This window comes from Phragmites australis, chromosome 21, assembly GCF_958298935.1.
Source record: "Phragmites australis chromosome 21, lpPhrAust1.1, whole genome shotgun sequence".
NCBI classification, from domain to species: domain Eukaryota; kingdom Viridiplantae; phylum Streptophyta; class Magnoliopsida; order Poales; family Poaceae; genus Phragmites; species Phragmites australis.
Genome location: NC_084941.1, coordinates 10,132,178 through 10,204,266, shown reverse-complemented (window position 1 = coordinate 10,204,266; position 72,089 = coordinate 10,132,178). Strand labels below are relative to the sequence as shown.

At 46.3% G+C, this 72,089-nt stretch overlaps 1 protein-coding gene and 1 long non-coding RNA gene across 3 annotated transcripts; both read right to left on the bottom strand.

Moving 5' to 3' along the window:
- Positions 1 to 44,021: 44,021 nt before the first annotated feature.
- LOC133904128 (uncharacterized) lies at positions 44,022 to 45,400 on the bottom strand. Of its 2 annotated transcripts, none has more exons than XM_062345620.1 (2): positions 44,898 to 45,400; positions 44,022 to 44,798 (listed from the first exon to the last, which is right to left on the bottom strand). In XM_062345620.1, exons 1-2 carry the CDS (start codon positions 45,225 to 45,227, stop codon positions 44,241 to 44,243), a joined length of 888 nt encoding a protein of 295 aa, XP_062201604.1. In that variant the 5' UTR covers positions 45,228 to 45,400; the 3' UTR covers positions 44,022 to 44,240. The 2 variants fall into 2 exon arrangements, with proteins under 2 accessions (XP_062201604.1, XP_062201605.1); XM_062345621.1 differs by having other exon boundaries at positions 44,022 to 44,817; positions 44,898 to 45,225.
- A 1,009-nt stretch (positions 45,401 to 46,409) lies between these two features.
- LOC133904003 (uncharacterized) lies at positions 46,410 to 46,915 on the bottom strand. Its single transcript, XR_009907386.1, has 2 exons — positions 46,725 to 46,915; positions 46,410 to 46,628 (listed from the first exon to the last, which is right to left on the bottom strand). It is a non-coding gene; the product is annotated as an uncharacterized LOC133904003 (long non-coding RNA).
- Positions 46,916 to 72,089: the final 25,174 nt, after the last annotated feature.

Sequence of the window (72,089 nt, the reverse complement as noted above, 5' to 3'; positions counted from 1 at the left end):
CCAGGAGGATCATTATTCATAATCACAACCTCAATGATTAGCCAGAATATTATCCCGGTAGTCCCAACACGTGTTTTGTGCCCAAGATCGGAACACATGCCTTCCAACATTTAGCCAGAATATTATCCCGGTAGTCCCAACACGTGTTTTGTGCCCAAGATCGGAACACATGCCTTCCAACATTTAGCATCACAACATAGCTTAAGAAAGAGCAAGTAATTAATATTTATATTACAAGTCTTAAGCATGCAACCATTTCCAATAGTTTACATCAAAAGTAACAACACTACGCAACAGAAACATAAACCTATACAACAAAAGAGAGTGGAGCCACATGCCCTTAGGCTCCACCCCAAAAGCATGACCTTTGAGAGTAGGATGCACTACTCTTACCCATCACAAAAATCGGCAGGCACGAAGTAGCCAAACACTGGCTCTTCCTCACCAGCAGCACCTGAAAATGCAAGCATGAGTACGAAGGTACTCACAAGACTTAAACCATATAGAGCACATATACATAGCTCGACTCCAAGGATTATGCATTGAGCCATTAGCAAGGAAAAGCCACATGGTTAAGTTAAACATAAGCAGCAAGCAACCTAGACACATATATGTGAGTAACTAACTTAACCAACAAAACATAACTCTACCCTGCCATAACCAACTGAACACAAATAACTGGAGCCATTATGAACATATATGTAACAAAGACCAACTCAATCATCTCCCACATATCCAACCATCAACCACAAGTGAAAACTCTATGACCGATGCAGATAGACAGAAGCATGCTCATGACCGAGAGCGCGGTATTTCGAAATATTTTTACACCCTGCAGGGGGATATTCCTTTACCCACATGACTTGAGGACCATACGTCTTGCATGACCACACAGATCCATACAAGGGGGTACTTATTCAACCTTTCCCAATAAGCCCCGATCATTTGAAACATGCATCGCTCGGTGTGGCAGTACTAGAACTACTCCCGGAGCAAACTAGTACCACTACAAGCCCGACCGCTCACACCGTCGATGTTCAGGCCCCAAATGACCACATCTACAAAGGTATTCGGCTCGCCTTACCATTAGATCAGCATGTGATGAGTACGGTAAGTGCTAAAACCGACTACACCGATGATCGGTGCTTAAATGACGCAAGCGGTCTACGGTGTCTGGTTTCTAGTTCTGACCTACCCAGGGGAACTCCACATCCGGGCAGGATAAACACCTCCTAGCACCGCCCACGTCTCATCTCGTACTCACCACTCATACAACCATCATCAACCCATATCCAATATTGTGATCATTACGAAAGTAAATAACGCCTATGCTCGCAAACGATGAAACAATTCACCGCTCGACTTCTACCGGATGACCTATGTATTGCTAAGTATTTCGATTTAACTTGTAATCTAGACACCAACAACATACTCAAGGCGACAAGGAAAGGATGAACAACAATTCAAGGTAGAAGTAATGCATTCAACATATGATCTACCCACTTGTATCCGATCTCGACTCGACACATGCAAACATACATAAGCATAGTTTATCAATTTTAGATTTCATTCAATTGAACAAAGGTGCAATATACTCAGTTGCTTGCCTTGCTGCTCAGGTGGCTGCCTAAAATTACCCACGCAACACTCGCAGAAATCCGAAAGACTGGAGTCATCTTTGACCATGATCGTCTCCTGCTTTGACTCCTTGTTCACTAAAGAAGAGCGCATGCAATGATGAGTATGAGTGAATGCAACAAGGTATGCCACAATGCTCAACAATACGCTAGAAGTACAAGACATGTGAATCAATGCCATACTAAAAAGATCTAAATGAAATATGGAAAATAACAACCACCCGGAGTATCCAGATTGGTCCGGAGTATCCAGGTCCGGACCCTCCAGGTGAACCTCCAGAAGAGGCACTCAGTTATCGCCTTTTTATTTGACTGGCCCAGAGTATCCGGGTTCCGGAGCCTTCGGGCCATCCTCCGGTGAAGGTGCTTGGTTAGCCACTATTCTAACTTAACACGGAACCTCTGGGCTGGTCCAGACTATCCGGGCTGTACCGGACACTCCGGGTCAGGCTCCAGGAGAGGCTCTCGGTTAATCGTTAACGCAATTACCCGGAGTCTCCGGGTTTACCCGGATTATCCGAGTGAGGCAAACTTAGATTTCTCCACAAATTTTCCCTCAGTCAATTCGACTCACTTTACAAATCTGTGCTACACAAACGTGTATATGCCCTATCCTAATGATTCTAAATCCATCTTGCACCCTAAACCCTAACAAATTTTGAACACAATTCAACGGACGATTTCTGCTGAACCTGGAGTATCCGGGTCAGCCCAGAAAAGTTGTTCTTGAGTGGATTTTTGGTCGATTCGAGTTGCGATCTTTTCCAAGTTTAAAGGGAACATGTTAGGGATAGTCCAAGGGTTCTAGAACTCACTCATCAATTAGCAACACGACTCTATAGCTCAAATTTGTCCAAAACTCCATTTTTGCTCCAAAAAGCTCAAGAACTTCAAGAATTTCAAGAACTACTCGATTCTTCCACGAAAACAAAAATGAATTGGATGGATGAGTAGCTCATGAGCTAGAGAATGCAATGGTACCACATGCATACCTTGACCTTGCTCCTAGAGAGAGAAATCCAAGGGAGAGTGAGAGAGCTTGAGAGAGGAGTGAGAGGGGTAGCAGCTGCAAGCTGCTGTGTGCTGCACGGGTGGGGGCATTGGGAGTGAGCGAGGAGAGAGAGAGGGTAGGTGGGGCTGCCCATTTGAGTGGTTGGGATGGTGGGGCCACTTATGGGGCCCACATATTAGAGAAAGGAGGTATTTCCAATACGATTTCTGTTCTTTTCTTTCCCAATTGTCTTTCTCTTATACAAATAATTTTAAGCAAATTGCTTTATAGTTACACAGCAAAATCACATAAAATTAAACATAATACTTAAGAAACATATTTATGTTTAATTATGCAATTACAGATTTCGGGACATGACATTGAGCTTCCTTTCTGTTGGCAAACAATCGCTTCGGATGGGGAATTATAGCAAAATACCACATCACATTTTTAGGAGAGCCTTTACTTTTCTTGCCTCCATCCCTGTCACCACCATCATTTCTATCCTTATATTGATGGGTTCTACACACGGGGTATTGATTCAGCTTTGCATACTCTTCACGAAACAAGATACAATCCTACTTATAGGCTTGTATGTTTTCTATTTCTAATACTAAAGGGCAATTATCTTCTTCGCGTCATAGACTCCCTAGGACACCAATTTCCCCTACGATAGTATGTCCCTTAGCAGATCCAACAATACTTTAAAACACTTATCAGTCCAACCATGGGTTGCCTTCGGCTGTAGAAGTTTTAGGTCCCCAAATAGCCATGTGTACTTCTCCTTATAGCTGGGATAAAGGGGCACCTTCGAATCTCGCACAAATACCTGGAATTTAGCAAACTCACAATTATTATACTCGTCGTGCTGCTCGACATCCTACACCATCTGATCCACATTCTCCACAAAATCCTCAAGATCATTATCATTGAAACCTAATATATCATCATCCCTTATCCACACTATTGGCATGGAGGCCCCAATCCATCTCTCATTCGTTAAGACTTTCCTCGCCATGTTTGTTCTAACATATATAATTCTCTTTAAATTCACGCATGACCAAGTGTGCATGGACATTGTCTGATTTTGGGAACTTCTTATCATTCCTGCAATCATGACATGGACAATACATTGCCGTTTTACCCAACACAATAGTCATGAAATACTTCACCCCACTCTGGTACTACGGAGAAGTCCGGGTCTCAAGGTACATCCAATTTCTATCCACCATCTACAATATAAAAATATTCATTCTTCATTAACAATAACCTTAATTGAGTGATTAAGCACGCGATTAAAAGTTTCATATAATTACACTAGATCTGTGGCATCTCACGGTAGATCGAGCAAACATAGTATATAATCTAACATAAATGCAACTCTCTTGTCCTAAGATTTTGGATAAAGATGCAAAATAGTTGATTACAACTCAAAGCACAAAAATCTACTAAATAGGGGTTAGAGCAGGAGGAAAAGGGGAGATGCAAACCTTCAAAGACATAGCAACAATTCAAACTTAAAATCAACAAGATATTAGAGAGTATCTAGCGAAACCGAAGAAAATCACTAGAAGTTGGCGCCAAAGTCACGCATTGTAACTGTTGGGCGTGCAGTAGCTGGCCAACTCATATAATAGAGTTGAGTCATCAGTGATGGGTTATAATAGTATCCATCACTTATGACTTGTTATAAGTGATGGGTCATATAACTGACTCAGGGAGACCTATCACTAATGACAAGTCATAGTAACAGGTTGTAACATAACCCGTCACTGATAGTTGGCCTAGGGAGACCATCATTAATGTTAGAAGTGACGGATAATTTTATGACCCGTCACTTATGACTTGTCATTAGTGACGGGTCATGGTCTGATCTCAACCTGAGGCTACATAAGTGACAGGTCGTATAAGGATCCGTCACTAAATCGTGTCATCTTTGTCTGTTCTTCACATAGTGAATGTTAACTATAACAGATTTAAAATAAAAAAATCCCACCGTAGACTAGTGCACTTGCCTCAAAACTGACCCGAAGAAAATAGGTTGCAAAAGAAAGGGACCCTGGCAACTTTTGGTGCAAGCGCAACACCATTAGGACCACCTGATTCCCTCCCCATCAAGTGTTTCTTTCATTCATTTTCTAATCTTGAAGGAATTTGAGATCTAGCCTTGATTGCAATTGACAAATTAGCTCCGTGTGTCAAATGATTGAGCATTTACACTTAACATGCACTATGTTTATGTTAAGCAACAACCTAGCAAAAATCAGTATTATTAGTTGCACATGGTATTTTAGTTTCCAAATTACTCCTCTGAACTATGACTGCTATCCAGATAACCCCCTAAACTATTAAACCATTTGTTTTACTCCCTCGAACTTCGAATACCGGATAACATAACTCCTTGAGTGATTTGCAACAACGGTTTCACTGACGTAACGGTAGTTTCACTGATGTGGTAGCCAATGATGTCATTTTCACCGACATGGCAGTACACACGTGGCAAGCAGGCTCACATGTCATATTGAACGGATGGGCATGGGAATGCGGCGAGTTGCAGCGCCATGATGCTTCAACCACCGGAGAGGAAGGGGAAGGCTTGGGCACCTCGAGTTGATTGGGCTCGGGTATAGCATCTACAGGGTAGGGCGACACAGGTAGGAGGGTTGGATGTGAGTGAGGCGCCGCACAGAGGGCTGGCGAAGGCAAGCTATGACTGGAGGAGATGCGACAAGTTGCCGACACATCACGGCACGTGAGGGCTCCAATGGACGTGGTAGCCACATGGCAAAAATAGGTGATATGACAGCCATATCATCAAAACTGCTATTCAAACTACTTTAGCGGGTTACGTGATCCTGTATTCGAAGTTCGAGGGAGTAAAACAAACAATTTAATAGTTTAGGGGGTTATCTGGACACCAGACATAGTTTAGAGGAGTAATTTGGACTTTTTCCTTTAGTTTATATGCCCTGCAATACTTCTTAATAGCTTGGCTGATGTTGTAACATTGATTTGATTCTAGGTAGGGATGAGCGTGGATGATCCATGCTAATACAACTTAATTACCTAATTTATTATTTTGATCTAGTCAAAATGATTAGTTAGTTAATTAAATTATGCTAGCGTGGATTCTCGGATATCCATTAGTGCTCCACGCCTATCCCTAATTTCTGGGGAGAAAGATACGATCAAATACTGAAAATCAGTATGGAACACAAAAAGACCAGAACAATCTAAGAAACTAGTGGCTTATCAAATGGTTTTGGGGCATGGTAACAGTAGTGTGTTTTCATTCTAGTCATATTTCATACCGCTGGATCGAAATCAATGTGTCTCAGAGGAACACAAGGATTTAATTAAACCTTAGTTCAACTCTACGCTAGATTTTGAGCAAGCTGTTAACTGAAGGTCTTACATTCAACCATATTTTTCAGCTAAAATTTTTGGCTCAACTTTAGTTTTCAATTTATTTTGAAGAACTCTCAAAGGTGAGAAATTATACTAATCGAGCATTATCAAGCAACTCCCTTCATAAACTGATTGAGGCAAGCATACGAGCAGAAGCAAATGTCTACAAACGTGTAGAAATAAGAGTGAATTGCACAAATTACCAGATTTTGGTGTCATATTCTCACATTACACCAGGTTTTAGACATTCTTGCACAGAACATACCTCTCACCAAGCTTGAGTGGCCTTGGGCAGCCACATGCGTAGATCTGGCCTGGTGTGGCGGGAGGATGGCAGGCTAAACCGGCGCCAAGCCTTGCAGCCGTTTTTCTGTTTATGCATAAGAATCCCAGGGTTTGTGCATCAAAATTTTGAGATACCACAATAGATGAACCGGCACATTTAAATGAGAGCTACATTCTGTTACTATACTTGAGGACAACTATAGTTCCAGATGATTAAGGGTCGACAAAAGTTGAGACCGAGTATGCAATCTGACTATCGCTCGGATGCATCAGGCCACCGCCTCTGCATGTGTTCGGGACTGGGGTTCGGGAGGAAGACGCCGCTCCTGGGTTCGTGATTCTCTCCAAAATACCAAAGAATTTCTCATCACCTGAGAGCCTTACCAGTCGCTGCTAATTTCCACTTTATTCCCCTCGCATTTGCAGGAGAAATCGATTCCTTTTTCCTCTTTTGCCATCGATTCCCCCGTTACTGGAAACCATAGACTCCTGGACTGTCAATTCCATAACAGGATCACCACTGTTGCTCCTCCCTTTTCCCTTGTTCTCCTGTTCTTCTTGCCTTTATCCCTCAGTGGGAAATGTGTCCCGAATCAAATCACAGTGACAAATCCTGAAAGATCAAAAAGTTGGAGAAAAGAAAGTGACCTTGGCAACAACTTTTGGTGCAAGTGCAGCATCATCACCAGGACCACCCTGAGATTCCCCTAGCAAAATGTTCCCTTTCAGCTCACCTAATCTACTAAGCCCTGATTGCAAATATGAAATTACTACCCCTGTGTGATGAATGAAACAATGATTGAACATTTAGACTTAGGATGCACTATGTTTATACTAATCATGGCTACAACTGCAAGCTTGAGAGGATCAGTGCTATTACGTGCACATGGTTCATACACCTAATAAGCTTGGCTTGCACTTCAACAGTCATGTAGAAACTCAGGAGAGAGGGGATAGACAGTGTCAAGGGGGCAAATATCTGTAATCAAAATGGAATATTTTCCAAAAAAGAAAAAGAAAGCAAGATACAAAAAAATCGCATCTGGCTACCAGTCAGTGAAAATTGAGTAATGGAGATCTGCTAAAAAAACCAACGTGTGATTTATACTATTTGAACTATCAAGTGGTTTGGGGGCATGCTGTACAGTTGTAGTGTGTGCCTAAGAATGCGCTGTCATGTCTGTGTTATATAGTTTGGACTTAACCAAACATAATTTCATGTGTCCCCTACCATACATTAGGTCACTGGGCAAGTGGGTTGATCCAAGGTCTTAATTAAAGCAACACAGACAAGACTATTCCTCCTAGGGTACCAATAATCAAATAATCATCTATGCCCATAGCAAGATTTGTAGGCACAGCAAAACCTGTCTTGTTTATGTTGATCGTAGAGTAGAATAGTAGGTGATACTCATCGACTCAACCAACTAAACCCAGTGGTTTATTTCTTAGTCGACTGGAGATCGATCAAGTGCAGTTTGTTTATTTGGATCATGTGAAATTCTTCGGGATTGTCCATGTGAATCAGTAGGTCCAAGAGTGTTTGATGGATTATCCTCACCTGACCCATGCTCTTTGGATGAGGAAGGATCCGGAGCTCTCAAGATCTGCCTTCATCCTCAAGTGTATGCTGCCGCGCGCAGCACCTGACGAAGTGTATAGGAGAGAGGAAAGAGCAGAGCTGGAGCCATGCAGGACAAAGAGAGCAAGCACAACCAAAAAAGGTATTTCCGTGACAGCTATATCTGTGTCAGTTCAATGAACCGAGCCGTCACGGATTGCCTGAGCCCTAAGAACCGATACAGATAGTACCGATTATCACCTTCAGTTCATTAGCGCCGGTAAAACACCGCCGTTGATGCCGGTTCCTCAACCTTTTTGTGCTGCTTAAGCTAAGGCACAAATATCTCGCGTGCTTTAGTGCATGGGCAAGTACTTAGAGCATCTTAAAAAAACACTTATTCTTTTTTCTATAGATAAATTTAGAGATTTTTAACTAAATAAAACCATCCAACAACTCCCAGATCATGATCCCTATTTTTACTATTCCCCTAAACAAACTCCCATCCTAGCAATATTTATCGAGTGAGGTCCATTCCCAATCTCCCCCCCCCCCCCCGTCGGGTTCCCACGCAGGAATCTCTTTCCCGCTCTCCTTCCCATGCGAACCCGACACTCAAGCGACGTGGTCCGTCGGTTGGCACCACCCCACCCTCCCGCCGCGCGCCGTCGACACCCCCGACCATGACGACCCCCGCCCGGCCCGCGACTTCATTGGAGGCGGCGGCCTCCGCAGGTGGTGCCCCCTCCTCCTCCTACTGCTCCAAGGACGCATCGGAAGAAGGTAAAATCAAAAGCTCGATGCTATTGCTGGATCCAAGAAATAACTGCAGTTGTTTTCTATCAAGAAAAGGCACATATTCTCTTTAATATTGTAGCTGACATGCTTGTTATTCTGATAGCAAGAGCAAAAGAGGATAGGTAGATTGATGGAGTAGTTCTACACCTTGTGGATGATGGTTTATCAATTCTTCAATATGCAGATGATACTATAATCTTCATGGATCATGATCTTGAAAAGGCTAAAAATATGAAGCTCATACTTTGTGTTTTGAACAACTCTCCGATCTGAAGATAAACTTTCATAAAAGTGAACTTTTCTGCTATGGTGATGCTAAAGACTATGAGGCCCAATACGCACAATTATTCGGTTGTGATATTGGACATGTACCTTTTCGATACCTGGGTATTCCAATGACGCATAAGAAATTAAGGAATACGGATTGGAGAGAGGTCGAAGAAAGGTTCGAAAAGAGATTAAGCAGTTGGAAGGGGAAATTAATGTCTGTTGGGGGTAGACTTGTGCTCATCAACTCAGTCTTAAGTTGCCTCTTTCTTTTTATGATGTCATTCTTTGAGATCCCTCGAGATGTCCTTAAAAAGTTGGATTATCTTATATCCAAATTCTTTTGGCAGGCGGATAATAACAAGAAAAAATATAGACTTGCTAGATGGAACATTCTTTGCCAGGCAAAAGACCAGGGAGGTCTTGGCATTGTTGACCTCTCGATTAAGAATGTTTGCCTCCTTAGTAAGTGGCTTTATCGATTACTTAATGAGGATGGGGTTTAGCAAAGAATGCTTAGAAACAAGTATCTTAGTGGTAAAATCTTAACCCAGGTAGAAAGGAAACCAGGTGATTCTCATTTCTGGTCAGGGCTTATGAAGGTAAAAAATGCTTTCCTCAAATGGGGTTCCTTCTAGGTTAAAAATGGATGCTAGACTAGGTTCTGAAATGACAAATGGCTAGATGATAGTCCTCTCTGTGTGCAATATCCGACACTTTATAATGTGGTTCGAAGAAGTCAAGCTACTGTGGCCGACGTTATGCAATCATCATCTTTGAACCTTTTCTTTCGCAAACCCATTGTAGGGGATAAATTAGTTGCTTGGCAACATATCGTGTCAAAAATTGCTCCCGTTCGATTATGTCATGAACAAGATACTTTCAAGTGGAACTTGGCTGCACATGGAATATTCTCAGTTCAGTCTATGTACATGCAAATGAAATCTCAACCGACAATTAGTAGTGCCAAACGTCTGTGGAAACTCAAGATTTTGCTAAAGATTAAGGTTTTCTTGTGGTACTTAGGTAAAGATGTCCTGTTGACCAAGGATAATCTAGTTAAAAGGAACTGGGATGGTAACCAAAAGTGCGGCTTCTGCAATCAAAATGAAACCATTTATCACCTTTTCTTTCAATGTCCCTTTGCTAGATCCTGTTGGCAAATAATCTCTATTGCCTTAGGCATTAAAAAACCTAGCAGTACGGGTCACATTTTAAATGGTTGGTTAAGTGAGATGGGAGAAAAAACTAGGAATAAGATGCTAGTTGGGGTGGCAGCCATCTTTTGGTCAATATGGCTATGCCAAAATGATATAATTTTTAATCATAAACCTGATATAACTTTTATGCAGGCAATTTTCAGGGGAACCTACTGGCTGCGATTCTGGAGGTTGCTACAGAGGGAGGGTCAAAGGGAAGACTTCTTGAGGGCATCCCAAGCTTTAGAGGTGGTGGCGATGGATATGTTTGCCAAGCATGGGTGGCGGCTTAATTACAGATTATGCAGTTACTTATGATAATGAGACTTTGTAATAATGAACAATAGTTTACTTGTGTTGTAGGTGGTCTTTTTTTCTTTGGGTCCTTAATCGTTCAGGTCGCGACTTTGTAATAAACTTTTTAGGGCTGTATGCATCGGAGGATGCAAAAGGCCGGAATTATTTCCTTTATCTAAAAAAAATGCCATTGCATGGTTCCTTAATAGCATAGAAGAGTCATGGAGACCAATGCTGCTACTCTATCCCATGTATGAGTAAACTAGAAGGGATGCAACTCTTGAACCAGATGTGAGGATATTTTTGTTATAAGGAGGATATTTCGAATCAGGTTGACATTCTATGAGTATGATTACATAATTGGGTAAAATTTTGCAATCTGCCAAATGACAGTAACTAATCTTGTATGGTGTGGTTTTTCTGGAAGTAGTTTTGAGGTCCAGAATGTCAGTATCATAGTTACGAAGTAATTTTGTGTTATCCCCCCTTGAAATTGATATTCAAATTTTGGCGGAAGAAGTTTTCTTTCATGTGATAAGCGTGCAAAATCATTTTGATTATACATGAGGTGTGAAATATGTCACTCGTGCTGATACTTTTGGTTAGCACATGATTAAAATTGTGTTTGGGGAAGGTTAAAAACGAGTAATAATAACTGGTATAACTGGGCAGTATTTTCAAACATAAAGTGAAGTCAATTTCAATGCTAATTTCTTTGGACTGGGATTTAACCATGGTGTTGTGAACCCTATTCTTGAATTCTTGTTCTACCATTTAGTTTGTGTTCTATTATTTTCTAGAGAAAATATTTGCCCAGTCTCTTTTTAATTTTGCATAGCCCTGATGGTTGCATAGCAGCTTCTGCCTCTACACATGAAGACCCTGGTTCATGATATCGTTTTCTATCATGTGAAAATATATGCCCAGTTGCATAGTAGTTTAGCATACTGTTCTAAAATAATTGATATTTTTATGAATTAATAAGGATTATGAATGGAAATTGATATTATACTATCTTGATGAATGAGGGGAGCAATGAACTGGCTTGGGATGGACTGAGTAGCTCACCTGAGGAGCAAGTAACACTAGTTGTGGAAGTTACTCTCACCATAAGACCAAACAAAAAAAGATCAAAGAATTTCAGTAAGAAGGAAGACAAAATATTGGTGTCGGCATGGCACTATATCATTATGGATGCAGTCCAAGGCACCGACCAAACTTGTTGTACATATTAGAAGAGAATTTATGATTATTTTCACTCCAACAAGAACGTCACCTCAGAGTCACCTCAGATCGCACCCGAAGTTCTCTCATGCACCGTTGGTCTGCTATTAAGAAAATGTCAATAAGTTTGCCAGATGTCTAATCTGGATTAAGGGTAGAAAGCAAAGTGTCTTACAAGACAAGATTATTGACAATTGTCCATCTTGAGTGTGCTGTTGTTGGCTTCTTGCAGAGCTAATATCCAGTGGTTTCTTTTGTGTCGACCAGTTTTCCTATGAATGGTGCTAGTCTGTACGGTCTGTGATATGTGGTTGTTATTGTCAAATTCCTCTTAGTGCACAAGGGACCCCACGATTGCACAAGGGAACCAAAAATCAGATATAGATTGATCAATAAAGAAAACACATCTCGGAAAACACACGTCACATGTCATAGGCTCGTGCCACAATTGATAAAATTAGTGAGTAAAACCTTACAATTTATAAAGCTCTGGAAGAGTTAGATCTCATGCAATCCCTCTTTGAACATAAAGCCATATAAAACTTGTACTATAATAATATAATTATCGCTAATACTCGTCTCTCTGACATTGCCACATGTGCTCCACTAAGTCAGCTTGAAGCTGTGAGTGAATTTCCTTATCTCTAATTTTCTTTTTTGTGTTTCAATGAACTTATGAAGTTTAGGTGTACGTTCATGGGAAATTGCTACAATTTCTCCCATCCCATCAGAATTGAAGTCATTTTCTTCATCTCGCTCATCTTCAATGATCATGCTATACATGATTACACAAGCCTCTCATAATTTTTCTGAGTGTGTCTTGATCCCAAAATTGCGCTGGATCTCGAACAATAGTAAAACGAGCTTGTAGAACCCCAAATACTTGTTCCACATCCTTCCTAACTACTTCTCGTGCTTTGGCAAAATAGTTTTTCTTATTGCTTTATGACATCTGTATGGTCCTCACAAATGTGGCACATGTAGGATATATGCCATCTGCAAGGTTATATCTCATTATATAATTGTGACCATTGATAGTATAATTCACTTTTGGAGCGTGACCTTAAGCTAACTCGCAAAGGGTGGGAAGTGTTGAAGATCATTAATATCATTGTGAGACCTAGGTAAACCAAAGAAAACATGCCAAATCCAGAGATCTTGTGAAGCGACATCTTCTAGAATGATTGTAGGCTTGTGAATATGGACGATGTACATTGTCGGAGGATTAACTCCTGTCGCAGGGATCCCGAGAGACCCCTTTTTAGAGATTCGGCCGGGGGGATGATCCTGAATAAGTTCGTCGGAGAAATAAATGGGAATGAATGCAACGATCGGTGGTGGGGGTGTTGACCTAGTGCAAGAAGGAGTAAATGCACCGGAGTTTAGACAGGTTCGGGCCGCACGGGGGCGTAATACCCTACTCCTGTATGGATGCTATAACTGTCCTGAGGAAGTCCCTCAAGGATGTTGCTAGTTACAAGAATATTGATCTATCTAAGAGCTTGGGGCTCCTTGTTCTTCGGCTGGAACTGGGCTCAACCTCCCTCAAGGTGTTCCCTTGTGCTGTGCTCTTCGTGTCTGCTCTTGGTCTCTGTTGGGCTATTCTTTTTCTCTTGTTCTGTCTCTATTTTTCGCTCTCGTTCCCCCGGTTCTCTTTTGCTGTGCCGCCGGCTGTTTTAAGTACTCGCCGGCCGTGACATGCCCCGAACGGAAGGAGGGGGGCTCGGATTCCGAGACGCCATAAATGGAAAGGGTGTCATCATTTCTTCTGGGCGAAGTGACCGGGGGTGGAAAATGCGTTGCACGCCCGGTCACCCGTCACCATAAATGCCCTGGCAACGGGCGCCGTGAAGAGGGCCCACCAGGCAGCCGCAGAGCAACCCGGCGTGCCCACCCTGTCTTGTTCCCCTGCCACAGCAGCGCGGCAGACGGAACGCTTTGATCCTTACGACGTTATCCCGAGATGAGCCAGATGGCACGGGACGGGACTCGTGCAATTAATGACCCCACGCCTCTCTGCCAGAACATGGCAGGAACTGACGCTGAGTGCGGCGGGAGCAGTTGGAGATGTCAGGCCACGCACGCTCATTAAATGCGGCCTCGGGCCTTTGACCGGTTGACACCTCGACGGTGGGTCCCTCGGGGGCCTTCCTAGGTCGTCGAGGTACCGAGTGCTCGGGGGTACTGTTTACATCCCCGAGCACTCTCTCCCGAGAATGCCTTTCCTTGTCCTCGGGGAGCCGAGTGCTCGGGGGTACTGTTCACCTCCCCGAGCACTTTCTCCCGAGCACTCTTGCACGGACCTTCGAGGAACCGAGTGCTCGGGGGCTGCCACGTGCAGCCCCGAGCACTCTCTCCCGAGCACTCTTGCACGGACCTTCGGGGAACCGAGTGCTCGGGGGCTGCCACGTGCAGCCCCGAGCACTCTCTCCCGAGTACTCTTGCACGGACTTTCGGGGAACCGAGTGCTCGGGGGCTGCCACGTGCAGCCCCGAGCACTCTCTCCCGAGCACTCTTGCATGGACCTTCGGGGAACCGAGTGCTCGGGGGCTGCCACGTGCAGCCCCGAGCACTCTCTTCTGGAACTTAGCTCTTCTGAACGTCGGGGGACTAGGGTGCTTGGGGGTGACCATACACCTCCCCAAGCACTTTCTTCCCGGTACTTAGATTCCGTTGATCATCGAGGAACTGGGGGACTCGGGGGCCACCGACCGTGGCCCCGAGCACCTTCTCCCGGGACTTGGCCTTTTCTCATCCTATAGGAGAGACCTCGTGGGATGGCGCCATGTGGCGGGTGGTTGGCCTGGCCTCGGGATTCAGGGACCCCCGGTTCCTGATACACCGACAGTAGCCCCCGGGCCCATTTGCAGGGAATGTTCCAGACACTGTGGATGGGCCCTTCGTCGCGAACGAGGCTAAAGCCGGCGTGAACGCCACGTGGCGAGTCTTCAGAAGGTGGTCCTTTTGGTCCGGGCCTTTGGTACGGCCCAACGGGGAGATGAATGGACACGCGCCCACACAACTCCCGAAGGGCATGTCAACGGGACGGGTGGTGCATGATGACAGAGCAGGCGGCACGCACGGCAGTCGCGCCAATCGAGGAAAATACGCCTGGCAGCCGCTGGCACCGCACGACCTGTGGGAGACTCGCCTGGTGGTTGCGTCGATCGAGGAAACCGTCCCGCCGAGTGCACTGCGGCAGGAGACATTTGAATTCCCTGAGTTATAAAAGGGAGGAGGGGAGCGAACCGCCCTCCTCTTTACGCCATCTCGTGATCCAGTCCTTGCTTCCTTCACGCTCTTGAGCCCTTAGAATCTAGGCGATCAGAGCACATCTCCTTCTCCACCGTCCAGACCATCTCCCCCCCTGACGAAATGCCGAGAGCTGGAGGAAGCCGCCGCGACAGGACTCCGGACGGCGTGCTGCCGGAGTCTCGCCTGACAAACGAAGAGGCGGCGGGGAAGGTTAGGAAGTTGTTGGTCCCTGAGGGCCAGCAGGGGGCCCTGGTGGTGAGGCTGGCAAGCTTCTCGCCAGCGACCAACCGCTCGGGATGCATCGTGCTCTTCACCTCCTTCGTGGCGGCCGGGCTGGTGCCGCCGTTCTCCACGTTCTTCCTTCAAGTCCTCGACACCTACGGAATTCAGCTGGTGCACCTGAGCCCTAATTCGGTCGTCATCCTGGCGGTCTTCGCCCTCTTCTGCGAAATGTTCGTGGGAGTAGCGCCGTCGGTGACACTTTTCCGCTGGGAAGAAGAGGGGCTACTCCACCGCGGACGTCGCGGGCTGCTGCAATTTCTGGCTACGGGACGGCATGGGGGAGCGGTACATCCCCCAGGTGCTGCGAAGCAAATGGGAGGAGTGGCGGCGCGATTGGTTCTACGTCGACGTCGACCCCCACGACCGTCCCACCCTACCGGAGGTGGCGGCGGAACCCCAGAAGGCGACCTGGGAGGTACCGCCGCCGTCGGATGCGCGGCTGGAGCCGGTCTTCGAGCGCATTGGGTTCCTGCGTGACATCGGGCTTACCTCGGTGATGGTGGTGGCGTACTTCCTGCGCCGCCGCTTGGCGCCCCTACGGGAGTGGGCCCGGCCCTGCTGGCTTTACACCGGGCCTGAGGATATCACCCGGACCCAGATCGGCGCGGACTGGGACATGGGCACGCCAGAGTTGAGGGGCATGCTCCGGGTGGTGACCGGGGTGGATGAGATGAGCCGGGCGGAGCTCCCGTGGAGAGAAATGGCGCTCTGCGCCAATCCTGAGCGGGTGGCGATCCAGGCGAAGCTGCCGGAGTTCGACGCCCAGGGGTTGGATGAGGCGGCTGGCGAGGGGGCCACGAGCGGTCCGGCGTGGGCTGGTGGCCCGGGCGCCGCGAGCGGCGAGCCGCAAGCCAGCAGTGGGGCCGCTGCGGGCAGCGGCCGCTGCATCGGAGGAGGAGGCACCGCCGGCAACGGAGCGGCAGTGGCGCTGGAGGACCGGGGGATGCGTCCCCGGCTCTTCACTCCTGTGCCGGAGTCCCCGCCGTTGCCATCGGCGGGGGCGGCATTCCCGGTTCTGGAGCCGCGCCTTGTTCGGCTTAGGCCCGATCCGGCGCCCGGAGACCACGCGGCGGCCCCGCAGAACCCCCGACAAAAAAGGAGGAGGGAGGATTCCGGGCCAGCGCCATCGAGCCCGAAGTTCAGGATTCCGGCAACGTGATGGTAGTACCGAAGACCCACAACCGCGTAAGTCTTGTCCTTCATTCTTTCTTGGGCGCGCTTCGGCCGAACTAAGTTCTGGATTTCGATTTTGATCTTTGTCCTTCTCCTGCAGGCCGCCTACGGGTGCCGCTGAGGGCCAGGGGTGGCCGGAGGCGGCAAGGCCGGCGCCAGCCCCCGAGCCGAGCGCACCGGCGGAGCCAAGGCTGGCTAGCGCGGTGGCGGAGCCGAGGGCAGCGGATACGGCGGCAGAGACGGAGCCAGCGGACGCGGCGGTGGTGCTGGGGCCGACGGACGCGGCGGCCGTGTTAGGGCCGGCGGACGCGGCGGCAGTGCTGGGGCCGGCGGATGTGGTGACCAAGAGGGGGCCGACAGACGCGACGGCCGAGACAGAGACGTGGCCGCCGCCCGAGCGTCCGGCGCCGTCCGAGCCCGCCCCAAGTGTGCCGAGCGCAGGCCTGGCGACCGCGTGGCAATTTTTGGGGACCCCGAGCCCCCCGGGGGAGGCTCACAGGGGACCCAGCGCCCAGCCGCCGCCCAGCCAACCCGTCGAACCCTTCCCGGTCATGCTGAGGAGCGCCCGGGAGGTGATCGGGCGGCTGGAGGTGGCCGTAGCGGAAGAGATGGCGCGGCGAGAGGCAGAGCCCGCCGCCCTGGCCGCGGAAAGAGCGCAGCTCGCCACGGCGTGCGCCGCTAATGAGGATGAGTGGTGCGCCACGGAGGAGGGCCGGAAGGCCTTGGAGGAGGCCCGTGCAGAGGTCGCACGGGAGTGGAAGGTTTTGGAGGACACCCGCGTGGAGGTTGCGCAGGAGCGGGAAGACGCCGCCCGCCTGGCCGAGGCGTCGAGGCAGCAGGCTGCCGAGGCCCTTGCAAGGGAGAGGCAGGCGCAGGAGTGGGAGGAGGCGGCGGGAAATTGCGAGAGGGCAGCGGAGGCCCTCCAGGCCGATCTAGCTCGCCAGAAAAGCGAAGTCGACCAGACCCATGCCGAGCTCCAGCACTATGCGGCGGAACTCCAGGACGTCGATGGGGAGCTCCAACACCGAGAGGAGGACATCGCGATCCGGGAGACCGACGCTGAGATAACGGCGGAGGAGTTGGGCGCCCGGGAGGATCTGCTGGCCCGCCGGGAGTTGGAGACTGCCGAGGCGGCGGCGGCCACTGTTGCTAGGGAGGAGCGGATCGCCAAGTCCGAGGCAGAGCTGGCCACCCGCGAGCAGGCCTTGTCCGTCCTGGCGGGGCAGGTAAAGCTGGCCGCCAGCCATGCACCTGGCGCCGGCTCTTCTGGCACGGTCGGGGGCCAGGGGCTTGAGGAACAGCTACGGGTCGCGAAGGAGGAGCTCAAGGCCGCCTCGGCCACGTGGGCCAGCCTGCAGCTGATGCTGGATGACATCCTCCGGCGGATGCAGTGGTCCGTGGCGGCGGCGGAACTCGGGCAACTTATCGTGGAGATGAAGGTGGGAGGCCCTGGCCGGTACGCCCTAGGTTTCCAGCAGGTCTGCAAGCGCCTTGAGGCGCTGCCCTGGGCTGTCCAGGAACTCGCGGCCTGGGAGGGGCGTGGCTTGGCCCAGGCAGTGGCCGAACACGTCCTGGCTTGCTACCGGAGCTGAGACCCGAACTTCCCGCTAGAGCCGGCTCAGGAAGGGGTGGTTGAAGCCGAGGAGGAGGCCGCCTGGGAGGCAGTTCGGAGCACCGCCGCCGCGGTGGCGGCCGGTTTCAAGCGGGAGGTGCCACCGCCCCCAGTCCCGAGGAGCGGCCACGAAGGCTCCGAATCCGACTCCGACTAGGCTTTTGCAGTAGCTTTTCCTTCTTCTTTTTTGATGTAAATATGGGAGTGATCCCTCAGAACAGCTGTCCTTCTTTGTGAATATAATGGAAGCCTTTCTTTGGGGTCGCAACTCCAGTATCTTTGAGTACTTAGTGTAGTTTCCGCTGTTTTCACTTGATGCCCTGAGGAGTACTGAGTCGGACCGACCCCGACCTTTCCTTCCCCGAGAACGAAGTCACCCCGGCCGTCCTTCTCAGTGCGTTCAGCCCCTGAGCCCTCGCGAGTCCGCAATGACTAAGTCAAAAGACAAAGGCACGAACTTCCCTGCTCGGGAGATAGATCGATCCAGCACGGAGCACGCCATGACCGGTGAACTCTTTTCCATCTTGCGACCACTCAGTCAGCAGACTAGAGACACGCGCGGGCAGAAATGCGATCAAGAGTCCCCATGGTTCGGTGGTGCCCGGGCTTAGGACGGACCGGACTGAGCACCGACAGCCCGCCCCTGAGGCCTAGGCTACGGACTACTCGAGCAGCTCGAGCGATAGGATTACCCAGGGCGCCCAGGGACTCGGTAGTGCTCGGGGACCTAAAAGCGGACCGAACACCAGGACCACCATGAGAGACTTCGATCGGACATTACCGCACGTACGATACACCTTTCTACGGGCCGTTCTGTCGTTCTAGGAAAAAGTGGACACGCGGTAGGGTTTTGTGCGCGCGAGGAGACCATCTCACCGGGCAGATTAGAATACGAGGGCCCCCGAGGATGACTCGGGAACAAAATATTATTGAATGCAAATTCGTCTGAATTTAACCACTCACCGGACAGCTGTCAGCCTTTCGGCCAACCGATCCAGGAACGGCATGCGCTCCGCGCTCGAGGTGCCCGGGAACTTGGTTCGCACAGCCGGGGCGCCCGAGCGTCGGGGGGCGCGTGAGGTGCCCGGGGTCGAGCGATCTCGACCACTCATGCTTGAGTGGTAGGACCACCCGAGGACCCTTGGGGCCGAGCAGCGACCTAGGCACTGGGGCCCTTGCAGTCGACTCAGTTTCACTTTGATTGTCGATCTGTGACTTGAGAGAAAATAGAGAAATTCTTTGTTTGGTGCGCTCTTTTAGTGCGGTACTCGTTATAGACTGCTCTCGTTTTCGACCCGAGACCTCTCGAATACCTAGACCAGCGGACAAGAGCAGACAGAGGCATAACCCAGAGGTCCTATGGTTCGGTGGCGCCTGGGTATGACAGACCAGACCGAGCACCGACAGCCCGCCCCTGGGGCCTAGGCTCCGGACTACTCGAGCAGCTCGAGCGATAGGATTACCTAGGGCGCCCAGGGACTCGGTAGTGCCCGGGAGCCTGCCACGACACCGAACACCACAGCCTACCACCTCGGACGTAAGCCAGCAGCAATTGCCCGCGCGCATACCGATCGGGATTCTTTTATCAGCGGGGAAAAAGAGAGAGCGAACTTTTCTCGCACAATCGAGCATCTCACCAGACAGATTGAACATATGGAATCCAGAAAAACAAAACTGATATATGATTGCACATTAACATTCATACTGTATTGATAATTTTTTACAAGGTTGGGTGACTTACCCAGTTAGTGGTAGCCCCCGGTCAACTTGGGTGGGGGGAGCCCCCGGCCTGGTTGACCTGACCCGCGAGCATGGCCATCTACGGGTAGAACTTGCGCAGGTGCTTGATGTTCCATGGGTTGGGGAGCGGTTGCCCATCTTCTGCAGCCAGCCGGAAGGAGCCTTCTCGCGGGACTCCGATCACGGTGAAGGGGCCTTCCCACATAGGGGACAGCTTATTCCTTCCTTCGTGTGACTGGACGTGTCGGAGAACTAGATCCCCCACTTTGAGAGACCGGGCCCGAACGTGGCGCTGGTGGTAGCACCGCAGACTTTGCTGGTAGCGGGCTGCCCGGACGGCGGCACGCCGCAGGCGCTGCTCCAAGTAGTCGACGTCGTCGCGCCTCTGCTGCTCCTGTTCGCCTTCAGAGTAGGCATGCACTCGAGGGGAGCCTAGAGTGAGCTCGGAGGGGAGGACCGCCTCAGCGCCGTACACGAGGAAGAAAGGAGTCTCCCCGGTGGCGTGGCTTGGCGTGGTCCGGTTGGCCCATAGCACGGCAGGCAACTCGTCAACCCATCCCTTTCCGTGCTTTGCGAGCACGTCATAGGTCCGGGTTTTGAGCCCCTTCAGTATCTCCACGTTGGCGCGCTCAACCTGCCCGTTGCTTCGAGGATGAGCGACGGAGGCGAAGCAAAGCTTGATACCGAGGTCTTCGCACTAGTCCTCGAACAGGGTACTTGTGAACTGGGTGCCGTTGTCGGTGATGATCCGGTTTGGGACACCAAAGCGGCTGGTGATGCCGTGGATGAACTGGAGCACCGTGTTCTTGGTCACCTTGATGACTGGGACTGCCTCTGGCCACTTGGTGAACTTGTCAATGGTGACATAGAGGTACTCATAGCCCCCGATTGCTCGGGGGAAAGGACCCAGAATGTCCAGCCCCCAGACTGCGAAAGGCCATGACAAGGGGATGGTGTGAAGAGCCTGAGCTGGCTGGTGAATCTGCTTTGCATGGAACTGGCACGCTCTGCAGCGCCGAACCAGCTCGGAAGCATCCTGGAGGGCTGTTGGCCAGTAGAAACTTTGCCGGAAGGCCTTCCCGACCAGCGTGCGGAACGATGCATGGCCACCGCACTCGCCCTCGTGGATCTCAGCGAGAAGCTCACCGCCTTCTTCCCGGGTGATGCATTTCAGGAGGATGCCTCCTGCACTACGCCGGTAGAGATCCCCATCTACTATGGCATAGCGCTTGGACTGCTGAGCAACTCTTTCGGCAGACGCCTCATCTCCGGGAAGGAACTTTTCCTTCAAGTACCCTCGGATGTCGTCCATCCACGAGGCATCTTGAGAACATTCAGCAAGTGCAGTGCACTCGCCGGACGGCGGCACCCTGACGGGGCTTCCCACTGAGGGCACCACCGGGGTCCCTTGAATTGAGTTCGAGGTTTCCCCTTCGCCCTGTTCGGTAGGCAGGACGGAAGGCCGTGTGAGTCTTTCTTCAAAGACTCCGGCAGGGACGCGCGCACGGGAGGAGGACAGGTGGGAGAGGTTGTCGGCCAGAGCGTTGTCGCGGCGAGGGATGTACCGCAGCTCCAAGCCATCGAAGCGCTTCTCCAGCTTCCTGACTGCCACCACGTATGCCGCCATTTGAGGATCCGTGCACTGGTACTCTTTGGACACCTGGTTGACCACCAGCTGGGAGTCTCCCTTGACTAGGAGGCAACGAATCCCGAGGCCCACCGCGGCTCGGAGGCCAGCGATGAGACCTTCATATTCCGCCATGTTGTTGGATGCGTCGAACTGCAGCTGCACGACGTACCGGAGTTCTTCACCCGTTAGGGAGGTGAGAACCACTCCGGCCCCCACGCCTTTCAGCGAGAGGGAACCGTCGAAATGCATGACCCTGTACCCGGGCGCTTCGTGCCCGGGATATGCAGAAATCTCTTCTGGGACGACCTCGGGGACGGGTGTCCACTCTGCCACGAAGTCAGAGAGTGCCTGGCTTTTGATCGCCTGGCGACTGACGAAGTGCGGGTCGAACTCCGCCAGCTCCACCGCCCCACTTGACAACACGCCCAGTACCTTCTCGGTTCTGGAGGATAGGTCCCAGTGGGTACGTGGTAACCACCGAGACCTTGTGCGCCTGGAAATAGTGGCGCAGCTTCTGGGAAGCGACGAGTACGGCGTAGAGCAGCTTCTGAGCCTGGGGGTACCTTGTTTTGGCCTCCCGGAGGACTTCACTAACGAAATACACCGGTCGTTGTACCCGGCGGGCTCGGACCACGGCCTCACCCGAGGGGCTACTGTAGCCCCCAGGCTCGGTGACGTGGTCGGGGCTGGCTGGGTGCTCGGGCTCTACTCCCTGATCGGGAGGAGCCGTGTGCTCGGGCTCGACCCCCTGCTCAGGGAGAGCCAAGTGCTCGGGCTCGACCCCCTGGTCAGAGGGAGCCGTGAGGACGGGGGAGTGCCCGAGGGCGGCCGGGAGCTGGGACCCAGCACCTGGCCCCGCGCACTCGTCGCGCTCCACCACCAGCATCATGCTTACGACCTGAGGGGTGGCCAAGACGTAGAGTAGTAGTGGCTCGCCTTCGGACGGAGCCACCAGCACGGGTGGTGAGGTGACGTATTTCTTCAGATCGCGGAAGGCCTATTTGGCCTCCGGCGTCCAGTCAAAACGACCGGTCTTCTTTAGAAGCTTGAAGAGGGGGAGCCCCCGCTCTCCAAGTTTGGAGATGAAGCGCCCGAGGGCCGCCATGCGGCCGGCGAGATGCTGAACCTCCTTGAGTCGAGCCAGGGGTCGCATCTGCTCGATGGCTCGGATCTTCTCTGGATTGACCTTGATTCCTCGGCTAGAAACCAAGAAACGGAGGAGCTTACCCGCCGGCACCCCGAAGACACACTTCTCGGGGTTGAGCTTGAGGCGGGTGGTGCGAAGACTGTTGAAAGTCTCGGCAAGGTCTTCGAGCAGGGTGGCGTGATCTCGGGACTTGACCACGAGATCGTCGATGTAGGCCTCGACGTTGTGACCAACCTGCGAATCAAGCGTGATGCGAATAGCGCGCTGGAAAGAAGACCCAGCATTGCGCAAACCAAAAGGCATCGACAAATAGCAATAAGTCCCCAACGGGGTGGTAAAAGCAGTTTTTTCTTCATCCTCTACGGCCATGCAAATCTGGTGATAACTAGAGTTTGCATCTAAAAAACACAAAAGATCACATCCCGCGGTTGCATCTACAATTTGATCTATGCGGGGCAAAGGAAAAGGATCTTTAGGGCAAGCCTTGTTTAGATCGGTGTAGTCCACACACATGCAGAGCTTGCCGTTGGCCTTTGGGACGATAACTGGATTCACCAGCCACTCGGGGTGGAGGACTTCTCGGATGAATCCGGCGTCAAGGAGCTTGCTGACTTGCTCCCGGATGAACTCCTGGCGCTCAGGCGCCTACCGCCGGACCTTCTACTTCACCGGGCGTGCGTCCGGCCGCACAACCAAGTGGTGCTCAATCACCTCCCTAGGGATCTCGGGCATGTCGGACGGCTGCCATGCAAACACGTCGGCGTTAGCCCAGAGGAAGGTGACGAGTGCGCTTTCCTATTTGCCGTCCAAGTCACCGCCGATTCGGATGACCTGGGAGGCGTCTTCGCCCACCACGACCTTCTTCGTAGGAACGGAGGTGTCGGTGGCGAGTCGGGGTTTGGATGAAGAGGGTCCCGGGCCCACTTGGCAGCCTTCGACCTCGGCCTGAGCTGAGACCAAGGCCAGGTATGACTGCTCGGCGCAGGAGACGGCACCGCCGGAGTCGGCGGTCACGGAGATGGGTCCTGCTGGACTCGGCATCTTAACTGTGAGATATGCATAGTGCGCTGCCATCATGAACTTAGCAAGCGCCGGACGCCCGAGGATGGCGTTGTAGGGGAGGGGGAGCTCCACGACGTCGAAGAGGACGTTCTCCGTGCAGAAGTTAACCCGACTCCCGAAGGTCACGGGTAGCTCGACCTGCCCAAGGGACAGGGAGTGCCCGGGTGTTACTCCGCAGAACGGAAGCGACGGCTTTAGGCGCCTGGAGGGCACCTGTAGCTTCTCGAAGGCCTCCTTGGAGAGGAGTTTGAGGCCTGCGCCCCCGTCGATCAGTACCCTGCCGACCTTTACATTGCAGATGGTGGGGGACACTACCAAGGGTAGTTGCCCCATGCCTGCAGTACTGGCGGGATGGTCGACTATACTGAACGTGATCGGGGCGTCCGACCATCTCAGGGGCCTGGTGGCCTCTTCGCTCGGGGTTGCCGAGCATACTTCGCGCCGCATGGTCTTGATGCCGTGGCACGAGGAAGGCGTGTAGGCACCTCCGTCGATGAAGGCGACGGTATGCTCGGGTTCCTGAAAGCAGAGCTCTGTGTTGCCGGGGGCGGCCTCAGCGTCGCCTCCCCCGCGGGACTCGTCGCGCTCCCTTTGGCGCTGCTCGAGGAGGCCCTTGACCGTACGACACTCCGTGAGGTCATGCCATCTAGTCTGGTGGATTGGGCACTATTTGCCTGGCTCGGGCCCTGCAGGAGCGGGGGCCCTTGCTGGAGCGGGAGCCTGGGCGGGGGCCGGAGCCCTTGCGGGAGCCGGAGCTCTCGCGGGCGCAGGCCTTCTGTCAGCAGCCGCCCGACGTTCTTGCCAGCGGTCGGGCTCTTGGGCCGGCCTATGGGCGGGGCCCAGGGCCAGCTTGACAGGGGCGGCCTCTTTTTCTTTTCTCGCCTATCGGAGCGGGAAGAACTGGGTTGATCGGCGGCGGGGCGCTCGGGGCGCGGAGCGTGCCAAGCCCGAGCCTCCGCTGCCTTGGCGCACTTGTCGGCCAGCGCGAAAAGTTCCGCAGTGGTCTCGACCTCGTGCGTACCTAGCTTCTCGAGCATCCGCTCGTCGCGGACGCCCTGCCGGAAAGCAACGATGACAGCGTGGGGGGTTATCCGTGGGATGGTGTTGCGGACCTGGCTGAAGCGCTGGATAAAGCGCCGCAGCGTCTCCCCCTCCTCCTGCTTGACGGCATGGAGGTCGCACTCCAAGCCGGGGCGTGTGAATGTGCCCTGAAAATTAGCCACGAACTGGTGGCAAAGATCATCCCAGGAGCTAATAGACCCTGGGGGGAAGTTCATGAGCCAAGAACGGCCGCCTGGACGGCTGTAGTGTATATCTAGAGGAACTCAACGGGGTCGATGGACCCGTCGTACTTTTCCAGCAGCTTAGGGCGGAACTTGGAGGGCCATTTGACCCGGCGAAGCTCGCTAGTGAAGGCGCGGCAGCCAGTGCCGTACCCTGTGGCGCGGGTGGCGCTCCTTGGCGGCGAACGCCGGCGAGCCGAGGAATCCTGGCATTCATGGGCCGGCAAAGAGGAAGCCTGGTCCTCAGCTTCGACCTCCTGCCGGGTCTCCCGCTGGCGCTCGAGAGTGACACGCGCATCTTCGTGGCCCCTCCGCTCGTTGAGACGCAAGCGGAGGTCCTGGGCTTCGGACACAGCCAGGGGGGCGGCGCTCCGCCTGGAGGCCCCTCGGCATGTGCGAACGTTACCCCACGAGGGGTCGGTTCTGGTGGCGCCACGCTGGGTGGTGGCGCAAGAACTCTCGGCTAGCACCTGGCGCCGAGCAGTGCCGACCAAGGCAGCGACTTCTTGGAGCCAGCGGCCCTCCGGGGTTTCCGGCGTCACCTGGACAGGCGGGTACTTGAGGAGAGCGTGCGCCACAAGCAACGCGCTCCCGGGGCTGGCCTCACCGAAGGCGAGCCTACGCCGGAGAGGCGCTCGGCGCTGCCCAGATGCGGACCTGGCGGCCAGAGTTTCGACCACCAACTCGGGGTCAGATGGTGCACCAGCGGCGGCGGCGGCCCTACTGGGCCCAGCGCCCTGGTCCCCTTGGGAGGGGAACGCCGCATGTGCAGATCGTGACTGCTGCCGGGACGCAGCAGCGGCTAGGGCCTCCTGTGCGAGGGGCTGCATTTCCCGCTGGAACTGGAGCCGGAACGCTAGAGGCGGTGACCACCGGCCATTTTTTCTGTGGAAGAAAACAAACAAACGGATTCAGGGATGCTTCCCCCCTACCTGGGGCGCCAGCTGTCCGAGGATTAACTCCTGTCGCAGGGATCCCGAGAGACCCCTTTTTAGAGACTCAGCCGGGGGGATGATCCTGAATAAGTTCGTCGGAGAAATAAATGGGAATGAATGCAACGGCCGGTGGTGGGGGTGTTGACCTAGTGCAAGAACGAGTAAATGCACCGGAGTTTAGACAGGTTCGGGCCACACGGGGGCGTAATACCCTACTCCTGTATGGATGCTATAATTGTCCTGAGGAAGTCCCTCAAGGATGTTGCTAGTTACAAGAATATTGATCTATCTAAGAGCTTGGGGCTCCTTGTTCTTCGGCTGGAACTGGGCTCAACCTCCCTCACGGTGTTCCCTTGCGCTGTGCTCTTCGTGTCTGCTCTTGGTCTCTATTGGGCTATTCTTTTTCTCTTGTTCTGTCTCTATTTTTTGCTCTCGTTCCCCCGGTTCTCTTTTGCTATGCCCTGGCTGTTTTAAGTACTCGCTGGCCGTGACATGCCCCGAATGGAAGGAGGGGGCTCGGATTCCGAGACACCATAAATGGAAAGGGCGTCATCATTTCTTCTGGGCCAAGTGACCGGGGGAGGAAAATGCGTCGCACGCGCCGTGGAGAGGGCCCACAGGGCAGCCGCAGAGCAACCCGGCGTGCCCGCCCTGTCTTGTTCCCCTGCCACAGCAGCGCGGCAGACGGAACGCTTTGATCCTTACAACGTTATCCCGAGACGAGCCGGATGGCACGGGACGGGACCCGTGCAATTAATGACCCCACGCCTCTCTGCCAGAACATGGCAGGAACTGACGCTGAGCGCGGCGGAACCAGTTGGAGATGTCAGGCCACGCACGCTCATTAAATGCGGCCTCAAGCCTTTGACCGGTTGACACCTCGACGGTAGGTCCCTCGGGGGCCTTCCTAGGTCGTCGGGGTACCGAGTGCTCGGGGGTACTGTTTACATCCCCGAGCACTCTCTCCCGAGAATGCCTTTCCTTGTCCTTGGGGAGCCGCGTGCTCGGGGGTACTGTTCACCTCCCCGAGCACTTTCTCCCGAGCATTCTTGCACAGACCTTCGGGGAACCGAGTGTTCGGGGGCTGCCACGTGCAGCCCCAAGCACTCTCTCCTGAGCACTCTTGCACGGACCTTCGAGGAACCGAGTGCTCGGGGGCTGCCACGTGTAGCCCCGAGCACTCTCTCCCGAGCACTCTTGCATGGACCTTCGGGGAATCGAGTGCTCGGGGGCTGCCACGTGCAGCCCTGAGCACTCTCTCCCGAGCACTCTCTCCCGGAACTTAGCTCTTCTGAACGTCGGGGGACTAGGGTGCTTGGGGGTGACCGTACACCTCCCCGAGCACTTTCTTCCCGGTACTTAGACTCCGTGGATCATCGGGGAACTGGGGGACTCGGGGGCCACCGATCGTGGCCCCGAGCACCTTCTCCCGGGACTTGGCCTTTTCTCATCCTACAGGAGAGACCTCGCGGGATGGCGCCATGTGGCGGGTGGTTGGCCTGGCCTCAGGATTCGGGGACCCCCGGTTCCTGATACACCGACATACATACCTTTTTGTGCACCCGAACAATTCTTCCATTTTCAATGCATACAATCTATGGATCCTAGTATTTCCAGAAAACCTCTTTCCTCCCCAAGTGCAAGTAATCTAGCAGTATCATTCGCATTTGGTGATCTCAAATACTTGTCTCCAAATACTTCAACAATAGATTTAACAAGCCTTTCCAGACTATATATAGCAGTACTTTCTCCGATACAAACATAATCAATAGCATCCGCTGCTACTCCATAAGTTAGCATACAGAATGATGCGGTAATCTTTTGCAAACAACTTAACCCAAGCTTACAAGTTGCATTTCTTTTCTGCATAAAGTAGTCATCATGTTCTTCTACATCACACATTATGCGTACAAACAAAGAACGCCTCACTCTAAACCTATGCGGGTATGACAAGAATAAGCCATACATACCATGATGTACAACAAAGACAAAAAAAATATGTACTGATTACAAACCTGCGTCTGAACAAAGTAGGGCCATACGTAGGATCATCCGGGAAGTAGTCTTGATATAATCTCAAATGCCCTACTTCTCTATTTCGATGAACTACTTGATTCCCAAGGACAGATCCACCATGGTGCGGTTCATTATCAAGCTGATATTGATTTTGTACTACGTGTGCCGCATCAATAATGAATTCATCATCATTATACGATGATGATGAATCCAAGACCTCTTGCATCAGAAAGCTATGACGACTCATCACAAAACTATTCAATTTCTCCTTCTTCTTCCGTGAACAGTTTAGGACAACAATGGGCAACGCTGGGAGACGAGGCGTAGGTGTGTTTCACAAAATCAAAGAAGGCATAGCCTAGAATAGCTCTGCTTAGTGGTCCCATATGTGAATCGCTATGTGGAGACTTTTGCTCCTCAGTTCATGGATGAACGTACAAGTCGCGTGTTCTGCTCCTCTATTTGATTAGTGCCACCCTGTGGAATATTTGAGGCTATACCTTCTATGCTCGGAGATGAGGTGCTGGGAACTTGAGGGGTGACGCTGGAAGGGAGACAGGAGGGGTGACAGGGATGAGCACAGGGAGATGAACGTAGGCGTGTGTCACAGAATCGGAGAAGGTGCATATGAGGGATATAGGGAACCAATTTTAGGGAGCCTCTTGGAGATGCTCTTATGTTAAATGGACTTGGTTGACCAAGTAACAGGTTTTTCTGAATGGGCTAGTACTGATCATCATGTCCATCCGCTGCTCATTCTTGTTGTCCAATTTGGGATTTTTCCTTTATTTTTTGAATTTGCAAGATATTAAAATGGAAGATTTGAAAAAGAAATGGAAAAATAAAATTGTCAAGGAAAAAAAGGGGGGGATAAGGGCTTGGTGGACAACTAGGCTGCTACAACGCCCGTGGGGGAGCAACCGAGTCGGGCCTACTCAGCAATGTTCTTAATCATGTTTCCCGGTCGATAGGGCGCGCATGCACATAGAGAAAGGAGAGTGAGGGGCAGCGCCGTGGCTGCAGCAGCCAACGGCCTAGCGGCGCCATTGCTCCCCTCCTTGCTTACAAATGGGACCATGTCACCTCTTTCATGATCCTGATCCAACAACACACCAACCTCCTCCTCAATTCCCCACTGCTCCTCCTCGATCTTGGTCAATCTTGTGTTGCTCTGCCCTATCCTGCTCCTCTGTGTCACATCAAGTGGTGTTGGCCTTCTCGGTTGGTACCCAACGGTGTGCGCTAGGGTTTGGGCGGTTTCTAGGATTAGGTTTTGCTCGATCCTTGCACAACATGGTGTTGTTGGCCATATTCTCATTGGCATGGTGGTGCTCATGGTCCACCAGCCTTCTCTGGTTCGGTGGTGATGCGGTCCTTCCACTCTTCCTCGTTGGTTTCTTGGTGAATGCATCCTCATCGAGGGTAATGCGGCCATCAATGTCCATGTGGCTCTGTGTGTTGGTCATGTGCACGTGTGTGTGCAGATGTGGGTGCGCTTGTGGATGCTCATGTTGTTGTGGTCACTGGTCTTCTGTCTGTAGGATGTCCTTCTATCCTTGTTGTGCCTTGTGATGGTGTGGAGTGTTGGTGGTGTCAGTGTTGTTGTTTCTTGTTTCGGAGCTTAGGCCTCTGTTTTGTGTGATGTACTCCTGTTGCTTGGGTTGTTGTTGAGGATGATCCCCTTCTTTGGCAATGTAGGCTTTCATATCTCTATTGACCTACCATCAGTGTTCCTTAGACACGAACGATGGAATTTGTTTCCTGGGACAAGATGTTTACGTTCACTTGAGCTAACCCTGCACAAACAATCGAAGTGTAGTAAGTTGCTTGTTGCCTTCTCGGATTATTTATCGTGCAATATGTTATTCATATTTGAATTAGGTGTGACTGGATGAATTTTGGGTTGGTTTTTATGATCGACATTGATAAGGACGTAGTGAGACTTAGTGTGACAATACTTAGGGTTTTAGCGTAGCCCTAATTATCTAGGCAATTAATTGAGTAACCAGAACCCTAATTTAGTAAGCTAGACTGTCATGCTAGTCAAGGATCAACGGTTGCCAATTAAGTGTTTGGAAGGCTACCTTAGGTAGAAACCCACTTTTCTGAGAGCAATATACACAACATTAAATATGATGATTTTTTTTGCCTATGTTTAATTGTCATGCTGAATTATGCCTTGAACATGAGTAGCTTAATTATGTTAATTAATGCTTCTGAAATACTCTTATTCTTGTATATATACATATGGCAAATACTTATTACATTTGGAATTAAACATTTAAATAATATTAGCAGTTTGTCGCTTATTTCTCCCAACATCCAACAATTCTTCAATCCCACTGTTGGAGGCCTTTCCCTCTTCTTCACCCTACCATTCAGACCATCCTTCGCCTTTGCAGCCAACCAGCCTAAAAAATTCACCTGCCTTGTTTGCAATCTACATCAATTAAACTAAGGCCCTGCACATGCACGGAAGTAGCAACAACATGTTCGGTACATATTTCATTCCATTATATGCAAGTAATGATGACAAGCCTAACATACCTTAGGGAATTTAAAGGAGCCACATACAAAAACTAACAACGACATTGATATGTATGGTACAATTATGAAAGTAAGCTAGACATATACCAATTTTAAACCTAACATGCCTTAGGGAATTAAACTAGTCGATTACTGCTGACACTTTACTGAGTGCAGTGTGGATACTTTCCCTTACTCGCCACCTCAGGTCTAGCTTCACGAGACCAATGCGCCCTCTCATGCTTGTGCTCCCTATCTACCTCACGCGCCTCCACTTTGAGGTGGTTTTGCTCCTCTCTCCTCTTCTACTCTTCTTCCTGTAGGCATTTGCGGGTCGCCTCTCTCCTCTCGTTGGCTTCTATTTCATGGAATCATCTCCATATCACCTGGTATTGGGTGTGTAGGAGGAACACATCTGCTTGACCCTGTTCAGTATCAATCCATTGTATGAAGTCACATAGTGGTGGCAGAGACTAGCAAAGAAGGAAAAAAATTGTAAGTGGTAAAAGATAGATATTTGTGTTTTAGTTTTGTAATATGTGAGTACCTATCTGTGGTAGCCACCACGGATGCTGTAGGACCGAGAAAGGTGACTAGAGAGGGTAGTGAATAGGTGGCTTACCAAATTCTTGGATGGTCTTTTTCTAATCTTTCACCCAACGCACTTCAAAACAAAGAGCGGAAGCAAGAACCAAGAGAAACAGGAGTAAAACCCAATAAGTAGGAAAAGATCATAGTTCCACTGGATGGATTCAAACACTAGGTCAATCCAAGTGTCATAGCTCATAAAAAGTTTTCAATTTGATGAAGGAATACTCAGATCCAAAGAAATAAGCACCGGGTGAAGAAACTCTCTAAGTTGATGGATCTAGAGGATAGTTATGATTCAAGACCAATTCATATGTGATTTTTATCCCTCTAGTAACAAGAAGAACAACTTCAACATGGTAGAAAATTTCAGCTCTTCAACGAAAACGAAAATCACCAAAAAAAACCCGAAGAACTTGCAAACAAAGCAGGGGTAACAAGAGATGGAAACTAGAAGTAGATGAACACAAGCATAAGAGTAAACAAAAACCTTATTGCTTACAAAGGAATACCCTATTTTTGATGGATTACAAAGTATTTTTGCATACAAAATCTCTCACCTAATAATAGACTACGTACTCCTCTCTCTCACTTCTAAAACTCTAGCACACACACACTCTAATGGTTGGCTCCTTACCTCTCACACAACCCCTCCCCTATATTTATAGGCCTAGGGAGCTTCTTTAGCACCTAAGTTTCCTTGTTCCCTTCTTGCCCCCATCTTCCAATGCACTCCTACGTACCACCGAGGGCATTTTTATTAGAATTTTTCTCTGTCCATCGAACGGCCGTGGTGCCTTCATGACTTAGCTTCACCTCAATGCAAGCTTCACGTTGGCACCACGTGCACTCCAACCTTCCCATAGTTTTGAAGCCAAACCATGAAAACCGCCTTGCATGCATCCCAAAGCGTGACTTAACTCTCACCAAATGTTTTCTCTTTGTGGCCAGGCTTCTCCACCTCTCCTTACGCCTAAAAAACCCACTCTCGGCCTTGCTTCTCAGTTCAGCGCCCTTCTCCACCAGTCTCCCTTGCTTCTCATGCACAAAATCAGCACCACCACGGCCTTCTTCTCCAACTCCGGTGGAGCACCACCCATGGTCGATCACTGCCTCCGGTGACCCTTACGCTGTGCCTTCGCACCCAGAGGACAACACCGCCACCAGGAACTCGTCTCCAACGTCACCTTCACCCCTGTCCACCACAACACCGTACCTCACCATTTTCCATTCCCCTCTCTCCTTCTCCGGCCACCTTTTGCTTCACCAAGACGATGCGGTGCCAAAGCATCTCCTCTCTACTGTCCCCGACCATCAGAGCCATGGCCACACCAACCACCTGTGCGCCACTATAACACCCTAATTTTTCCAATTCTAAAATTTCTCAATATTTGATAAGTTCAAAATGAGTTTAAATATTTTAAAAGAGAGAAAACCCTATTTTTATATGAAAGAAGATATAAATGACATAGGATATAAGTGAATATTTTGCATTCATGCTAAATTAGGCAAGTAGTATTTTATTTGAATTTTTTTGATGAATTTTTTTAAGAGTTTTTGCCTGGATTTTGAATTTGAATTTGGATTTTGAATTCATAGGAAAAAGAAAAAGAATAAAACCTCTCATGGGCTGCCTTTTCCCTTTTCGGCCCAGCCTCCCCTCGGCTTCGGCCCAGCCACCGCCGACCTCCCCTCCCACCCGGGCCGCCTACCTCGGCCCATCTCCGCGCGCCAGCCCATGCGCCGAGTTGCCTCACCCAAGCCACTAACATGCGGGTCCCGCATGTCAGAACCTTCTTCCTCCTCAATCGGACTCCGACGCAGACACGGGAATGCGTCGGCCGCCGTCTTCCGTTCGAATTCGAGCCCGAACCGAACCCGAGAACTTCTAGAAAGCTGCCAAATCAAATCCCCGGGATCCCTTTATCTTTAGCCGGCCTTATCTCTAAGGAAATCGCGGAATTGAGCTCGGATACAACTCCCCACCGCCGTGTCTGAGTTGATCTCGCTGCGCCATCGTCCTGGACACCCCGAGATGCCTATATAAGTAGAGCCTCCCTCCCCGAACGCATCTCAACCAGAAATCGCCCAAAACCCGAGCCTTGGACGCCGAGTTCAGAGCTTCCCGAGCTGCCCTCGCCGTCGCTTCGACCGAGCTCGCCGCCGCGCCGTTCCAGAGCCTTGCAGCGCATCCCGAGCCCACCATCGCGAGTGCCGGCCACCGCAGAAGCTTTTCCCATCGTCGATTTGATCTCTGCGCCGCCAGAGAGCCTTCTCCGACGAGTTCCCGAAGCAGCCGCCGCCCCCTTCCGTCGCCGACCACCTTCCCGTGCCGCGCCGCCCTCGGAAAGCCCCAAAACGAGATCGCCGTTTCCTTCTCGTCGTGTTCGGCCTCTTGTCGTCGTGATCCGAGGTCGGCGACGAGGTTAGCGCTCGTCTCCGGCGAGCCGCCGCCGTGCCCGAGCTCGGCTCCGCCGAGAACCACCCTACCGACCGCCCAAACCTTCCCCAGCCGTCGGATCCGAAGCCCTCGGCCCAGATTAGATCTGTTTTTACCCCTTCGGTCAACCAACCAGAAGCTGCCACGCGTTGCCACTTAACCCAGTCAGCAGCTATGCCATGTCACCCATCCACCTCAGCCGCCACCTCAACCTTTCTGCTGATGTGTCACCCCTGTCACCATACCACGTCAGCCAGAGCTACCCAGTCAGTAATTCAAACCTTTTTCAGTATAAAGATAGATCTAATAATTTCTTTAATTGGTAATTTTGCAATTTAGCCCCCGAACTTTTCTGAAATAACAAAAAGAGCCCTATCTTTTTACAGTTAGGTCCCTATACTTTTTCATTATTACATTTAGGTCCCTCTATTTTTACAAAAAGGTCCCTGAACTTTCTTTTAATTCAATATAAGCCCTTTTCTTTTTTCTAGATTTAACCCTAGACTTGTTTTAGCCCTAACGTTTTCATCGTAACTCCGATTTAAGCGATTCTTGCGCCGATGGATTCGTTTTTCAGTGTTCTTTCTTTTTAGCTAGTTTTTATCTCGTTGTTCTTTTGTTTTGTGCTCTGTTCTTAGTGTATCTTGTTTGTTTATTTGCCGGTGATTGTGCGATTAGCCGATAACGTTTCGGATCAATTTGAAGAACATCAAGACCAGGAGCAAGAATACACTGAGCAGCAGCAAGGAGAAGGCAAGTGTCCTTGATCATATTGAACCTACATTTTTAAATGTTTTGTTTTACAAAACTGCATGCAATGTCTGTCAATATGATGGGTAGTCACCTATGTTAGGGTTTTTTCCTAGATATTCCCTTATCATCCCTTGGAACCTAGATGGGTTATGGTTAGGAGTCTTTTATGGATAGATTGCTTAGCCTTGCTTTTGGGATGTTGGAAAGTGTCATAATTTTGACTAATGAACATATGCAGTAATGATGGTTAATATGATGATGTTTTAGCAACATGGAACCTTAGGTCTTGAGCATAGGGATGTTGGTGATAGTTGTCATGGTTATGACGTTGGATTAGTGTTTGCTCAAGTAACCTAAGTAAGGACCGGTTCGTGGAGCGACAACCCAAGAAGTAACGTACCAACCACGAGGCTGATATGGGTAAGGCGTGACATACTGATTAGAGTCTGTCCAGTGTGCGTTGGGTTAGCACAAAAGGGGGCTTCTGGGTAGGAGCTTTGCTTGCGTAAAGCCTAGCGGTGAAACCTAGTGGGCAGACATACACTGGATTAGTCTCTGGTTAGTGGAAAGTGTCATACAGTAATTCTTGGCGCCACACCACTGGCGTGTGTTAAGTGTCTTGCAAACACGGCAACATGGAATTCACTGACTCGTGGGTAAAGTTGGACAACCTCTGCAGAGTGTAAAACTGTTATAACAGCCGTGCTCACGAATATGAGAGACTTGGATCCTCACATGATTAGATGGTGGTTTGGTTTTGGTTCTGGTACAGGGAGTACTAGATGGTGTGGTTTTGGTCTTAGTATAGGGAGACGGTTGTGGTATGCAGGGTGGGGAACCTTGTATGCTAGATGATGGATTGATGGGTTACATTCATTTAATACTTGTCTAATGCTTTTGAGTCCAAATGTGTTTTCATTACTCGCATTTACGCAAATAATACCTTGTGTCAGCCTATTCTTGATATAAGCCTGCATGTCATTATTTTTCCACACTTGCTGAGTACATTATGTGCTCACTCTTGCTTTCTCCTACAAAAATATATGCTGCTCAGTGGAAGACTTTGAGGATTTCCAAGACGATGACCTGGTGTTCTAAGGAGCGTGTCTTCCAGTCGGTGCCTGTGGAGTATTGGTCGCCAATGTTTTCGTCCTGCTGCCGTCGTTTAGATGATGTCATTTAGGTTAATTTTGAGGTTGCTTAGGTGAAGTCTTTTATTGTAAGAAGTGAACGTTTAATTGAATAAAGTATTGCTTTTGTTACTTCACCTATGACGTCCTTATGTGTGTTAAACTTCCTGGGCACACATAAGTCGCACTTGGTTTTGGCCGTTAAAACCGGGTGTGACAGCCACCGTTGTAGGTGCACGCGCTTCCGCACGTCACAGCTGAGGGCGAGCACGGCGACCACGAGCGACGACCCTGTCTACACCACTCCTTGCCACCCACAAGTCCTCTGTCGCCGGCAACATCGAGAGCCACTGCTAGCCATCTCCCTCTTCTTTGAGCTCTCTCTAACCCCCTCCCTCTTAGTAAAATTTGCAAAAAAAAGCTCCTAACCTTTCCTATTTTTCATAAATAGTTTCCTATTCCTTTTCCTTTTTGCAAAATTAAGATATTGTTTAACAGTTGAATTCACATTCGCATACAATGACATGTGGGCCCCATGTCATCGCATTGCAAATTATGGATCCAATATATTAAACAATATTTTAGCTTTTCAGCCTCATTCAACAATCGATCTCTTAATGTTTTTATCATTTTGTACGAACCCTAATTTCCATCGTTTCATTCTTTCCTATACGAATTCCAATCAATTCAATTCAAATACAAGTTATCTATTCAAATCTTGTTCAGTAAACACAATATGTCCAATTCAATGAATTTCATCCAAATTCCAATGCCACTTTGTAAAATCATCTAAATTTGGCAAGTTTCCAACGAATCATCTTTGTTCATGTTCGATAGTTAATTGGTCACATAGTAATATATAGATTCTAGATAGTATTATTTTAATAGCTCGATGCATATCACATGACTTTGACATATAGAGCTCACATGTCATTATGCACACGGTATGAATTCAAATATTAAAATAATATTGATAAAGTAGTATATTATCTCACACAAAATCTAATCAGATATTCTTTTTCGGTAAAACCCTAGTTCCCGACACACCACCACCACGTCATTGTCGCATGCACCTAGTCCTTCATTCTTTTCCCTGCTAATGTCAGGCCATCACCATAGTTAGGGTTTTCCTTTGGTAAATGATTTTATAAATCCATAGAGGATATTCCTAGGGAATATTCTGTCTCCTTTTCCTTTTAACCTTAATTTAATCTTTTGAAAACATGTTCTCCTCCTTCTGAACTCTGATTTGAGCAGTTCTTGCACCCGATTGCTTCTAAAATCATATCATATCCAACCATTGAGTTTTTATGACCTGTGATGCTTTTGTTTGATGTACTGTTCTCAGTTGTTTGTGTGTTTCTCTTTTGTTAGTTGTTCCTGCGAGTAGACAACTACGTTCTGAAGCAATACGAGGATCTCCAAGAGCATCAGTTCGAGATTCAATGTGCTACAAGGCCAAGGCTTCGAGATATGCCAAAACTAATTTTACGAGGATCACTAAGCAGCTGTTAGGCAAGTGTCCTTGACCACATTGAGCCTACTATACTGTGTCTTTCTTCTATCTTTCATGCATGCTGGCCAATATAAAACCTATTGTTAGGGTTTACTAGATTTTTCATGATTATCCTTATCGCTTGTATTGGAATATGTGTCAAGGGTAGATTTGCTTAGTTTGTTGTCATGGGTAAGGGTTGGGTTTGTCTAATAACTTCATTAATGGACTATGCAACACAAAATAGTTTCGGTAATCTTTGTAGCAACATGGAGTTTAGGGATCCTAGCAAGATGGTTGGTTTGAGGATGGTGCGAGAAGAGGCATGTGTTGTGATGCACAGTTGGAATGTGTATGTATATGTGTGGGATCATAAGGACCGGTTCTTGAAGCATGTAACCTGGCTAAACTGCATTCAACCATGGAGCCAATATGGGTATGGCCTGGCTAATTAATTAACCACCCATTTGATTTTGTGGGAACCAGTGGACGGTTGAGTGGCACAAGAGGGGGCTTTTGCAGCGATAGAATCATCTGTTAGTAGTGAAACCTCAGTGGGTGCCTATGGATCAGCGGGAGCTTTGTAAAGGCTTTGTAGTGATCTCCTGGTGGCACGCCTTAGGCAGTGTGTAGATGCTTGGCCAGCATCGCAATATGGATACTGTCACCTGGTAATACGGGTGATGAAATCATGACCTATGGAGAAAGTTGGGCAACCTCTGCAGAGCGTAAAACTGATCGATCAACCGTGCTCATGGTCAAGATCGCCCTGGACTTCTTCTTGATTAGTAGGGATCTAGGTTTTGGGAAGGTTGGTGTTGATAGCTTGGTAATGGGATTACCTGATGAGTTTTGGGAAGCACACCAATGATTCACTCGATGTTAGTTGTCTCATACTTGCCATTATGTCCACTAAGCTTCAAAAACAATATGAGAACGTGGATGCTCACGATATGATTGTGGGACTCCGAGGCATGTTTGAGAACCAAGCTAGGGTAGAGAGGTTCAACACCTCTAAATCCTTGTTTGCGTGTAGGTTGACAGAAGGTAGTCCAGTTAGTTCTCATGTGATCAAGATGATTGGTTACATTGAGAGACTGAAAAAAACTTGGTTTTCCCCTTAGCCCTGAGTTGGATACGGATGTGATTCTCCAGTTGCTCTCTACGAGATTCGAGGCGTTCATTTTGAATTTTCGTATGAATAGTATGGAGAAGAACATGGCTGAACTGCATGAAATGCCTAAAACTGCTGAGGAAAGCATTAAGAAAAGCTCCAGTCATGTGATGATGATTCAGAAGGATAGCAAGAAGAGAAAGCGCAAGTCCATGGCTAAAGCTTCAGATGAGATCTCGAGCACAAAGCCTAGACCTGTTTGAAAGTCTAAGGCTGGCCTTGCTGCTTCTGATGCTTGCCACCACTATCATAAGACTAGCCATTAGCAGAGGAACAATAAGTTGTACTTGTAAGAACTCAAGAAGAAGAAGAAGGGAAGTAAGACTTCCACTTTAGGTATGAATGTTATTGAGATTAATTTGTCTATTGGTCCTAATGATTCATGGGTATTTGATTCAAGATCGATGATTCATACTTGCAAATCATTGCAGGGACTGAAAAGGATTAGGAAGTGTGTGAGAGGCGAGTTGGATGCTCGTGTCAGCAATGGTGCAAAAGTTGCTACAATGGGTTGTCGGTGTTTATTCCTTATCGCTACCCTCAGGATTAGTCTTAGAATTAATAATTGTTATTACATTCCTGCCTTGGGCAAAAACATTATCTCTTCTTCATGTTTGGAAGAAGATGGATATGAATTCATAATAAAGAACAAGTGTTGTTCGATTTATTTGAATGGTATGCTCTATGGTAATTGTCCATTGGTGAATAGATTATATATTCTAGTTCTTGAGGATGTCCCTTTCTATAACATTAATACAAAGAAGCCTCTGCTTAATGATTTGCATCCCACTTCTATTTAGCATTGTCATGTAGGTCATATAAATGAGAAGCGTATGCAGAGGCTCTATAAAGATGGTCTTCTTGATTCATTTGATTTTGAATTATTTGATACATGCGAATCTTGTTTACTTGGCAAGATGATTAAGGTGCCTTACACCCGTCAAGGAGAGAGGTCGAGTGAGTTGTTGGCCCTTATACATACGGATGTATGTGGACCAATAAGCTCTATCGTAGAGGTAGTTTTCAGTACTTCATTACTTTTATCAATGACTTTAGTAGATATGGTTACATCTACCTAATGAGGCACAAGTCTGAGTCATTCAAAAAGTTCAAGGAGTTTCAGAATGAAATACAAAACCAACTTGGCAAGATAATTAAATTTCCATGATCTGATAGTGGAGGTGAATATTTGAGCCATGAGTTTGGTGATCATCTAAAGCAATGTGGAATTGTTTCACAGTTGACTCCGCCGGGTACACCTCAATGTAATGGGGTGTACGAACGGAGGAACCAAACTTTGCTAGACATGGTCTGGTCCATGATGAACCAATCTGATTTTCCATTATGCTTCTGAGGATACGCTCTAGAAACTGTTGTGTTCACTTTAAAAAGGGTTCCATCTAAAGCTGTAGAGAAGACACCATATGAGATATGGACCGGGAAGCGTCGCGGATTGTCTTTCCTTAAGATCTGGGGTTGTGAGGCCTATGTAAAATGTTTGACGTCTGATCATCTCACTTCCAAATCTGATAAGTGCTTCTTTGTGGGGTATCCAAGGAAACCAAAGGATATTATTTCTATAACCAGGAAGAAGGCAAAGTGTTGGTCACCCATAATGGTGTCTTTTTACAGAAAGATTTTCTCTTGAGGAACGTTAGTGGGAGCACGATGTAGCTCGAAGAGATTCAAGAATTATCAGAAAATGTTTCAGCTCCTACTGAACCACAACTACATGTTGTAGAACATATTGTAGAGACATCAGCCCCACGTCAGTCGGAAAGGGTCAGTCGAGCATCTATGAGGTTTTATGTTCTTAACCGCAGATAGGGCGTTTAGCTCATCTTGAGAGAAGCTGCTCTCTGAACTAGTAGGACTGGCACATAAATGCTGACTTGAGAAGAATGCTTTCTCTCCGAACAGGTAATCAATACTGAAGTCCTAATAAGGCCATTTGCTAGAGCCACTGTGCTGTAATGTAACATGAACACTATCTTTTCTTTGCAGTAACATTTTTTGGTGTTAGTGTGGTTTGTAGTATATTATTTTTGCATATTCTCTGAAATTTAGGACTGCTATGACATGGTATGTTGTTCATCGTGGTCGACAAAGTGGAGTGTTCTCCGATTGGGAGGAATGCCATGGACAAGTTAATGGATTCAAAGGAGCATGTTACAAAGGATACAAGTCCAAACATGAAGCTGTTGCGGCATACAACAGTCAAGTCATCCAAGCCGAGCTAAAATTGGCTAACATTGAAAATAAGAAATGTGATTTCACGTGGAAAAATGTCATAATCCTAGTTCTAGTTGTAATCATCATTATTTTGCTATATAAGATGATGTGACTTGTAAGATCAATGTGTCAACTATCAGTACCTTTATGCCTATTTTGCTTTGTAAGATGTGACTTTTTTTTGTTAAATGTGGTCGTGACCTATCGATTCCTTCATGGTTATCTCACTCTTTCGACAACCTCCCTCCCTCCCTCGTCGGCATTATCTCTATCTTCCTCCTTCCTCTGCTCTTTATATGTAGAATACCTAACCGCTCGTTGTCATTGTATGCAAAACTCCTAGGAAGTGATGGCATCACCAACCGCCAATCCAGACCAGCTGTTAGAAGGAGATGTAGTGCCGCCGTTAAACATTGAAGAAGGTAGCCCGAGCCACTACCTCAACTTGGACCAAACAGACGCATGTGGAGGCGATGAGGTAATTCATAAGTAGATGAATGTATCTGTTGTACATATTATCGTATAGCTTTCCAATAGTTTTTTTTGTTTATGCACAGATGCTTGATGCTCAGGAGGGTCACGACAATGAGCAATTCCAGGAGCAGCATCGTGTCCGAGGTCCCTCGAAGATGCCTACGGGACGATTTGTGATCATGGAGGTGTCCCCAGTAGGGGAGCCAACTGCACCATAGAGAGTTCTGGGGCCATGCAAGTCAGTAAATTTATGGTTATCACAATGATATATAGATCTGAAACTACATATCATTTTACCACAAACATAAGTTTTTGATATTAAAATAATATATTAATTTTAGGTCGCACATGTTAACACTTCAGTCAATCTTCTCTATCATTTCATGTGAAACTCTAGTCCTTATCGCTTTATCTTTCTTTGAAAGAAGTCCAGTCAATCTTATTCTCCTTGTCTAGCTCAATCAAATATCCCACTCTATCATTTTATTTCTATTATTTTTCATTTGGAGTTTATTTGGTGTTTATTCGATGTTGCTTTTGTTTGTCGATAGAATTCACGATTAAATGATAACGCTTTTGATCTATTCGAGGGACTTCAAGACTAAGGTTTCAACAACACTAAGCAGTATTGGGTAAAAGACAAGTGTACTTATTAATCATCTTGAACCTATATTTTTAAATATTTTATTATACAAAATTACATGCAATGTCAACTTAATGGGTAATCACCTATATTAGCATTTGCCCTAGTTATTCTTTTCACATCCCTTGAAGCCTAAGAGGTAGCTGGTATGAGTCTTTTGGGTAGCTTAGCCATGCTGTCAGGATGTTGGAAAGTGTCATATACTTGACTAATGAACATAAGCAACGATGATGGTTAATTTGTTAATAGTTTAGCAATATGGAACCTTAGGCTTTGAGCAAAGAGGTGTTTATGGTTTGTCATGGTTATGTTGTTAGTTTAGTCTTTGCTCAAGTGACCTAATTAATGACCGGTTTGTGGAGCGACAACCCAAGAAGTAACATACCGACCACGAGCCTTTATGGGAGGGTTTGTCTTATTAATTAGTGGATTCCAGTTTATGTGTGTCAAATGGTAGTAGACGTGTAGGGAAGGCTTTTAAGCCAGAACCATTTGGCTAGTGGAAATGGGTGTATGAGGAATGGATCTAAGATCCTGAACCATCTGGCGCAAGAGGGGGCTTCTGGGTAGGACAACCACGCATGTTCCATAAAATCTAGCGGTGAAACCTTAGCAAGTATGCACATATTGGAAGAAACTTTGTAATAGCCTTGCAGTGATCTCCTGACCGAACACCTTAGGAAGTGTGAAATGTGCCTGATCAGCACTAGCGGAATGGATATTTTAGTCATTTGCTTGCATGCGATGAAATCACATCTTGTGGGGAAAGCTGGACAACCTCTGCAGAGTGTAAAATCTAATATATCAACCGTGCTCACGGTTATGAGAGAGTTTGATCCTCACATGATTAGTTGGTTTTGGGATATGGTTTTGGATATGATGGTGGAATAGTTATGGTTATGGTTTGGTGAAACTGGTGGTACTAGATGGTTATGGTTTACAGGATAATCAACCTTGGGTGTTAGATAAAGGTTGGTTTAATTGGGGTTACATTCACTTAATAGCTACTCAATGTTATAAAGTCCAATTGTTTCCTTTACTAGCATTTATGCAAATAAACCTTTGTATTAGCCTATCATTGTTATAAGCATGCATATCATTATTCTCATATACACTTGTTGAGCGAATCATGTGCTCATACTTGCTATTTTTTCTATACCATATGGCATGTGTGCTGCTGCTCAGTGAGTAAAGATGTTGAAGATTACCAGGACGAGGTTGTGACGTTCTAGGGCGCATGTCTCCCGGTCGGTTGCCTATGGTGTTGTTGGGCAACAATGCTTATATTTCACTGCAGATATCTACATAGAAGATAATATATGTCAATTGATGTAAGAGTTTAACGTTTATTCTATAAAGTATTGCTTTTGTTACTTCACCTATGACATCATTATTTGTGTTAAATATCTTGGACACACATAAGCCGTATCTGGTTTTATTCGTATAAACCAGATGTGACATAGGAAGTGAGCGCACCGGAGAATTCACTGGAGCATTTCTTGCAGAGATGATTCCAAGTGTCGAAGAACGAAGGTGAACTGATCGGATGGTCCGGTGTCAAGTGGAAGTGTACAATAGTGTTCTGTATAGAGAAGAAGTGACACGGTCTGTCTCAGGATAACTCACCGAATAGTCTGGTAATGGAGATAAAGTATACCCAGGAGTATTCAGTGTTTAGGATGACTTTGAGTGTGAGTCCAACGGCTAGTTTCTGAATATGTACTCACCGAATGATCCGATGTTAGTACTACTAATCTTATCGGATCATTCGGTGCTAACAACTTTTCTGAGCCGTTGTGAAAATGACTAGTTGACGAGTTTGAGACTATAAATACCCATCCACTGAGTCATTTGAAGGTGTGACATACTGCTGGAGTCCAGAGAATTCCAGATACACTTGACAGACATCCAAACCACCAAAGTACTTAAAGTGTTCATCCATGGCAATTTAACACACCATTAGAGAGTGTTCAGTGATATTAGGCCTAGAGAGAAGTGTTGCTAGGTGCTGCAACCTAGAGAGTGGATCAAGGATCCAACCATATACCGAGAGGTACGCCAGCGTCTTGAAGACTTTGTGACTCGCTGATAACTTGTTGACCCTCTGATTTAGTGTGTAGTAGCGGCAAGAAGATTGTACTGGGATGTGGAAGCTTTTGTGTTTTTGACTAAAGCTCCGAAGTGAAGACGGCGCGCAAGTGACTGAAAGAGAGGTTAGTGGTGAGACAACTTCTTGGTAGCTTGGTGGCTCATCATGATTGAGGTATTGTTTTGGTGACTTGGTAGCTCGAGAGCCATGATCGGAAGAGATTTGGCGACTGGAAGCATATCCTTTGCGGTGCTCTAATATGGACTAGGGGTGCCTTTGTGCCATCGATATCACAGGATAAAAATCTTTTGTGTCGAGTTTATCTCTCTATCTTATTTACGTTTCCGCATTTACATACTTGTAGTTTACCTTAATAGAGTATGTTGTAATCCTCTTGAGTAGTAGAGTAACACACTAGATAAATGTAAAGCACATTTAGATAGAAATTGAGATAGGTTTATCTTGTGAGATTTTTAAAATAATTAATTTTAAAATATCATAATTCACTCCCTCCTAAAACATCACCGTTTCTCACAACTGGTCACTAGTCCGTGACATCACAAATGCAAGAATTGAAGATTAGAGGCTTTTAAGGCCGTGATTTGGCAATTATTATTGCCACTATCATGGCAAATTTGATGAATACTGAAACATTATAAACATAAGAAATCAAAATGGATGTTAATCCGAAATTTTCTTTTTTACCTCTCTTCAAAAAACTAGCGCTACAGTACATAATTTTTCTCTATTTCGCGTGATACTAACAATACAGTAATGCATACCTCTCACTTCGTAGTCCAAAATACTACCCAAAAAAATGGGTTAAAATTGAAGAGAATGTACTTTTGCAGATACACCCTCTTCAAAGACAAAAATTCCAACAATGGTCTCTTGTCACGCGGCGGCGGTTCCCTCCCCATGGACCTCGGCAGCGGCGGCCTCGTCGGGCGGCGCCACCTCGCGGTCGTAGGGGGACAGCCACTTGGCGCGCATGTATTCGGGCTTGCGCCAGGGCGGGAGGTGGAGGCCGCGCTTCTTGAGGCTGGCGCGCGCCGCGTCGGCGGCGGCGGCCACGAGGAGGCGGAGGCGGTCGTCCTTGCCGACGAACACCGCTGGCAGCTGCTGCAGCAGGGCGCGGTACGCCTTGGTGGGCCGCGCCACCTCGAACGCGGACCGGAAGTCGACGTCCACGAGGACGCGCTCATGTGCGCCGCGGTCGGACGCTGCCGGGAGGAGCACGTCGAGGTACGCGTGTTCGCCGGCCGGGTGTGAGGGAAACTTGCCCCAGCGGGAGACGCAGACGGCGGCGTCGTGTCCTGCGGCGCGGAGCGAGGCAGCCACCAGGCGAAGCAGGTCGCGCCGGCGCGCCCCCGCGGCGCGTTGGCGCTCCAGGTGCGCGCAGACGTCGGCGAGGAGGTTGCGCTCCCGGAGCGTCGCGCACTGGACGAGGCCCTGCACACGGAGCCACGAGCTGGAAAAGGTCAGTCCTTTCGCCCTTGAGCATGGTCACCGTCGATTCAGAGGGACGAAGTCAAAGAAGCAAATAACTACCTTGATCGTCTCGGCCATGTCGGACCCCGCCGCCGCTTCCTCGTCGTCCTCGTCGTCGGAGTTATCGCTGCTGTGGAAACAGTTGCAGTACCTCCCGCCGTGTCCTGCCTTTTCGGCGACCGCGACGCCGCCGTCTTCCAAGAAGCTGCGCACCATGCCGTCCAAGCACACGGAGCTCGGTTCAGTCTCATCCTTCTCTCCCACCGCCGCCGACGGAAGTCTCTCCGCCGGTGAGACCCGCAGGAGCTGCCGATCGAACAGCCGCTTCAGCATCGACCTCGCCGGTGCCGGGGGCGGCGCAGTGGGCGGATCGGTCGGAGTTGCCCTCATATCGTCGCAAAGAATGGAACGGCGCCGATCGTATCACTAGGGGACACGATCTCGGGATTTGGAGGTCGCCGGAGAAATGGGCGTGGGAAGCGACCCTTCGATGATTTGATCGGAGCGGTTAGGGTTTTTTGATCTTTTTTGGGTCGATTATTTTGGGTGCGAATTTCAGGGGAGGAAGGAGACGAGCAGGGGGCACTCGTTTTAAAGCGGTGGAGGAAGCCAGCGTGGAGTGTACCATGGCGTGGCGTTCGACGTGGCCGTTCTTATCCACATACTATCCTACATGGCACCTGATTGCAGTGACCGTATATATGCCCCGCTTGTGTGCAGAAATGTATACCTAAGTTCAGCGTCCACTGAATGTCAAAAATATAGATCTTGAATATCGATAATATTATTATATACGTCTTACGATAGACAGCTATATCAATTTTCTGAGGTACATAAGAAGCGAACTCAGAGTTTGATCTCTAATTAGTAGAAGGTATAACCACTCACTAACCATGTAACCAAAGCTTAGTTAGGCTTATATGCCCATAACATTTCGTATAACTCAAAATTCTAATTATTTTGAATATATGGGAAATAGCCCTGGTAGCACACCTAAAAGAATACTATCAATTTTTTTGCCGCTTGCAAAAATACCACCGGATTCCTATTCCAAGTCCCTCCATCAATTTTCTCAGGCGTGAACCCTTTGTCCTATTCTTCCACCTTCAGTCTCCCCTGTACGCAGTTTCTTCTTCTACTCCCACGCTGTCATGTGCTCTCCCTTTCAGCCACTTGCTGCCGCATCACATCTAGAGCAAGAGTGAAACAAATTGAGAGAGAGTTCATATCGAGAGGCCTCGTGATAATACCTTTGTAACGTAAAAAAAAATTCTAAGTCCATTGAAATTTTCTTAAAAATAAGAATTTGAACTGAATATATGCCCTCACTCGTTCTATGCGGTATCGGCCTCTCGAAAGGAGGAGATTTGCTGGTAAAGCGCATTCATTGACCGCCCGCGATGCAGTCCTCAAAAAAGATTTGACGCAACTAGAAGAGATCGAGTCATTTCTGCTCCGGATACGCAAGTCATTACGGGGACGCTGGCAGAGTCTAGAAGGATTTCTGTTCTGACCAAAGTGGACGCAAACTCCATTTCAAATGCGCGCAATTTGGAATAAGGAAGCTCGATAATCTGCACTATATCATGCAATCCCCTCATTATTGCTATTTTTTCTCTGAAACAAATCCAGTCATACAGTCATAAGCAGAGATGTGAAAACGCTCCTATTGGCCACAGAAAAGTAGTAGCATGATTGCTATTGGGTCTGCAAGGCTCTAAGCCCAATCATCGACGAAACTTCCACTCAAGCAATTGCTTGCCACAAAGCATGCAAAGATGCTGAGACACCCTACACAAGCCAGCAAGAGCTGAATATTATGCCTCACTGCACAAGTCATCTGAGACCAACAATTTAAGCTGTACGTGGCTTGTTTTGATGCCTCACCTCCATCAAAATTATTATGCGTCAAGGCTGGACCACTGATGCTTAGCTTCATCCTCGAGCTTCCAAGCCCCCTCTTATTTGTAAAAGATCAGAATGGTGACTAGAGAGGTGAATAGAAATATTTAAAAATTCTTAATCAAGGAATAAGGCATATGTCTAATTCGAATCTAATCCTTCACAAGAACTAAACACAACTGAGAGTAACATAAAGCACAGCGAAAACAACACAAAGGTGTGCTCATAGCAAACAGCAAAAGTTCTCCGATCACTACTGGCGAACAGTACTGATGGACAGTAACTCCGGTCAGATGAATAGTAACTCCGACTAGCAGAAAGGTCCGAAAAAGATCTAGTTGCAAACTAAACACTGTTCACAGATGTTCTGGATAGGAACCGAAGTTATGAACTGGTTGCAGTACTAAAAATTGCAGCTCAGAACACAAGATCCAAACAAAAAATCCAACTAAACGTGGTCCAAATCCAACAAAATTTTAGCCACAACTTCTCACGAACACTGTGAGTCTTTATCCAAAAGGACTCATCAAAGAGATCAAGATTTCAACCTCTATTTTGTGGATTTGACCAAAAATAAGTGGAGTGGAAAATGTTTAGAAAAAGGACTTCAAGTTGCTCGTGTGATGGAGATTATAAGGGATCAACCTATATGTTCTCACACAAGTCCTAGCAACCTTTTAACCCAACAAAATCACTTGAAATCGCTGTCACAAGTGAGAAGTGAAAAATCAACTAAAACTTCAAGAACAAGAGATAAACAGGAGGGAGATCAAAATCATCACAAGTTTGCTAAGCAACTGATGAATAGAAATATGAACTTAGCAAGATTCATAGATACATGGTTTGGAAGCCGCCCTTCATCCTCCCACTCTTAATGAGATAAAATTTAGAGCTATGAACTCTAACTACACTCTCTTGAAATCCTAACCAAGCCTAAGAAAATATCCAAAAGAAGATTGGTCCTGGAGAGGTGTTGACGTGCTCTTTGTTGTCCATCGTACGGACGTAGCGCCTTCACCACTCTGCTTCATCTCCAAGCAAGCTTTGTGATGGTGACACGCATCCTCCGATTCCGCCTCCGGTTTTGAGGAAAAACCAACAAAACCGGCTTGCATGTTTCTCCAAGCATGACTCCTCAATGTCGACGCGTGTCCGATCTTCGTCATGACCTTTGACGCCTTCAAGCCTTCACTCTCCCACCACCGGGTTGCCTCTCGATTTTCCATCGCCTTCCACCTTGACTTGGTCGACGCCATCTTCATCACCTTCTCTTCCCACCATGTTTTCTTGCCCCCTCCATGTGAGCGATACGGATCGCCAATAGCTCCACCCGGCCTAGCACGGTCTGTTGGCACCAAGCCTCCACTTACCCTTCACTGCCTTACCGTCGATCGCCATATCGCATCCATACACCTAAAATCATGAGCCAAGAAACATGTCTCTCCACCATCCTCTGTTTTGACCCCCGGTTAATCATAAACATAATCAAACACAATTGAAATATGCTATGCAAACCGAATGCTCCGAATCAAGAATTACATCAATCACTCAGCATCAACAACACAAATCTCCCTTGTGTTCTAATCTCTCCCTTGATGAGTGCATTGACAACATTAAAACACAAAGATATTGATTTGATAATTAAAAAAGAAAAGAAATTCATCTAAGTGACCAAAAGCCAAGAAAAGCAAACACAAGGTCACTTAAATGAGAAAAACAAGAAAAACCGGAGAAAAGCAAAGGAGAACTTCTCGGTTACCAAAGAATTGGGCAACGGCTCAACACAACCGAGAATTCATATGGCCCTAAAGAATTGGGTAAAAGCTCAACAGGGCCATAGAAGTTCAAAACTCACAAAAAGCCGCCATGCAAAATAAGTACAAGCTCCCACTCAATTTTGAGGAGAACATTGGGTCAATTGAATGCACACTCCCCCTTGTGCATATTCTCACCGTTTTCCCCTTTTTGACCATCTGTCCCTTACTATGCAATCTCTCCCCTCTCCCCCTTTCTTCACTCTCCCCCATTTTGGAAATGCAAACATCAAGCTCACAACTAATCATGCCATGAAATGGGGTGCATATGAGGTGCAAGCATACAAAGCTTCACATATAGATTACAAAGCATTTCAAGCGACCAGACATGTCAAAGCACTACGAGGAGTAAAGTGATATAGCCCAAAGGCATGCAAAGTCTCAAAATGATACTATGTTACAAGCACCAGGAGCAAAAGCAAGTTTTGATCATGTCTTTCAAATTTTAAAAGATGTCACCACAGAAGCATCCACAGTTACATGACAAGTACAAGGATTAAGTAAAACTAGTGCTATGTCAAGCTCAAACCAATGAACCAAGTTCTACCCGACGGGCTTTGCAAACACCCACATATCAATCCAAGACTTAGTTTGACAAGGTGAAACAAAACATACTTAGCACATTTTAACTAGTACAGATTGTCTTTTTTTCATTCTTTGATCAAATACTTTGGCCCATCTATAGATCCCAGTCGAGCACATACCCGCGAGCACTGCTCGGAGGAGCTGCTCGACCACCCAGTGACTACTCGTGAGCCACCTACGACCACGTACAGGACATTCATGACCACTATCAAAGAACACTAGCGACTACAGACGAGTACATGCGACCATTCACACGAACACGTTGTGCTGAGCACTAGTGACCACATATGAATACACAATTGACACAGGGGTTTTTCTCAAATCAACTTTAGCCATTATGAATTTTTCTCAATACTTGATCATGCATTTAGATTGACTTAACATGTGATTCAAAATATGCAAAATTTTCATAAGACCAAAGCAAGTTGTGCCTTTGCGACACAAAAGAGCATAAGGTCTCCCAAGGGTTAATCATGGGCTAAACATTTACAAAGATAAAGAACATAGTGCAATGTTCCCCAATCCATTGAGCTGAACAAGGAGGGCTAGCTCAAGCTTTTCACAGAAGTAGCCCTAATTCAAGCACTAATCCAGCTAAAGCAAATACTCAAGGGTGACAAATAATTAAGTTCAATATTCATATTTTAAATTCATCCTTGGAAAAGACAAGCTTACTCAACAGATTTTATAGCATATCTCAAAAAGAGCCTAAGCTTGCACAGATTGGTATACATCCACTACACTTAGAACAAATTCATAACTAGTACCAGCAAGTGCTATGAACATATAAGAGAAGCTCGCTAACATGCATTTTGCACATGATGATCATATGATACATGATGAGATGCAATGCATAAACAGAGTATCTCATAAGGTGTACATAAAAGAGCAAAGGAAAACACAAATGTACACAATATTACAAGAGAACCAAAAACTCTCCAACTCAAAAAGGAAAGCACACACCAAGTTCCCCTCGCAAGCGAGCAAAGGTGGATTGATCAAGCGATTTGGTGAATATATCTGCAAGTTGATTATGGGTATCCACATGACAAAGATCAATACCACCCTTTTCATAGTGGTTTATCAAGAAATGGAATCTCACATCTATGTGTTTTGTCTTTGAGTGAAGCACGGGGTTTTTGGCAACGCTTATAGCACTGGTGCTGTCACATAAAAGTGGCATGCTCTGAAAGCTCAACCCAAAATCCTTTAAAGTATCAATCATCCACAATAGCTGGGAGCAACAACTAGCGGCTACTACATATTCGGCTTCAATGGTGGATTGGGCTACATTGGATTGCTTGCGGGAATACCAACACACAAGAGAAGATCCAAGGAACTGACATGTTCTAGAAGTAGATTTGCGATCAATACGACACCCAGCAAAATCCTCATCGGAGTAACCGTGAAGTCTAAGTGTCGCTGATGCAGAGTACCATAGACCATGCTCGAGAGTAAAGTGGAGGTACCTCATAATCCGCTCGACTGCTTGGCGATGTGAGGTTCTCGGAGAAGCTTGAAAATGAGTGCACAGACACACAACGAATTGTATGTCTGGTCTCGTAGTAGTCAGGTACAAAAGGGAGCCAATCATGCTCTAGAACTCCTTCTGATCCACCGCTCCTCCATTTTCATCCACATCCAGAGCTACCGACACAGGAATTGGAGTTGACATGGGTTTTGCATCCATCATGTCAAACATCCGCAGTACATCTTAGGTGTACTTGCTCTGGTGGACAAAGGTACATTCATTGGTTTGTTTGATTTGAAGTCTAAGGAAGAAATTCAACTCTCCCATCATGGACATTTCAAATTCTCTGCTCACAGACTTTGCAAACTTGGCAACTAAAAGCATGAAATGAACCAACAAAAATGATATCATCCACATATATGTGAATAAAGAGAAAATTATTGCCATGCTAGAGGAGAAATAACGTTTTGTCCACATAACCCATTTCAAACCCATTTTTGAGCAAAAAGGTTTTCAACCTAGCATATCAAGTTCTAGGTGCTTGTTTTAACCCATAGAAGGCTTTGTGAAGCTTGTAAACTCTGACTGGGTGTTTTGGGTTCTCGAAACCTGAGGCTTGCCTAACATACACTTCCTCCTCTATGTACCCATTTAGAAATACACTCTTGACATCCATTTGAAAAAGCTTAAAACCCTTGGAGGCTGCAAAAGCTAACAGGCTTCTAATGGCTTCTAACCGAGCAACGAGAGCAAAAGTTTCATCATAGTGTATACCCTCTTTCTGGCTATACCCCTAGGCCACCAGCCTAGCTTTGTTTCTCACAACAAGACCATTCACTCCCTGTTTGTTTTTGAAAATCCATTTTGTACCTATGGTATGGCACCCTGTGGGAGGCTCAACTAGGACCCAAACTCGGTTTCGCTCAAAATTTTCTAGCTCCTCATGCATAGAATTAACCCAATTTGAATCAGATAGCGCATGTCCAACATCTTTGGGCTCAAAATTAGCAACAAAAGTAGAATGACCAAAGTGGGATATCTGACTTGAGCTTGATCGTGTAGTCCGTTCCTGCAAACCACCAATCATCTGCTGTGAGGGGTGTCGGCGCTGAATGTGCTGAGGAGCTTCTCTTTCTGAAGTAGCCTTCCCCTCAACGACAGTTGGAGCTTCTGCTTGATCATGTAGTGGTGCAATAGATGTCGAAGTAGTAGTAGCATCAGGACCTTCTATTGATGTAGTGGAAGCAAAAGGTAGCTCTTGAGTAGCTGGTGATGGATGAAAACCAGCATCATCATCATCATCATCATCATCATCATCAACTGGAGTTGGAAAGTCCTCATCAACAAAGATGCTCTTGCTCAATTCTTGTTCACTTGCATTCTCAAAAGCAAGAGTTGTGCATGGCATAGTTTCATCAAATGTAACCTCACATGTTTCCTTGATTTTGTTCATTTCTAAATTAAGCACACGATAAGCATGACTATGTAAGGCATAACCAAGAAATATGCCATCAGATGAACGAGACTCAAATTTGTCCAAATTACCTTGCTTGAGAATGAAACACCTGCATCCAAACACACAAAAGTGATTTACCTTGTGTGCTTCCAAATCTCAGTTCATAGGAAGTTCTGTTCAAGATCGAACGCAAGGAAATTCGATTTGAAACATAGCAAGCAGTGTTGATTGCCTTGGCCCAATACTTTCTAGGAGTCCTATGCTCATCGAGCATCATCCTAGCCATCTCAACAAGGGTCTGATTCTTTCTTTCAACCACACTATTCTGTTGAGGCACATAAGGTGAAGAAAACTGATGCTTTAGTCCATGTTCAGCACAAAAAGTCTGAAAATGAGCAATTTTGAATTCCTTGCCATTATCATTGTGAATAGCTTTCATGAAATTGCGAGGAAATTCATTCTTCAACCTTAAAATCAAATCTCGAAAATGAGAAAATTCCTCATCTTTTGCTTCCATGAAAAACACCCAAGAGTACCTTGAAAAATCGTCAATGATCCCAAGAACATATCACTTTTCACCCGCCGAACGCACACAGGATGGACCAATAGTGTCCATATGCAAAAGCTCTCCCGGGTGGTCAGTCATCACCTATTTGACAGGTGGGTGAGAAGCAGCAATTATCTTCCCATGATGACAAGGGGCACAAACCAAATATTTTTCAAACTTAAGCTCAGGCAATCTTTGCATAAGGTCAAGAGTACTCAAACGAGAGAGTAAATCAAAGCTCATGTAACCAAGTCTCCTATGCCACTTCCAAAGCTCAGAGGTCGAGCTGGCCATTAAGAAATGAGAAGAACCAAAATACTTTCAAAATCTATTTTAAACACTTGGCTAGCTGGAGAAATACCACACACAAGATCACCAAAAGAATCAATAACACAGGAAGCATTTCTCTTAAAGCGCACTTCAAAGCCATCCTCAAGAAGTTGCGAAACTGACAGTAAAATGTACTTCAAGTTGTCGACCAAAACGACCTCCTTGAGTACAAAGGAATCATTTACCTTGATGACACCAACTGATATTACATTTCCTCTGCTATCATCCCCAAAAGTGATGTACTCTCTCTGCATCACTGTGGTAAGGCTGGAGAATCATTTGGGATTTTCGGTCATGTGGCGTGAACAGCCAAAATCCATGATTCACATGTTCTCCAAACCTCCGTCCTCCTGCTAATAAGAGGAGAAATTGTGAGCGAATGACTCAACACTGGGGTTGGTGAAATATGAAGCAATCCAGTGTTGAGCCACTCGTCCAAAAACAAGATTAGCACGAGGATACCTATTCTTTCTCACAAGCGGGGAGCAAGCACCATGATGGGGAAAACGTGGTTCGCCAAAGCCTTGAGACTTAAAGCCATGAGCAAGTGAGTCGTAGCCATATAGAGCACGACCAGGTCCACATCGGGCAAAAGAATTACCTGCAACCATGTGACCAATTCCACCACGATGAGAGTGAGCAGCTTGATTGTGGCTAACCTGATGAAAAGGCTCATGTACACCATGGGTAGGGTAGTACATGTCCCGATTGTTCCACTCGAGCTCACATCTCTCATTTCTCTTCTGCCTAAAACAAAAACAAAACTCAACTAGATGACCCTCACAGTGACAATACTCATGATATCTAATTCCTCTCTTGGGTTTAGGGTTCACTGTAGGACTCTCTATTGGTTTTTTAGGCTTGCCTTTTGCGGGGATTGGTGGAATGGTGTCACCGGTTTCGGTACTCGTTGGGCTTGGGTATCCATATCTGTTTCTTGGGAGGAATTTTGGGTGGCTCAACTGGGATAACTTCACATTTGCTTTGGGAGTTGATGGCAATAGATTTATCACAAGCACTCACTCCAGAGGTACTGCACTCTCCAATTTTCTCATATTCATAAGGCGCTCTCATGTAGTCACGCCCGACACCAGCCCTATCCTCCCTCTTGAACTGATCATACCCAATTGTGGTTCACTAGTAGACACCCAACTCAACACAGACCTATGCAGCTTGTTCTCATCTTCCAATCTAAGCATTTCCGCCTGACAAGTATGTAATTCATTTAACAAGGAAGCACATGTATCGCAAGCTAAAATATAGCCTTAGAGCTAGAAGCATTAGCTAGTTTCTTCTCAAAATCCTTAAGCTTAGCAAAGTTCTCAGAAAGCTTAAATTTCAAGATTGGGCAATTTTTACAAGCTCCTAGCAAAAAAGATCTAGATTTAAGCTCTTCTAAAGCAAGCTTGGCTTTCTCAAGCTCATCTATCATAGAAGCATGTCTAGTTTGTAGATCAGACATTTGAATCATGTAAACACCACATGCATCACACTCTATCTCATCTACAACAGTGGGAGCATATTTTAGCAATTCAAGTTCTATGGTAGCATTTTCAAATTTCTTTTTGTATTCTCTAAGCTTGCGCACAGCTAACTTGAGATTGCGATCTTGAGTTACCAAAGCATCTTCTAGTTCATCTACTTTCATAGAGAGCTCATCGGCAAAAAGTTGGACCTCCGAGTCAAGCTCGGCATCGTTGTTGTCGTCGGCCATAAGGCACAAGCCGTTGAGGTTATCGATGATCTTCTTCTTCTTATTGTCCTCACCCTCACTCGAGCTTGAGGAATCATCATCACTGGAGTCGACATCAAAGTCGCTCTGGGAGGCGAGGAAGGCACGTTCCTTCACCTTGAACTTCTTGAGGAATTCCTTCTTCAAAGCCCCGCAATCAAAGTACTTCTTCTTTTTGTACTTAGGCTTGTCGGCCTCTACCTTCTTCTTCTACTTGGGGCATTTGGCGATGAAGTGGTTTGGATCGCCGCACTCAAAACAATCCTTGGAGTTTCCTCTCCTTCGGTTTCTTCTGTTGTCATAGAAGCGGTTGAACTTCTTCGTGATCAATGCTAGCTCCTCATCTCCAAGGGCATCCACCTGTTCTTCTGTGACAGAAACCAGAGATGATAAAGCAAAACCAAAATGTGAGGTGTTAGTAAGACCAGAACTATCACTCGTACTTTGAGGGTTTGACGGATTCTCATATTTGGCTCTAGTTTTATTGTCAATCTCAGTAGATCCAACCTTGCTATACCACTCATCTACAGTGAGTGTTTCATAGTTGGGGGACTCAATGATAGCAGTGACTTTGACCTCCCAAACCTTACGATCTAGACTGTAAAACAGTTTTATAGCTCTCTCATGATCATCATAGGGAAGTCTACCATTCGCTCTAATCTTATTCACTATCCCCCGAAACCTGCTAAACATGGACTCTTACACTCTCACCAGGCAATTATCTAAACTTCTCATACTCTCTTCGGTATGTGTCGAACAACCTGGCCTTGACTTGTGTAGTTCCCTCATGGAAGTTTTGCAATCGTGTCCAAATAGCATAAGCAGTAGTAAGATCAGAGACACAATCAAACTTAGAGTGACTCAAGCTAGAGAAGAGAATGTTTCTCACCTTGCTATTAGCTTCAAACTCATCTACTTAACCTTGGCTAATATGAACATCAAGAATAACAAATTGAGCGCTCTGAACTACGCTCCACATTGCAGATCCTTGACTTTGAAGGTAGGATCTCATACGAGTTTTTCAGTAGGAATAGTCAGAACCATCAAAATACTAAACTTTGCTTCCTCATTCCATTACCGCCTTCTTGGATCACAAAGCCCATAAAGTTGTGGTGATCCTTGACCAGCCTCTGATACAAATTAAAGGACTGGAACGACGACTAGAGGAGGGTGAATAGGAGCCCTTAAAAATTCTTAATCAAGGAATAAGGCCTATGTCCAATTCAAACCCAACCCTCCACAATAACTAAACACAACTGAGAGCAACACATAGTACAACGGAAACAACACGAAGGTGCACTCACAGCGAACAGCAAAAGTTCTCCGACTAGTAGTGATGAACAGTACTCCGATCAGTACTAATGAACAGTAACTCCAACCAGTACTAATCAACAGTAACTCCGACCAGATGAACAATAATTACAACCAGTAGGGAGATCCAAAAAAGATCTGATTGCAAACTAAACACTATTGATGGATGTTCTGGATACAAACCGGAAGTTACGAACTAGTTATAGTACTGAAAAACTGCAGCTCAGAACACACGATCCAAACAAGAAATCCAACTAAACGTGGTCCAAATCCAACAAAATTTTAGCCACAGCTTCTCACGGACACTATGAGTTTTTATCCAAAAGATCTCCTCAACGAGATCAAGATTTCAACCTCTATTTTGTGGATTTGACCAAAACAAATGGAGAGAAAATATTTAGAAAAAGGACTTCAAGTTGCTCGTTTGAGAGAGATTATAAGGGATCACCCTAGATGTTCTCACACAAGTCCTAGCAACCTTTTGACCAAACAAAATCACTTGAAATCACTGTCACAAGCGAGAAGTGAAAAATCAACTAAAACTTCAAGAACAAGAGATAAACAGGAGGGAGATCAAAAGCATCACAAGTTTGCTAAGCAACTGATGAATAGAAAAATGAACTTAGCAAGATTCATAGATACATGGCTTGGAAGCTGCCCTTCATCCTCCCACTGTTGATGAGATAAAGTTTAGAGCTATGAACTCTAACTACTCTCTCTTGAAATCCTAACCAAGCCTAAGAAAATATCCGAAAGAAGATAGGTCCTGGAGAGGTGTTTACGTGCTCTTGTTGTCCTCAGGTTTTTCTCTTAGGGCCCTCTTGGCACCAGCCCTCTCCCATATATATATAGGCAAATGGACAATTCCCAATATGCCCCTAAAGACTAATACACAAATATTATCCTCGAAGGGTAAAATGGTCTAATTATTTTGTTGTCCATCGGACGGACCCGGTGCCTTCACCACTCTATTTCATCTCCAGGCAAGCTTTGTGATGGTGCCATGCATCCTCCGATTCTGCCCTCGGTTTTTAGGAAAAGCTGGCAAAACAGCCTTGCATGCTTCTCCAAGCATGACTCCTCGATGTCGACGCGTGTTCGACCTCTTTCATGACCTTTGACGCCTTCAAGCCTTCGCGCTCCCGCCACCGCGCCGCCTCGCGACTTGCCATCGCCTTTCTTCCTTGACTTGGTCGATGCCATCTTCATCACCTTCTCTTCCCACCATGTTTCCTTGCTCCCTCCATGTGAGCGATGCGGATCGCCCATGGCTCCACCCGGCCTAGCACGGTCCGTTGGCACCAAGACTCCACTTGCCCTTCACCGCCTTGCCATCGACTACCATGTCGCATCCATACACCTACAAATCATGGGCCAAGAAACATGTCTCTTTGTCATCCTCTGTTTTCACCCCCGGTTAGCCATAAACATAATCAAACACAATTGAAACATGCTATGCAAACCGAAGGCTCCAAACCAACAATTACATCAAACACTCATCATCAACAACACAAATCTCTCTTGTGTTCTCAGTTTGCAATTTGCAAACTTTTGCTCTCAGTAAATTGCTGAGATAGGAGTACTGTGTGTGGATGATTTGCTAAAATAACATAGCTAATCCTATGCCTTTTATGCATAAAATGATTGTAAGTGTATTGAAGCAACCGAAAGCTCACCGGTAAAGTTTTTTAATTCATATTCTAAAAACAAACACTCACCCATTAAATTTCCAAATCTGAACTTAACTTAGCCACGCCAAGGCCCATGGTCCAGGACTCTATTTTGCCATAACGTGGCTGAAAAGATTTATTTTTACAAATTAGTTGCAAAGGCATATTTTAATGAAGTAAAAAAGGTTTAAACCATCTTCAGAAAATAAGGTAATGGATAAACTAAGTGGAAATGTGCCTTGGTCATGTGTGATGAGTGATTGACAAGTTTGTGTGAATTTGGTTTGATGAGTTTAGGATTGCTTGATAAAGTATATGTACTGCAATGATAATCATGACTAACAAAAGTTGGAAAGAAATGGAGTTGGGAGTTTTGTCTCTGTCCCAGGAAACTTGCACACGCCAAAAGGTCCAGTGCAGAAAAGGTTATGCACGATGGATGGTCCATTGGTGAGGCATTAAGCATGCCGAATTTTTCCAAGAGGTGAAGCTCAGAAGATCAGTACACCGAATGGCCCGGCGATATATCCTTGTGTACGTCAGACTAATTCTTGCAGAGAAGAAGTTTTTGAAGAAAATAAAGCTTTGAACACCGGATGGTTCGATGATGGAAGTATTGAACGCTAGATGTTCCGCCGGAGCAATTCTTGTAGAGATGTTGTAAGATTGCTGGTCCGAAGAAGTTGCATACGCCGGATGGTCTGGCGATTGGAAGTGTGCACGCCGAAGAATATGCTGGATCATTTAGTGCAGAGAGGTTGCAGAAGTTGCTCGCTTGATGGTTTGCACATGCCGGATGGTCCGGCGCTCAGGAGGTGTGCACGTCGGACTATCCGGCGTTCACGTTTCCTACGGGATGTGCTTTCCATTGAGCATTTTGGTTTTGGACTAACCCATAATGGAATTGGAGAAACATGTTTGCTTTTCTAATATTATGCAGGTGACGGATGCAACTTGGCGGTCAACGGCAGGATGATCAGGGCCAAGCAGGGAGTTTGGTGCCGGACGATCGAGGAGGTCGGGCGGACTCAAGGGTGGTCTTAGCTGTGCACGTGGATGTCAAGCAAAGTATGGAAGGAAGGATGAAGACGACGTGGTGACAAAGTCAAGCGAAAGAGATGTTGGTGTAAGTGAGAAGGTGGTCCGAGGGATCCGGAGTAGGAGAGACTTACCGGTGGTCAAGATCACAAGACAGAGTACATGTGTCAACATCAGAATACTTGCTTGGGGTCAAAGCAAGTAGTAATGAGTCACGCTTTGAGAAGCGTGCAAGGTGGTTTCGCGGTTTAGCCTCAAAACTGTGGAGGGATGGAGTGCATATGGTATCATCGTAAAACAAGTGTCGATGTGAAGCTAAGTCATGAGGGTGTCACAGTTGTTCGATGGATGGAACAAAAAATAAACCAAAAATACCCTAGTGGGAGGTAGGAGGCCATTGTAAGCGAGAGGTATTTTGGGAACAAAGAAACTTAAGGGCTAAGGCACCTCCCTATGCCTATAAATAGAGGGGTAGAACTGTAGGGGAGCCTTGAGCCAACCATTTAAGAGCCTAGTGATTGGTTTTGGAGGAGATGAGAGGATATGTTTAGCCTTTGTAATAGGTTAGACCTTTCACGAGATGAATATACTTTGTAATCTGCCTAAAATATTGCTGACCTCTGTGCTTTATGAAGTTGATTTTCTCGCATGAGCTTGTGTTCATCTCCTTCTAGTCTCCTTCTTTTGGTTTTCTTGCTTCTCTTACAAGTTTTTCTTTTTCGACTGTGATTTCCATTTTCCTTTCTAAGCTGCAATTTGTCCACCCTTGTGAAGTTGATCTCCTTATTGCTAGGGGCATAAAATATGCATACAATAGTACAAATTTAGGTCTCACATTCCCTTGCCTCTAAATCATCAACTTGGAGAGTTTCTTCGCCTGGTGACCATCTTCCTGAGTTTCTTTCAAAGTTGCTGGCTTTTTGTGACTAGTGTCATTGAATGGTCTTAAATGGAACCTTGTGTTCATATTCCATACATGGAGTCACATGTTATCGGTTCTTTTCTTTGTTTCTCTCTATTTGCTTCCACTTGGTGTGTTTTAGGTGTGTTGGGTGAAACAAAGGAGAAGATCATCTGATTTGAAAGAATTTGGTGAGACGCCTATTCACCCCCTTTTATTCATCACTCTCGATCCTACAATTGGTATCAGAGCCAGTTTGATCACTTGTTGACCTTAACCAGCTGTGTGATCTATAGGCGACAATGGAGTGAAGTGGGAAGATTCCGTTGTTTGATGGTCGAGATTTTTTGTACTGGAAGGTGCGCATAGATGCTTATCTCTTAAGCCAAGGAACTACAATTTGGGAAATAGTTGATTTCAACTATGAGATCCTTGCTACTCGCATGACTCAGTTCAAATTGAATAGTATGAGGTGTAGCGAAAATGACCCTATTAAGCTATGATTGTGATTTTGGTGATTAATGACAACTTAGTCAATGAGACTAACATATTTGTCAAGTATACACTTTAGTAGGTCTCATGGATGTAATACATAAAGAAGCCACTGCAACCGGGATAAATTTTGATTGTATTAGATAAATCCCAGAAAGATTTGCCTCACCGAATGGTCTAGTGTAGATGAGTTTTTACTGATTGAAATATTATGTCCAGAGGTTGTTAGCCTCACCAGATAGTTTAGTGTTAGTCCTGAGTGCACACTGGAGTATTTTTGTCAGTGGAGCTCAAGGAAGTTACATGCACCGGACGGTCTGGTGATAAACGGTGAACACACCGGAGCATTTCTGAAAGAGGGTGAGGATAGCCTCACCGGATGATCCGGTGCTCAAGGAAGCAATACACACCGGAGCATTTCCAAAAGAAGTTAAAGGAAGATGAACTCACCAGATGATCCAGTGTACTAGTTGTACTCACCCGAGTATTGCGCTAGAGCATTTCCTACAAAGAAGAATTCAAATGTTGAAGACTAAAGATCAACTCACTAGATGGTCCGGTAATATATGTGTGTATACCGGAGGATCACACCAGAGTATTTTGTGCAAAGAAGAATGAAGTGGCACGGATTGGCTCAAGATAACTCACCGAATAGTCCGATGATGGTTTGAAGGTTACGCCGGAAAGTTCGGTATTCACAGAGGCTTTAAGTGGGGTTCCAACGGCTAGTTTCTAAGGTTGTATTCATCGGATGGTCCAGTGTTAGTACTACTATTGTCATCGGATCATGTGGTGCTTACAGTAAAGTTGAGTTGTTGGAGTAACGGCTAATTGGCAGGTTTGAGGCTATAAATACCACCCACTTGGCCATTTGAAGGTGCTGGAGTCCAAAGAAATAATGATACTTGGGAAGACATCTAAGCCACCAAAGTGCTTAAAGTGATCATCCAAGGCAATTAAGAACAAGATTAGTGAGTGATTAGTGCTTATTGGTCTAGAAAGAGTGTCGCTAGGTGATTTCTGCCTAGAGAAAGGATCAAGGAATGATCTTAGCTTGTACTAGGTAGTACGCCGGCACCTTGGAGTCCTAGTAACTCACCGGCACCTTGAGCCAGAGTTGCTCAAGCTTGTTGACCATCCGACTTGGTGTGGAGCGGTGGCAAGATGCTTGTACGGGGATACGGAGACCTTTGCCTTGGCGGCTCAAGCTCCAAAGTGAAGATGACCACAAGTGACCGAGAGAGAGGCTAGTGGTGAGACCTTGTCGTTGTGGCTTGGTGGCTCATCTGGGTTGAGGCCTTGTATTTGTGACTTGGTGGCTCAAGAGCTTTGATTGGAAGAGTCTTGGCGACTAGGAGCATATCCATGGTGGAGCTCTAATGTGGAATAGGGTGACATTCATGCCATCAATACCATAGGATAAAAATCCTTGTGCCGAATTTGCTCTCTCTACCTTATTTACGTTTTCGCATTTAAATACTTGCAATTTACCTTCCTAGATAGGTTGCAAGCTCTTTTGATCGGTAGAGTAGATACACTAGATAATCCTAGAGCACATTTAGATAGAATTTGATATAGGTTTATCTTGTGTAGTTTTTGGAGTCGAATAGATTCTAAATGTCATAATTCACCCCCACCTCTTAGGATGTCACCGATCCCTACATGAGGCCAACAATAAGACCAGAAATATTTTTGTTCACAAGTCCGAATCGAAATGAGTTTAAAAGATCCAGCACCTCCGTACTGCTTGGGAGATCTGGTCTACTCTGAGTATCTTTCATGAAAGCAGTAATCAGATTAAGACTAGATGTCAAAACATATACAACCAGGAATATCAAATATTTGTGTAAGGACCCAATGAATATTTTGATACTATGTTTGCTAGATTTGATGAAATTGTTAGCAACCTTAGATCCACTGTTGTTTTGCCTTACTCTAATCATAATAGGGCGATCAAGCTTCTCTATGCTCTTGATCATAGTATATAGAAAGTGAAGATCTCAAGCATTGAAGAGCCACCAAGTTATGACATATTTATTTGTAATGAACTCTTCAACAAGCTCAACTCCACTAAGATAGGTAAGGCAACTAGAATATGTGTAGAAAACCCATTGTCTCAAAACATTGCGTAGGTTTCTGGATCTAATGGTGGCAATCAAGCTGGAGGTAGCTTCTCTTATACTAACACTTCACCGAGTGGATTTGCATTGTCTTCTTTGGTTTCTATCACAAAGGAGCAGGTGGACACACTAGATGATGAGAACCCTGTGCTTATTATGAAGAAGTTCACTCGTTTCTACAACAACAGAAGAAACTAGAGGAGAGAGGGCTCTCGTGCATAATTTGAGTGTGGTGATGACTCACTTCAAGGCGGATTGCTCCAAGCTCAAAAAGAGGGAAGACCGTGACCATGACTATGACAAGCACAAGAAGAAGAACAAGAAGCATTTCTTTAAGAAGAACTGCCATAAGATGGCTAAGAAGATGGTCAAGGCGGTTTCGAGGGCATTCGTAGCAGCTCTCAGTGACATTGACACATCTTCAATCAAGGAGGAGATCTCAGAGAAGGAGGTGATGCTGGTGAAGGATAAGAAGAAGAAGAAGAAGAAGCACTTCACCGGCCTCTGCTTCATGACGGACGACAATGACAACAACGACCACATTGAGCTCGATTCCTCTAAGGTGGCAAGTGGAGGCCTGGAGAACAAGTGACTCATTGACTCTGGTTGTTTGCACCATATGATCGAAGATTCATCATGGTTCTCCAGCCTCACCCCCGTGAAGCGACACGAGTACATCCTATTCGGGAAGGAAGGGTGAAAGCCAAAGGTATGATAAGGATGAATGAGAGTTTCACTCTCAAGGATGTGACTTTGGTGGAGCATCTAGGATACAACCTTCTTTCTATATCTTAGTTATTGGATGAGGACCTGAAAGTGTATTTCAAATGCAATACTTCTTGAGTTCTTGATTCTTCTGGCATTTGATTTGTCGGATTTCCAAAGTTAGGAAAGTTTTTTGGAGCTGATTTTTCTGAGTCTCTTTGTTCTTCTCATTGTTTGATTTCTCAACCTTCTTTTGAGTTTTGGATACTGCATATGAGACTATGGCACATGAGGCTTACTCATTTGAGTACCGTAGGCTTGGTCCGAGGATTGCTAAGCTCAAGTTTGAGAAGAACCTTGTTTGTGCTCCTTGTTGACATAACAAAATGGTTGTCGCCTCCCATCCACCAGTTAATTTGGTGATGACTGAACGACTAGGAGAATTTCTCCATATGGACACTGTTAGTCCTTTCTGGGTTTGTTTAACAGATGGGAAGTGATATGTTCTTATCATTGTTGATGATTACTCTCTCTACTCTTGGGTCTTTTTTCATGTAAGTAAGGATGAAGTGTTCTCACATTTTTGGAGCTTGCCTTTGAGATTGTTCAAGGAACTTCCTAATGCATTAAAAGCAATTTGCAGTGATAATCCCACCAAGTTCAAAAACTATATTTTTGATACTTTCTATCTTGAGCATGGTATAGAGTATCAATTTTCTGCCCCACGCGTTCCTCAGCAGAATGGCGTGGTTAAGAAGGATCGAACTTTCATTGAAATGGCTAGGACGATGCTTGATAAGGTAGCCCGAGGGATCGGGAGCGGGAGAGAATTGTCAGCGGTCAAGATCGCAAGACGGAGTACACGTGTCGACGTTGGGATGCTCGCTTGGGGTCAGAGCAAGTAGCAGTGAGTCACGTTTTGAGAAGCGTGCGAGGTGGTTTCACGGTTTGGCCTCAAACCATAGAGAGATGGAGTATACGTGGCATCATCGCGAAGCAAGCGTCGAGGTGAACTAAGTCGTGAAAGTGTCATGGTCGCTCGATGGATGAAGCGAAAAAATAGGCCAAAATACCCCGATGTAGGTAGAAGACCATTGTAAGTGAGGGGTACTTTGGAAACAAAGAAACTTTAGGACTAAGGCACCTCCTTAGGCCATTAAATAGAGGGGTAGAGCTATAGAGGAGCCTTGAGCCAACCATTTGAAAGCCTAGTGATAGGTTTTAGAGGAGAAGAGAGAATAGACTTAGCCTTTGTAATAGGTTAGAGCTTTTGTGACATAATATACTTTGTAATCTGTCTATAATAGGACTGATTTGTATGCTTTATGAAGTTGATTTTCTCAAATGAGCTTGTGTTCATCTCCTTCTAGTCTCCTTATTTTGGTTTCCTTGCTTCTCTTGTAAGTTTTTCTTTTTCGGTATTGATTTTCGTTTTCCTTTCTGAGGTGCATTTTTTCCACTCTTGTGAAGTTAATCTTCTTGTTGCTAGGGGTATGAAATGCACGTACAATTTGGGTCTTATATTCACTTGCCTCTAAGTCATCAACTTGGTACGTTTTTTCACCCGGTGACTATCTTCTTGAGATTCTTTTAAAGTAGTGGGATTTTTTAGCAGGCTTATAGAATGATCTTAAATGGAACCTTGCATTCATATCCTATCCATAGAGTCATATGTTATCGGTTATTTTTTTAATCTTTATTTGTTTCCACTTGATTTTTTTAGTTAGGTGAAATAAAGAAAAAGGCTATCTAATTTGAAAGAATTTAGTGGGACACCTATTTACCTTCTCTACCTGGTACTCTCGATCCTACAGTAATGCTATCGTGTCGAGACCTTTTCAAGATTTTGATGTACAGTTGAAGTCAATGCAATGCTTTGATCTGGAAAAAACTAGCAAGCTTTTCCTTTAATCTGTGTGGTTTGACAAAGAGGAGAGAGGGAGCAACCTGATGTGACTGGGCAAATCAACAGGCTACGGGTGATAGCGATAAAGCAATGCTGATAAGGAAACGAAAGGGATGGCACCTGCCTGCCTTATCGCGTAGAGAAAGTCATAATAGGGGCATCTTTATACTAAATTACCAATCAATCGAAATCGTCGTTTGGGTATGTGACACGTCACCTACTCAATGTTATCTTCTACGATGACTCACCGCTGAGCCCTCAAAGAAAATTTCGAAACATGATTACTGCCATCCTAGTCACGATCAATACAATTGATTGATCGATGGAGAGGGCAAGCAGAGAGCACCTGCTTGGCTACTTGTACCGAACCATGCCAACTTTGATCCCGATAGTCCATTGTTACCAACACCGTTGTACTTTCTTCATAAATACATGTTGTTTTATATTTTTTACAGCCTTTAATTTGTAATTTTGATCATTATTTTTTGTTAGAATTAGTTATAATATCTTATAAAAATATTTTTCAAGATAAATCTACGTATATAAAATTTTTATACTTCTAAAATAAATACTTTAAAAAATATTGGCGGTCAAGTTTTAAAAATTTAATTAGATATTAATTAAAATGATAAATATTTATAACCAAAAGAGTACTACTACAGGTGAAGAAGAGGATATAGTTACATTATCTTTACCATCTTTTTATTTCTTTAAGACCTCTATATAATAGGAGGGTGTATTTCTTCCAAATTTAATATAATTTCAGTCCTATCTAGAAAAACAGTACATTTTGCTAGAAAAGATAAGCAGATTCTTCATGATCACACTCACAAAGCGCGAACCATGTGGTCATGTTTGTCAATCTGCTGCACGAAGGAGGATTTATTGTTTTTTAAAAAGAAAATTATAGAAATAGAGTTCCTAGGCACCTAGTGCGAACTGAGTGCTCGCTCGGTTGGCAGAGGGTACTTCGGAGCATCCTGTCGGTCTTGAACCTGAATACCCACCTGCTTCTTAAGTCAAAGGCATTGCTCATAACTTATCTAAATGAAATCAGGAAATAGATTTCCTAGTATTTTCAGGAAAAGAGAGTTCTCACAAAAATATTTTAGCACTATAAAAGATCGAGGTGGCAGACACGCTTGTAGCGCAGTGGTGTGAGCAGCCATGCACCCGAGTCCGACGTCCCTTGGCGGCGTCAAAAACGGGTGTTGCTTGTGGGGCTGTGAACCGACTGGTTCCTTGAGCCAGCCCCAGACAACTGATTTGGGTTCGATCCTCGGCGGTTGCTTCTAGAGACAGCCTTCTGTTGTTGAGAGTGTGAGTCTCTATTGTGAAAAAAAAAATACAAAAATAAAAGATCGAGTGGCACGGTGGTGAAGACTGTTATACTAGCCCGGGCAGGCTGAGCGCCTGAGCCCAACATCAATTAGGGTAAACGAGAACCTTTTTAGCAGCGCATGGGTGTGAGCTTAATACGGGCACCGATCTAGTTCTAGAAGGTGCCCCGAACTCTGTTCATGATCGGGTGGCTAGCAATTTTGCTGGCACTAGGGTTTAATAGAATGTGAATCCATCTAAAAAGGAAGACAGTTTTATTTAGCGAGCTAGCTATTCACCCAACAGTTGGGGCCTGAGCACACAAGTTAGCGAGATATTTCAGTGGAAAATACAAAGTATTATCACATTTTGATCATGTCTTTTTTGGAGAGGACACCTCAGATTCTGGTACTCTAGATCTCAAAGGTGATATATATATATATATATATTAATTTTGTCAAAACAACATGGCCGTTTGAAAAATTATCAGCAATAGGCTACCGTTGCCCCTTTAACGGGCGAGAATAAGATATCACATGTTGAACGGTGAGACCTTATAGGCCTAGGCTCTTAGAGAAGGTCTCGCCCGTCCAGCGGACGAGAACTTCATGTCACCCACTAAATGGGCGAGATCTTTGTGGATGCGATGCCAGGTGAGCCACCCAGAAGGCCTCGCTCATTCAGTGAGTGAGATCTTCTGGGTATAAAGAAGCGTCAATATACCCCCTACCGACGTTAGCTCACAATTTGCACCACCACACCTAGTCGAGAGAGGGAGAGGGAGGAGAGGAGAGAGGAGGGGAGGAAGAAATTTGTGGCAAAGCTCTGGTAAAATAAAGAGGTATGTTAGTTTTTTTATTTTTTTAAAACCCGGTATGATAGTCATTATTGGTAGGTTTTGACATAGATTTGAGGTACGTACAATACTACATGGCTCATCATTTACTATACCTGCATTTACTACACTTGTTTCTAAGAAAGATTGGGTAATGAAATGAAACTTTGATTTTGCAGAGGGGCATTCTACAGCAGGTTAAGGTGGAGGCACGTCGACCAAGCTCCAGATCGACAGTGGCCTCAGGTCCCTAGGAAGTAGATTAGCGCGTCATTAGGCCAGATTATCTGGTAGGTGAACAAGGTCTTCAGGTCACTCAGCTATAGGTTGTCCTCAGACATTGAGATGGGAGCACATGCATCCTTTCCTCTCCTGGCATGCCTGTCTGCGACGTTCATCGAGCCATCACATCCACCAGTACGTCCGACATTTGCCGCCAACACGCCGCATCTACCGGTATGTCCGATCTTCGTCACCAAGCCTTCGAGACCATATTCCATCCCTACTTATCAGTACAACTATGGTGGCCCCTTGGTGCTGCAGTCCATCTCCAGGGGCCACTTACCCCCACTACAATGGTGCCTGGGCTAGGAATTCCTTCTCCGGTGCTGGTGACCCCTGCTACGGCATCACAGCGTTCAGGCCAACCTTCACCGGTGTCGATGACCACTTCAACGTTGGGAGCAGGTCCACACAGCCTTTCACCGTGAACCCATGTCCTTAGACTTCTACATGTGGTCGGCTCAGGTACGATATTTCATCAATGCATAATCAATAGTTACATAATTAACACTTTATCGGTGATAACCAAGTTCTTCATTATTCCATATGCAGATATCGACGATCTACATGACGTAGAGATGCAGGGTAGCTACATGGAGTTGCTTAGTAGGGAGGGTTATCAGTTCCCTGGATATGAGTTTATCTTTGGAGAGAGAGAGACAAGCTCGGAGAATCGTAGCTACTTGGTGCGCCACTGATGGGGACACAACCCTCCTAGGATAGCTACACCACTCCACCGCCAGTTGCACGCCATACGCAAAAGATTGTGGCACCGTCGCCGCTAACGTACTCAGCTGACCAGGTTAGAGCGCAGAGGTGCTGGGTCTCGAGGGACAATGCGACCAGGGTCTTCATGATCTTATGTTATTACATATCAGAAGCGTTACGTGATAGGAAAATCCCGACTACTCCTTGGTACATATTATGATTTGCACATTACAAGTTAAATACAAAATCAAATCCTTAGTCGAACACTAGAACACATCCACATTACTCCTAGTTGTTCCTCCGACCTTCCATGTGAGGCGTGATATAGCGTATTATGATGTTGCTGGCTCTCTCTTGATTCAATTGTTCCTGTAGTTCCTCGATAACGATGTGCATGTGATGGATGTATTCTTGAATATGTGGTTCTATCCGCGGGTCAATCCAGTATGTGAAATCTCAATCATCCATCTGGAAGTGACAGATGAGATAAGAGATAGTGTTGACAAAATCGGTAAGAAAGTGAGTATTATTTCTTCATACTTTGAGATGTGGACAATGGAAGAAACGACGACCCGCATCACCAAAATGCTCATAAACTTGCACTACAACATCGTCTCCATGTGGTTTGGAAGAGCATTGTGATTTCCGTAGAAATCTCTACCATAGACGTCTAAATAGTGTGGAGGTGGTGGATTGATGGGGCCATTGAGAGGATGAGGATATGCCATTGTCTCGATTCAATTCGTGGTCATGAGATGTGTGAGTATAGAATCGATTGGGTTCAGTTTATATAGAAAATGTTGCGATGGTCATGAGATGTGTGAGTATAGAATCAATGTGTGAGCAAAATAAATTGGATTCAATTCGTGGACAAATTGTAACACCCTGATTTTCAGAATTTATAACTTTTAAAAAATTTCAAGATTATTGAATAACTTCACCAGTAGAATAGGTTTAAAACTTATTTTTATAAACAATCAATCAAAATAGGTTATTATTTTGTGTGCATTGCATGCTGAGTTTTGTTAGGAGGCAGGTAAATGCATTAGAGTTTCTTTTCTTTTCTTTCTCTTTGGTGTTTTGAGTGAAATAGGTTTTGCAAAACTCAATAGTGAATAAGTTAAGGATCTTAATGGTTAGAATTTAAAATCTTTGAATTCATCATCTATTTAATCCTTGATCATACCCGATCCTTCTCTAGTTCAATTCAAATCTTATTCAAATCCTTGTTTAAAGTAAATCTCTCCTTTTTCTCAAATTCTACCTAAATCTAAATTCAAATTCCTTATCTACTCCTATTTTTGTTCAACCTCATTTTTCATTTCTCTTAAATTCATTCCAAGCTCAATTCAAATTCAAACCCTACTCAAATTTCTCTGCAAAAGTTTCTTTTCTAAACCCTAGATATACCTAAAGTGTATTTGGCTCAATCTTGCTCAAGTCCAAACCTTAGCCAAGTCTTCTAATGGCCCAACAAAGGATCCACAAAATCTCCAAATTTTCACGGAGTTTTGGACATCCTCATCTTCTCATGAAGTTTTGGAGTTCAAAACGGCCTCAAATGTAAATCTTGACAATACCAAAGTTGTAGGTCTCATTGAGAGATTCGATTTGAACCTATGGAAGTCCTCTTTTGGATAATAAAGCTAGGAGTTATGGCCCCCGAATTCAGTGTTGCGCAGATAAGTCTGAGTTCAAATAGTTTATTTTGTGGTGCATATGTACAAATCAAGATGGCGTTTTCATAAGTTCCAATGAATACCAAAGTTATAGATCTTTTCGATTATTACAGTTTAGAGTCTAGAAACGTCCAATTTGGAGTTCGGACGATGGAGATATCATCCTCGTAATAGAGAGCTGCGAAAAAGGAAACCGTAACTGACTCGAACTCGAATCCGATTCTTGTTTGGCTTGGACTCCAGCTCAACCAGCCACCCCTAGCCCTACAAATATGAGTTGCATGCCCTTTCCTACCCCTATTCGATACCTCCAAACCCTAGAAGTCTTTGCTGCCCTGTCCGTGCGCCACCATTCGCCGGAGCCGCCGCCTGTGATGCGCTACCTCATCATCTTCTCCACGAATCCTCCTTCCTCGACCATCAAAGAAAGGTGAGGACCCCCTTCTTATCCTCCCTTAGTAATGTTTTTCCATCATACTAAGTCCCTAGCGAAGCCCTAGCCCTGGCCAAAGCTTGATCTACGCCGCCACGATCGTCGCCATCGCAGATAGCCACGCTGTAGCCGATTGGCATCGACGTTTCCGGCCAATTAGTGCACCGTTCACCATGCCCTTTCACTAGCGCATGTCCCATAATGTTTCCCACACCGTCACCAACCAGGTCGGCCAGTAGAGCAGCCAAACCATCGAAATCAAGGTCGACATACCCGTTGTTCAGTTTTTGGACTCGTTCTACACGTGCACCGGATTTGCATTCGTGTTCCCCCAATCCGAAAGCCATATGGATGCACCAACCACATCACAGCGTTTCCCATCGAGTCTTCTACATGACCCTAGGAGCCCATCCCCGTTTGTGCAGCGACACGACCGGAATGTGATTACTAACCACAACATTTCATAGCCATCACCTATCTGATCTCCGTTGATCGTTGTTCGTCTCACTGGATGATCTACCAAAACCCATGCCGTAACATTGTGTTCCCGGGATATATGAACATCTATGTTCAAACGGTTTCTCAAATTTCATAGCCAATCTCCTGGAACGTGAGCATCTTCATTGTTGCGTCTGTTCGCGGCCACCACCAAACCTAGCAGCAGTCATCGCTGTTTTGCCGCTACCTCAGATGACCTCTTCCAAAACCAACAATACCATTGAGTTAGTCTTTCCATGTTCTACGTTATGCTTCCCTCATTTCACTAAAACGCCATCGAAGCCCGACATTGATGTTAGTGGCCACGCGCCCAATCGTTGTCTTTGACAAAACTCGAACCACCATCGCTACATAGAGTCACCGGTAGTATCCTTAGCCTAGCAACCTTCAGCCTTTTTGATCTATCATAGGTGGTAGAGATTAGATATCAGCGTATCTCTTCTTTAATCCAAGACGGTACTTACATAGCATGCCAAGTCAGCACCACATTATTCTCCTTAGCCTAGTTAGTGAAGTCTGGTCCACCCTACACTTCTTGAATTTTGCGCAATGATGTTGTCAAGTCTGACGTAGTAATTGTGCAATAAACTATTTTCCCATAGGAAGATAACTCCAGTAAACAAGTCTTTCCTTTCAGTCTAATCCATCTCCCGAAAGACGTTCTCTTTTCATCTTAACTCCGATTTAGGCGATTCTTGCGTCTAAATATTTCTAAAATCATACATATCCAACCATAGTATTTTTAAAGTGTTTTAATGATGTTTGGTATGTTGTTTTTAGTGTTTGCTTTGTGTTATTTGTCAGTAGTTCTCGCGATTAGTCAATAACGTTCCGAAGTAGTTCGAGGGACTTTAAGACCAAGATTTCGACAACACTGAGCAGCATTGGGTAAAAGGAAAGTATCCTTGATCATCTTGTACCTATGTTTTTAAATATTTTATTTTACAAATTGCATGTAGTGTTTATCAATATGATGAGTAGTCACCTATGTTAGGATTTTTTCTAGATTTTCCCTTATCATCCCTTGAAACCTAGATGGTTTGTGGTTAGGTATCTTTGGTGGGTAGATTGCTTAGCCATGCTTTTAGGATACTGGGAAGTGTCATAATCTTGACTAATGAGCATATGCAATAATGGTAGTTAACTTGTTAATGGTCTAGCAACATGGAACTTTAGGCTTTGAGCAAAGTGGTTTTGTTGGTTGTCATGGTTATGATGTTGGTGTAGTATTTGCTCAAGTGACCTAAGTAAGGACCGGTTCGTGAAGCGACAACTCGAGAAGTTTCGTACAAACACGAGACTGATATGGGTAAGCTTAGTCGATTAATTAAGGTTCTTCCAGTATTGTGTGGGCTAGATGGGAGGCATGGATGAGGAAAGTTAATTCTCAGAAACCCATGGCACAAGAGGGGGCTTCTAGGTGGTAGCACCTAGCGGTGAAACATGGAGTGTTGGTGACACATACTGAGAAGATTCTTTGTAAAGGCTTCGTAGTAATCTCCTGGCAACACACCACT

What these genes read in the sequence shown, in the direction of transcription:
- LOC133904128 (XM_062345620.1), bottom strand. Translation starts at nt 45,227, where the DNA reads ATGAGGGCAACTCCGACCGATCCGCCCACTGCGCCGCCCCCGGCACCG. An exon ending in ACATGGCCGAGACGATCAAG is followed by an intron (nt 44,799 to 44,897) that starts GTAGTTATTTGC and finishes CTCCGTGTGCAG; the next exon opens with GGCCTCGTCCAGTGCGCGAC.